General features: G+C 39.8%; 1 protein-coding gene and 1 long non-coding RNA gene across 2 annotated transcripts; one reads left to right on the top strand and one right to left on the bottom strand.

The window, feature by feature from the left end:
• Window positions 1-27512: 27512 nt before the first annotated feature.
• tssk6 (testis-specific serine kinase 6) lies at window positions 27513-30520 on the bottom strand. The gene is made up of 2 exons (XM_028021534.1): window positions 30207-30520; window positions 27513-28273 (listed from the first exon to the last, which is right to left on the bottom strand). Exons 1-2 carry the CDS (start codon window positions 30459-30461, stop codon window positions 27608-27610), a joined length of 921 nt encoding a protein of 306 aa, XP_027877335.1. The 5' UTR covers window positions 30462-30520; the 3' UTR covers window positions 27513-27607.
• Window positions 30521-38083: 7563 nt separating this feature from the next.
• LOC114146042 (uncharacterized) lies at window positions 38084-41188 on the top strand. The gene is made up of 3 exons (XR_003595831.1): window positions 38084-38130; window positions 39544-39649; window positions 40531-41188. It is a non-coding gene; the product is annotated as an uncharacterized LOC114146042 (long non-coding RNA).
• The last annotated feature ends 29439 nt before the right edge of the window (window positions 41189-70627 follow it).

Here is a 70627-nt window from a genome sequence, read left to right as displayed (position 1 = left end):
ACAAAGCTGATTTGTGAATTAACCGATTTTCAAGAGCAGAAAACCTCCTGTATATATATAAAATCATCCAACATCCATTCAAACTGCATGCAGATCATTCACAACTATTCTGAACGTATGCTGAACGTCTAACGTTGCCAGGTAATTAGGACACATTTTCCAAGAGAAAGCATCTCGATTATTATTGGTATACAGTTACCAATAATAATAATTATGTCATTTTCTTGCACTTATGAGCACAATCCTCACGTTCAGAGGAGCTTCATCTTTTGGCCCATTGATCATGTTGGTTTGAAAGTTTTTTTTTTGGTTTTTTTTTATGGGTCTCACATCATTCCTGTGTGACACCAGAGTTCTAAAATCATCAATAAATGATTTTGTTAACAAATGAGCTCAAACTAAGTCATGGCTCACAAACTGCAGGAACACCTACACGTTTTCTGCCTCTACCAACTTTCATTTCAGTTTATACTCAAACTTTTTACAAACATCCATGGTGGACTTGAATGTCAGTGTGACTTCTAGCCTCTTCATGGTTCCCCACCAGCTAACTAAAACTAGCGAAATAACAAAAACTGAAATTAAGAAAACATTTTTGTCAACTGAAGTAAATAAAAACAGTGAACTATAACTAACTAAAAGACTAAAATTATATTAGTAGTTTTTGTGTTTATGAATCTATTTATTAACCTTTTGAGCAGATTTTTTTTTAAAATCGACACAAGCCGTTTACATCAGCTGTCGGCTAACTGCAGCTCCTTACCAGTAATGGCGGTTACGCTACGACGGTCCACAAAATGGCGGCCGCAAAAGTTGGGAGAAACACCCGAGTCAGCTGGTTGATCAACAATAACTGAATACATTTTCTGAAAATGGTTGAGTATTCAATACCCAATCGATGTATACATGAACAATACAATACTCTGGCCTTTTTTGAGTTCTGCATGTAAAAATCAACCAAAGTATGAAAAACTAAAACTATTACTATTACTACTAGTTTATATTACTATAACACAAACTAGGCTACTACAACTAGTAAAAACTAGCAAACACACTCTACTACACACTAATTAAAACTAACTGAATCAGACAAACAAAAAGTCACAACGAAATAAAGCTGACTTATAATGAAAAACCCTAAATTATTGTAATGCCATCAGGACATTTTTGCTAAATAAAACGTACAAAGGTCTTGAGGGAGCTCTTTGGTTGTTGCCCATTGTGAGATATTTCTTTTGCGACCTCTTTTGTGAAAGGACATGTTTTTATCGGCCAGTTCGGACTTAATCAGCGGATATCGATCGGCACTAAGATGCTTTTTTTTCTTTCCAAACACAGACAGATTCCAGCTTGTTAAATGAATCGCCATGCCTACTTAAACTTGCCTTTCTTCGTGTCTTCAATATATTTTACCCGTGACATTAAACTGTATCACACATAGTAGACTTGACTCTTTTGATAGTGTGGAAGAAGGAGGTTTCACACCGGTACACATAACTCTCTGGATCGAAGGGCTGATGCACGCTTTTATTTTCTTGGATGATTAAAGGACCACTGCAGTTACTTCATATTGATTGTTCCTCAATAGATCGTCCGTGCACAGATAGCTTCTTATTATCCAAGCAACCGCCTTGGAAACTGTAATTATAATGTTGTTGAAACTCGTTTTGCTCTAAGGTCGGCTGGGGTCTCTGGCTGACGTCGGTAGTCCGTTGCGTTGAACACCGTGTGCGTTTCTCCCTGGGCAATAAACGCCGTCCGTACCGACTCCATTCAGCGCCGCGCAGAGCCCAACGAAAAACAACAACACACTACGTGATGTTCTCAGAGATGGGCTATTAATTTTGTGATTCAAGTGTCCACAAGTTCATTTTTATTTCAGAATGAAAAGAATCAAGCGGCTTGCCTTGAAAGATGTTTAAAAAAAAAAAGAAAGAAAAAAAAAGCGTAAGTCGTCCTTAGTACTTTGAAAATGTGGTGGAGAAATTTGATAAAAAGGTGTAAAACAAATTATAGTCACTAACCTTGGATGTAAAAGTCTTGATGTGAAAAATGAGACCAAGAGAAGGCCTTTAAAAACTCCTTCTTAAGTGCAAGAAACTGGATTGAGTGAAATTTATAAACATTTCCTCAATCGAAACTAAACTAATACTTTGTTGAACAAGTCTCTAGGTTTCAGTCTTCTTTGAAAGGAATCTATTAGCATACGAAATCGTGACTCTGTAATGTTTGCAACTCTGTCTTTCAAAATCTCACCAAATCTGTCTAATTGTCATCAACTCTTGTCCACATTCCCTTACAGGAGACACCCGCCAGATTTACTTCTGAACTTTGACTAGGTCATTCCAAAACATCAAAAATTACACTGTGCTAATTTTTGTGAAGCCATTCTTCATTTTTAGATATGACTCAGTAACCGTGTTTCCATTGGCCATATATTTACACAATTTGACATTTCAAAAATAAATGGATGGAAACACAGCAATTAAAAAAAACAACAGCTTATTTTTTTTTAATAAAACGTTTTGGGGCTAGGATGAGGTGTTTGGTTTTGTTTTGGCCGAATCAAAATTCTTTCACAAAACTGCAATGGAACATTTTTTTGCATCACGAGTCACATGATCAACAACCGGACGTTGCCACTGGCGCAAGCAATGAAGAAAACGACAACAGGAAGTCATTGAAGGATCATGATCATGTTTTTTTAATGACTTAGCGAGTGAAAAAAGTTATTCTTCTGTGATTTTAATTGTTTTTCTCATTTAATGAACACACCGGAATTGCGTGTTTGTGTTTCACCTTAGCAGAATATTCACATTTGCAAAGGAAGCAGAGCTACTGATGCTGAAAAATTTAACTCTTTGGGTTTCTGCTGGAGGTTTGGGGGTCAAACTGGCTGCTTTTTAGAACTGTTTAGGATTTTGTTTGTTTCCATGAGCCTCTCCGGTGGATCTCCTGCTCGGCATTCAGCTTAAAAACCCCCGGAGTCAAGAAGAACTCAAAAGTTCAACCTGTGGTTCTCAACAACTAACAGACACGGGGACCTCTGAAATGAACTACAAACACATCGCTGACTTAAAAAATGATTCACCGCGACGAAGTTGGTTAACGTAGCTTCCAGAATGAAACCTTTTCCTTTTTTAGGCACCTGCTTTTTAGATTCTCTCAGCTCGAATGGTCGGAGCGTGCAGACTGATCGCTGAGCTCCACTTCACAGATGAACTAAGATCAACTCTAGGCTCACGCTGAGTCTGCTGACGTTTTGTAATCCTTGGATGCCGAGACGTGTTTCTGACACAGTGTGAGAGAGAAACCAGCTCTGGTGAGAGAAACTGTACAACATGGCTGTGCAGTTCTGCTAAAGAAAGAGTCCAGCCTGTCAGTTATCAAAGCCAAAAAAAAGCCCAAAAACAAACAAACAAAAAGAAGTTGTCAGTGTAACTTGGCAGTTTTAAACAGAGTTTCAAGAAAATGTTCAGGCATGACTTTATCACTATGTCTCCATGTTTTAGAGGTAATATCAAAAATGAATATTGTATCATAAACATTGTGTTCGGTATGTGACGCTCCTGGGAGTAACTAAATTTGGATTAGAAAAAGTTAAAAGGGCAGTATTATATAAAATCAACTTTTTGAGCTTTACATCATGTTTACAATGTGATTCCCTCATCAAAAACATACCTGGAGTGGCGCCTGGAGCAGGAGTTTTTAAAGAGACAGAGACCCAATTTTAAGGAATTTGAGTAAATCAAATTTCTTTTAAGTTATATTTGACATATATAGTATTTTTTTCTAACAGCTGAAGGCAACAGTTACTTGATTGTGCTATATGATGGCACTGTGTGCCTGAAAAATACATAATACTGCCCCTTTGAAGAATCTTCAAACTAAAACAAGGCCTCAGATGATCTATGATTAATTCAAATACTAAAGGAACAAAATGCAAGAGTGAACTAAGAAACTACACACAGAGAAATGAAGTTGTATGGCAACGGCACTAGCAAAAATGAACACAGAGAAATGAGCTAAAAGTGGCAACTCAGCATAAACTTACGAGAAAATGATCAAAGCCCAAAAGAAAGCAAAACACAAACACCTCAGGACTGTGTCAGAAAGTGAGTCAAACACGTTTGCTTTTGTGGCTGAATAATACAGGATATTTCATATTAATCAGACAAAAAAAAAAAAGTCTTTTATTCTGCCCTTAAAATCCACCATATTTAGCAAAAACAAAAAGTAAAAGTAGTCTTCATTGACCAATCTCGGTGGTCTCTCTCGCCTCGGACGATTTTAAATCACCGCTCTGCTGACTGACGCGGTGGCTCTCGGGAACGAGGTTGAGCTCGCCGCGCCGCTCAGTCAGACAGCCAGGGCCGCTCAGAGGCAGAGCGAGGCGCCCGAGGTCATCGGATGGCTTGTTCCAGCCAGCACCGTTATAAGATGATAAAGTGCGAGTCAGCGTTTGATTGTTATAGAAGATGAATGATGGGTGGGGTTGGGGAGGGGATCCGATGATGTTCCCCATATGCATCATAATCGGTCATAATCTATTTTGGTGCACGTTTACCGCAGAGCTTCGGTGAATCCGTAATGATCCCTCGGTCAGTGGCGCATTAACACGTGAAAAGAAAACATCATGAGTGTGTGTGTTTGGGGTTTTTTTCCCGCTTTGCAAGGGTGCTGCATTTTAAATACATTACGTCCCGTCTAATCCAAACAGCAGCTCATGATGCGTCTCCCCCTCGCTGTCGCGCCAAGCTGTGTACACACGGCGGCAACCTGTTGCTTGGTTTCCAAATACGCCCGTTTGTTGGCTTTCTGACTGCACAGGTGGCGAAGGGAAAACAAGGAGTGACCTTCAGAACCGGCTAAATGAAGTCTGGTGCTGACTGCTTCAAACGAATCTGTCAAGGTTCCATTAGGGGGGGAAAAAAACAAACAAAAATCTCATTTAGAAAGTGTGAAAGTGCATCTACTGGACTATGACACCTGAGAAGTTAAAATCGGTGGCAGCACAGCCAGAGTTGAGTTTACTGATTAGTTCATATTATGTTTTAATGTTCCAACGAAACTCAGCAGCTCAACCTCCTGGGATAACTTCAACAAAAACAAAGAAAAAATCTGTTTGTTTTTTTTTTTGTTTGTGGATTCTGATGCCGTTTCTACATGTTTTTGTCCAAATGGATCAAAGTTTTATACACCTGTTTTGCTTTGTGGTTAAAAAGAAGAAGAAAAAGCTGGGAGTCTGAGTTCACAGCAACTGGTGTAAATGCTGGGATGACAGAAAAGAAGTAAAAGAGAGCGAAAAATGTATCAGGCTGTGTTTCGATTTCACTTTGAAATTGCTTGAACTGAACCTATGAAAATAAGTTTGCTTAATGGAAACGGCAATTTACCCCCCCAAAAAAACACGTTTTTCAACCCCGTCAACATAGATGTATTTCAATGGAAACACTTTTTTCACATCACGCGAGTTATGGGATCAACAACAGAATGTTACCACTGGCGGAAATGACAAAGAAGACGACAGGAAGTGCTGTAGGGGTGATGTTTTTTAAAGTGTGAACATACTTTGTTCACACAGATTTGAACTGTTTTTCTTATGTAATGGAAGCAATGCAATTGCAAAATTGTGTTTTTTCAAGGTGAGCAGAACATTGGCAACATTTTGTGCACATTTGTAATGTAAACGCAGTTCAGTCTTACGGTACTTATGGTCAGTATGTCGTTACAGTTACCAATAACAGCATTGTAAATATATGAGTTCCTAATATCTTGCAGCCCTAGTCTAAATACTGTCAAATCCTAGTTAAACACACCAAAGTTTGTGGTTCTAATCCAGCAAAGTTTGAAAATCTTCTAAAGATATGAATTATAAGACAAAATTTACCCTGCTGGAAGCAAATTTACAAAGTTCTTAACAACAGTAAGTAGACATCAGTCAAGGAGTGAACACACTCTGTTCACCCTCTCCAGTTGAACAGCTGGAAGTAACTTTGAGGAGTTTAAATGCACTTAAAGTTCTCTCTTAGCATTTATTTGATCACATTAGTTAAGTCTATTTCTGACTTTCCTCCATCTGCGTGTTGGTACTGAAGTCAGCAGATCATCTTAAATCCCATCTTTGGAAAGAAAAAAAAGAAGCTTTTTTGACCTTTCTGCGCGTGTTCAGGTGGTATGTTTTATATGCCACCACACGTGTTGTGTGTGAAACTAAGTAATCAACACTGTGGTTAAGGAAGAGAAGAGCCAAAAAGGAGAACTTGTACATTCACCAGATCCAAGTGTGAATGTAGACTCATTTTTCAGCATGAAGTTTTTCAGGGGTAAAAATGTCTTACTAACCCTCAAATATTTACTTTAACTTTCTTAACATCTATTTAACGGGACAGTATTGTGTAAAAAAAAAAAGAACTTTTTGAGCTTTACATCATGTTATAACATTATTCGGAAACATACCTGGAGTGTTGCTGTGATTCTTCCAGTGGCAACCATTTAGTTGTGGAAAACGCCTGGGTAACAACAGGAGCTACACTTCCAATTCAGATGTATGCAAAACTTGGTGGATATTCCACTAATGTGGAAAGAAATGAAAGTTTTGCAATGATGCTGTTTCCATTAAATAAGAAACACAACCAAATGATCATATTCAGCTTTTTAAGAAAATGGCAATGCTAAAATCTAACAGGTTTTCCAACCAAGATTTGAATTCATGCCACCTTCGGAGGCTTTGTGGTTGTTGATGTTGCTTGAGAACAGGAAGTGACACGGGCTGCATTTCCATGACAAATGTGCGCAAAACTGCCTATATTCCACTATTGTCGAAAAAACCACAATTTTGCAATTGTGGTCTTCTTTTTAAATAACAAACAAAGTTAAAATCACATATGGTAAAACATGTCAAGTCTGTACACGTGATAAGTCATTAAAAATCATGCCGCGCCATCATCCTTTTACCACTTCCTGTTGTCTTCTCCAACGAGACGACAACAGGAAGCGGATGTTTCTGCCAGTTGTAACATCCGGCTGTTGATCACGTGACTCGTGTGATGCAAAGTGTTTCCACTGCCTGTTTATGAAACACACTAAGACTGATTAAAAAAACCCCACCTCATTCTAGCGCAAAAACCTTCTAAATGAAGAAAGTGAGGTTTTCGAAATTGTCTTGTTTCCATTAAGAAATATCAATTTGCGCAATTCTAAGGTAAATGCTAACGCAGGTAGTGATGCCGTCTACAAGAAGGGATAGAGCAGACGATATTTGCAATGAGACGTTTCAGATGTTGAATCTGTTGCGGGGAGAGATTTAGTGACATGAAGAAGCTGAACACGCTGATAAAATACTGCGAGATCTGTTCTGGAAAATCCTCTTAAACCTCTAGAGATGACCATAGAAGGAAGGATGAACCATGAGCGTCCACTTCACAACCTTCCTTTAAAACTAAGAAGCTACTGAGAACTGACTCCAATTGATGGAAGCATTTGCATAGAAAGGGTTAATGGCACTCACATTGCAATTGATGCAAAGGTACCTAAAGCAACTCGATCAGACAATGTCTGCCGGACATTATGACACATGTACATCTTGTCCAGTTACAGCAGAGACATGCTCCCTTTGACCTTGAGCTGTATTTTGTGGGTGTGACAAATCGATAGATGGAATTTGTTTCTGAAGGATTTGCCCGTGTTCACAAATCAGACGTAATCACCCAGCTGCTACGGTTTTCGTCTAGTATCCAGAATTACATGTCTGTGGCATTAGCTGATATTGATCGTTTCTGCTTACGGGGAAAATAAAGATGCGCACTGACAATGGCAAATCATTCTCAGAAACCATGTCTTAGACTTACCTTCGATTTTTACTGGATTTCTACCCTTCACTGAGTCAACGCCTCGCTCTGCAGAAGCCGAGGTTGGCTGAGGCGATGGGAGTCACAAGCGTACCGCGGGGTTACGTCTATCTGAATATCTATGCTTGATCACACCCTGGGAGAACACGAGGTTACGTCTGCTGGAAGGTTTTGACAGCTTGCAGGAGGGCATCGCTCCAAACCCTCCACCAATAAATGTCAATTTGCCAGGCGCAAGTCAAAGATGGGGCTTGCGTTATGTCAGAGGAAGACATCCCCACCCAACGAGATCAACGGAAGGCGCCTGCTGGCTCAGAGGCTCTGCAGTCTTTCCTAAAGCCACAGGAAACATTATGCCAGAGTTACCTCACTGATCTTCATGAAGAAGTGATACCTCCCCGGAGCCGAAGGGGAAGCAACTTTCCAAAGGCAAAAAGACTCTCTGTCATCATCCTCCTGTATTATTTGAGACTTTTGCTAGTTTTGAGGCTATTGTCTCGGTCTTACTTCTATGTATAAACCATTTTTGGTAAAATCTTCAAACTTGCAGCTGTGGTCAAGATCAAAGTAGTTCTGAACATTACCCTGAATATAAATAGAGATGGTAGGAAATAATATATTGCATTTCTGTCATCATATCAGTCTTTTTATACTTTTATACTGTATATATATTCAGTCTAAAGTATCTCAAGTAATCAGAAGGGCACATTTTTTGATCCATTCAGTCATCATATTGCTTTGCATCTATTTAACAAAAAGGAATGAGTCATGTACTAAAAGAATTTATTTATTCTCACAATCAAAATATTATTACTCTAACTGAAATATCCTATTTGATTGACTAGTTTGGTCTAGTCAATCAAATAGGAAGCTATTAGTGATCACGATTAAATGTTTGGTCTTTAAGTAAAAGAAGTAAACTAAATGAAAATGAACAAAGATGGAATCTGATTAGTAACTCTGAAGGGACCTAGATTTATTTCAGCTCAATTTTATGTCACAATAAACGGCCTTCTGAGAGAAAACCTAAATATGTTCAGACTAATTAGAGATTTTTACGCATTTTATGATTCTCTCCCAATAAAGTTAGACCAGCTGCATTTCCATCCATCCATCCATCTTCTTCCGCTTTATCCGGGTCGGGTCATGGTGGTAGCAGCTTCAGAAGGGAGGCCCAGACTTCCCTCTCTCTCCCCAGCCACTTGTTCCAGTTCCTCCAGTGGAATCCCAAGGCGTTCCCAGGCCAGCCGAGAAACATAGTCCCCCTAGCGTGTCCTGGGTCTTCCCCGGGGCCTCCTCCCGGTGGGACGTACCCGGAACACCTCACCAGGGAGGCGTCCAGGAGGCATCCTGACCAGATGCCCGAGCCACCTCAACTGACTCCTCTCGATGTGAAGGAGCAGCGGCTCTACTCTGAGTCCCTCCCGGATGACTGAGCTTCTCACCCTATCTCTAAGGGAGAGCCCAGACACCCTATGGAGAAAACCCATTTTCGCTGCTTGTATCCACGGTCAATGGAAACGCTGCGTTTCCATTGACCATGTAACTGCGCAATGTGACATTGCGAAAATAAATTTGCTTAAAGGAAACAGCAATTTCGAAAAAAAACAAAAAACATCTCAAGTTTGTCAATAAAAGGTTTTGCCAGTAGGGCAAGGTGGTTGTTTTCGGCCATATCAAAGTTGGTTCTTTCACAAAACTACCATGGAAACACTTTGCATCACACAAGTCATGTGATCAACAACCAGATGTTGCCACTGGCGCAAACCATAAAAAAGAAGAAAGGAAGTAGTTAGAGCATGATGCTTTTCAATGCCTTATCGTGTGAACTAACTTATTCACGTCTGATTTTAATTGCAATGCCGCTATTACGAAATTGCATTTTTCTGACGTTGGCGGAATATCGACAAAGTTTTGCGCATATTTGTAATAGAAATACAGCTAATGCAGCTAAATACTGCTTTTGTCTATCCTTAGAACTTGTTCCCATGCAAATGAACAACGAGTGAATGAATGACTGTGATGCATCCGTAAAATGTCAGAGCTCTGAGCAACCATAACGCTACAAGCTAACTATGCAATGCAACTGCATGTCAAAAGTAAGTCCATCTCAGAAAAACTACCACAAACACCAACCGTACAGCACTCAAAATGAACGCAGATCGTTGATAGGAAGCTCCACTACTGTTTATGTGCTACCCGATTTACTGTCAGGCCTGACAACAATCCCCCCACCATGTGTAGTTGGAGTCTGCTAACCGCAGATGGCCGACGTCCAGCTCACATTTGGATGCGGCGCAAACCTGGGAGAGAGAACGAGGCTGTTGACTGCTCGTCTGGAGATGTTACAGCAGCAGACAAAGGAATAGGATAAAATCAGCATGAAGGCCCAGGGCCCTACACGTCTGATTAGGCTTGGGTCTGACACAAGGGGTACTTCACATCGGCTTTCAGCTCTTTATGGGTTTTCATCATTGTTTGAAATGCTGGCTTGTGCATCTCGCCCACGTTCTGGGGCGATGCACTGATTTATCTGGTGTCGTGTTGTTGATCTGATGACTAGCACAGCTTTTAGTCAGACAGTTCAAACACTATTGGACTTCTTTTCCCTGTCTGATTAAACTGATCAACTGGACAGCTTGCTCTTATTAAGCTACTCGGTGAGGAAATGGTTTGCATGCTAAATATGCATTTCTGTTACTTCTACTTTACATTAGACTGATCCTACTTGTGGTTTTTTTGGGGGTGGGGGGAGTTTAAACTGAAGTATTTTCTGGAATTATGTTTGCAAATAGAGCATCAGATACTGTACGGACAAGCATAAGATTATGACCACCTTAAACTTAGTGTGTATGTCCAAGTTTTGTAAGACAAAGTGTGTGAACAATGTGTACACAAGCTTGATAGTCTGCGATGAGGCCCTCCTCCTGGCACTGATTGGTTGGTTCTGAATGAGAACCTGTGGTTCCGCTGCAGATGGCAGCAGAACCACAGGGAGGACATGGAGGGGATCGATTTTTTTCACAGATTATCTGTCTCATATCATACTGTCATGACATGATGACAGTTTTAACAAATAGAGAAAAAATATATTTTTGTAAAACAAATTATTACCTACTGCAGCCTTAAGGGGACAATACTGTGTAAAATTGACCTTTTTGAACTTTAAATAATGTTATAATGCTATTCTGTCATCAAAAATTTACCTTGAGTGTCACCTCGATTTTTGAGAAAACCTTAAATCTCCCGTGGCAACCATTCAGCTTTGCAAAACGCCTGGATGGACTTAGCTCTGCTTTCGAGGACAAAGCTCATATAATACTGCCCCTTTATAGTCTATGTGGTCTGCAACAATATACCCCAGTAACAGGTCAAATGAAAAAGATATTATCAGAGAGTGGTCATAATCTTTAGCCTGATCTGAAAAAATTATTTATTGTTACCCAGAAAAGCGTATAGCAATCTAGGCAAGCACTACAGTAGATCACTGTTTTTAATCTGCACGTACAGTAACAATGTAAACCACATGCTGCTCCTTGGCAGCATGCGGCTCAGATTAAAGAACAATATGCGACACTGCATCAATATTAAGACACTGATTTGCTTAAACAGAGCCACCGTTAGCCACCAACAGGCCATGAAAAACTCACACATCATCTTCCTTTCTATCAAAGTGTCTCTTTTTTTTCTTCCCTCTACAACAAAGAGCCTCTGTCTCCGACAAAAATAGCTAAACACCTTTTCACCGGCGACGTCATGTAACATTTTATTTCTGGCGATGACTTATTGCACAGGGAGGCATATTGATGGGAGGAATTGTTTGGGGAGGAGGGGGGTGGGGGGATGTTGTTGCCCTCAAAGACAGACATGACATGACATTCTTTCTGACCCCCTTTGCTGTCAAGATAATCTATCCTGTCAGCATTCATAAGGAACCGTCGGACACCAAAAGGAGTCCTTTGACTCGGAGTAAGCTTCTTAGTTGAATGGAAAGTCTTTGCTCTTTTCATGTGCTCTTCTCCTCCTCTCCCTCGCCTCTGTGAAAATCTGTCTGCCTGCTTATCAGTTAATCTGAGCCTCTCACTCGTAAGCCCACAGGAAACTTGTTACGGTGGGGGGGAAGCAAAGGCTCCTGGTGGATTTTCAGGGGGATAGTTGAAAAGCAACTGTGCGGCGGGGCGACGCTTTTTCCTTTCACTCCGTTTCCAGCAACACAACACTCGTTACAGAAATCCATCTGTCTTTGCCAGAATGGCTGGAGTTGGAGCTGGACGTCCATGTTGAGCTCATGAAACAATAGGTTTAATTAATTACAGAAGGTGGATGCCTCAGATTCCCTTCATGCCTTTCACTCACAAAATGGTGGTTTTATTCACTATGCTTTTAAAAAGGTAGTATTATGCAACAAAATACTTTTTTTTTAAATTTACATCATGTTATAATGTTATTCCCCACATCAAAAACACACCTGGAGCCTTGATCTTTCATGCATGTTTAGAAATACTTTAATCTCCCATGGCAACCATTCCGCTGTGCAAAACGTCTGGGTGGGCCTAGCCCCGCCTTTGAGGACAAAACTCCTCCTCAGAGCTGCCGTTTCCCCGTTTCTGAGCTTCTGCCTCACAGAGCAGCCCCACTCGGCTCCTTCAGACTAGCCGGTACTGGTAGAACTGCGCTTCTGCTGAGCTCATAATACTTCAGTGCGACGCTGGTAAGAACGTTGTTAAGGGGTTAACAGAGGAGCCATGTTGTGATGACGTCCTGAAGGCGGAGTTTCAGAAACAGCAGAAGTTTTTAAAACAGACAGAGGCCCAATTTCAAGGCATTAAATTATGATATAAAATGCCTTTTTAGTTATATGTGATAAATTTACCATATAGGCCAACAACTGAAGGTGACAGTTACTTCATTGTGCTATAAAATGGCACTATGTACCTGGAAAACAGAAGTCAGAAGCTACGATACGAAAATTACAAGCTGTAATCAATCATCTCCCACTGTGGCCGTTAAGGCCACAATATCTATGCCAGCAAAAAAAAATTGTCTTCAACATTCCCTTTGCTTCAACTTTAATTGAAGAAATTCCAGACGCACAACTAAAGGGAGATGAGAATCAAGTGGAATTTCTTTTGTGATACAACCACAAACGTCTTTGTGTTTTGGTCTGATTTTGTGCAGCAGACCGACACAAGTAATTTTTAAGAAAATCTTTAAGTTGTTTTTTTCTTTTTCTTTTAAACTAGAGACTCTGAAAAGTGTGGTGGTATATTTATTCACCCTCCCGCCCCTCTTTGCTCTAATGCAGCTTTGCCAGAACTCCGGAGAGAAGCAACAAGATTTACAAGAACAAGCCCAAAGGAAACGAACCGGTAGCAGCCAACAAGTAACGCGCAAGCTACTGAACATCTTTATCAGTAATAACTTTTCTAAAATACTTCCCTTGGCTTTTCCTTTTTAATTAAGAGCTGCAGTTTCTGTAGCAGGACCTTGGTATACCGGCAATAAAACTTGCCGATGTTGCAATCAATAATACTAAAGTTGTTGCCAGTATTTATCAGTAATAACTTAATTCTAAAATTATTCCCACTGACCCCTAGTAAAAGGCTGAGGGAGGACAGTGGTTGACAAATGGTGCGACCAGACTATTTGTTTAATGGACCCAAAAAAATGTTTCTCTGTTCCTGGACTCTGGGTATTCTAAGGTCTACATAGTAAACAAACAAACAAACAAAAAAAGAGTGGTACTGTAAAAGACTCTGTGGTGTGACTAATAAAGAACTGCATGTGATTACAAGACTGGAACAAACTTCCAGAAAACTGCAAAAGAACCGAAACACTGAGTTTCTTTACAATGGCTGTGTTGTGTTGGCTTCCAAGTACATGGTGCCATTTTATAGCACAATCAAGTAACTGTGTTACTTTCAGTTGTTATAAAAATACTTCCTGGTTTAAAGCCTTGAAATTGGGGCTCTGTCTCTTTAAAAACTCCTGCTCTTGTTGAAACTCCGCCTTCAGGAAGTCATCACATTACTCCTCTGTTAACCCTTTAGCAACGTTTTTACCAGCACTGCACTAAGTAGGCGATGACTTGGCTCCTCTATTAAGTCTTTAACAACGTTTTTACCAGAGTTGCTCTGAGAATCAGATGCTATAACGAGTTGAGATGGTGCGCAGTTCCACCAGGTGTTTGCTAATTGCTGCTGACTAGTCTGAAGGAGCTGAGAGGAGGCCAGGTAGGTCATTACTTAAGTAATATTATCAAAGCAGACTGTATGAGTTACTAATATGTAACGAATGTATTACAAGTCAATGTGCAGAGTTCAGCAACTCTAGATGAAATCGTCCTCATGCGTTAGTATATTACAGTCAAGGTTCAGACTTTAATCCACTTTTAAAACCGATAGTAAGATTTAAAAAGTTGATTTTCACTTCTTAATCTTAATTCTGAGCTTTTATGCAATGAAGAATGAGTCTCTGCACAGACTCAACTATAATTGCGGTGAAAGGTTTTTAATACGATGCACAGAATCAGGGGCCTGAATGTGACTGCACACTGGGCCGCTCTAAATTTTCTTATTGTAAAGACTTCATAAATCATGCATCGTTTTCATTCCGATTGACAATTCCGGACCGATTTGTTCCCGACCGTCTTATTAAAGTCAAATAAAAGTGATTGGTGTTGGTGGCAGAAAGATGACAAGATAATAGTAATGAAAAAAGACAAGTGCAACCCACAGGGTAGGCTACGTCAAATACCCTTGATAGTTAGAGAGACAGAGGAAAGTACACGCACTGGAATTCACTCACTGGAATGTTATGAACTCAAATTTGCAAAAGAACCAAATTTTGCACTTTTTTTGGAAAAATACAATAAAAATAAAAACAAGAAAGTGACCAAATGTGATCCTGTCTCCGCTGCAGTACTATTGGTCAAATAGTGCAACACAAAGTATAATATTGTATAGTAATCAAGTAGCTTAAAGCTACAATTTAAAGGGATTTTTCAGTCATTTTTCCATGTTGTACAACAATATTACCAATTTCCAAGTTTGTCCAGCTAATTCTCAAGATCTTCCAGGCTATCAGCCTGAAGAAGCAAACAGTGGCGCTCTTCTTCTTCCTTAAGGAGGTTGGCAAGCAACGACGTTTAGATGTATTTTGCTGCCACCTACTGGAATGGAGTGTGGCTTGGGATGCTATTCATATATTACACAGCAAAAAAAAAAACAAGCAAAAATAAATCCATCCATCCATTTTCTGTACACCCTTGTCCCTCGTGGAGTCGGGAGGTGCTGGTGTCTATCTCCAGCGAACATTTCGGGCGAGAGGCGGGTTCACCCTGGACAGGTCGCCAGTCTGTCGCAGAGCAAAAATAAATAATTTAAAAAATCATAAAAAACTATATTCTCTGTATTAATTTGGTCTTCTTAAACCAGTGACTCATCTGCGTCTGATAGCAACATCTCTATATTTCTCAAAGTTAGCAAAGACCTTATCCTGGTTTCTGCAAATTGCATATATTTACAATGTCAACAGAAGAAAGAAGACCCGTCTCCACTTATAGTACTTACATAATAAAAATGATCTTTTCATTATTGCATTCTGAAGTAATTAAAATCTAACCTCAAGGTACAAAAACACAATAGATTCTAAACTGTCTTTTTTTTTTTTTAAATCAAAGTTAAATCCAGCCTGCTGAGTTTAGCATTTATCTAAAAAAAAAGTGAACTGGTGGTGATAATTAAATTGCGCCTAAAAATGGAACATCAGCAATTATGACCAGCTCTGGAAAAGCAGAGGATTTTATCAATTTGCACGACTCAAGTGTGGAGGTGTGTTTTAATACAGTATGATGTCAAGAAGGAAAAACATAACTAATGACTTGAGGAGATCAGTTACCAATCAATCTGAGTAGGCTAATAATGAAGTCCATATTGCTGTCCATTGTTCTACTTTAAGAAAGATTATTCACAATTGTAAAACATATAAGACGCGGCCAATCATCTAAGAGGTTTCAGCTATTTTTTTTTTAATCAAAGTTCAGGCCATGCAATGTTTGAAAACCGGCAGGCAAATGTGTTTACATAGCACCTGTCAGCCAAAGACAACTCAACATGCGTATACTAAGGAATTAAAAACCATGTACATTAAGAAAAACGCAACAGATTAAGACTGAGCAGGTTTAAAAATGAAATCAAGTCCTAAAAACATGCAGTTAATACTAACCTGCTCCAAACAGAATAAGGCATTGCTTTAAAAATAAACAAAATTAGATATTTCTAAAACATCTATGGATGCAGAATTTCATAAAGCTCAAAATACTGAAATTTTAAAGAACAGCATAGGGAGCAGCATTATGCGTTCTCCGGGCGCATAGTGCAATTTTGTAGCACAATCAAAATTGTGCTCCCTATATATATATATATATATATATATATATATATATATATATATACAGTATATATATATATATATATAGAATAAACTATATGCTATATATAGTTTATGCATATAAAACTACTGTATATATATATATATATATATATATATATATATATATATATATACAGTATATATATATATATATATAGAATAAACTATATGCTATATATAGTTTATGCATATAAAACTACTGTATATATATATATATATATATATATATATATATATATATATATATATATATATATATATATATATATGATTTAGAAGAAAATTTACATCATAATTTAACACCTTGAAATTGGGCCTCTGTGTCTTTAAAAAACTATTAATACAAATCTGCGCGTGTAAATGTATTTGCAGCTGAACTAAATGGTTTTGTTTCCCCCCCAATCACAGCTCTTTTCCGAAAGTTAATACTACAACTGGCTCAAGGCAAAAAGCAGTCGGCTTCAGAGTCGCAGCATCTATTAACAGCACATTTGGAAATTTTAAATACATATGCAACAGGGTCAGGCAAAAACAGCAAAAAAAAATTATGCCGTCATGCCTGCGGGGTAATAAGTTCACGTCGTGGTAAATTCTAATAAGTGGACGTCCCCACAGTCAGTTTTTCTCCGGAAAAAATAAAAAAAATAAAAAGAAAAGTTTGATTGAACCCAAGTAAAAATTGATCTTGAAGACGTCCGCAGCGCACCTCCGCCGGACTTCCAAACATGAACAACACGGGATCAAATGCAAATTAGGCGCACGTTATCATTAATGCAGAGTTTCTGATCCAGAGATCATTCGAAGCGGGAACGGTTGTGTTGTGCGAGGCGGCTCACGGGCCTCTGAGCTGCGCCGGGCTTCAGGTTAATGAGTCGTGATGGTCCAGGCGGTGGAGAGCGGATCGACGCTAGCCGAGCTGTTTTTGTGTTTCTGCTGCCAGCAGCATTCTGAAACCCAGCTTTACTTTGGCATGTGTTCAATATGCAACAGCATACACAATGCATGAGGAAGGGAAAAAAAAAAAAAAACTTGATATATTTCTGAATTTTGCTGCACAGGAGAAGGAGAGTTTAAAGGAACAGCTGATAATATAGCAGTATTGGTCAGTTCAGTTCCTTTTATATGAAAAGGAAAAAGCTTGTTATATTTTTGATGGGCTTTGGTGATCTTACTTCATGTAGACATCTTTATTGCTCTTACACTCGCTGCTTCTCCGCTGACTGTCAAATTTCGCAAATTCAAATCACGAAAATTAATCTGCGCAATGGAAACACGGTACGATGAGGCGGGTTTGTTTGGCCGTAACAAAATTGGTTTATTTCGCATCACACTAGTCACACGATCAACAACCGGATGTTACTACTGTCAGAAACGGAAAAGAGGACGACAGGAAGTAGTTGGAGGATGGTGGTTTGGTTTTGCTTTTTTCTGACAATGTGCAGCTGGTTGTGTGTCATTTTGAACGTTTTCAATCCACAGCTCTTCTGTAAAATTTCCCCAAAACGCAGCATATGTTGCCGCTCCCAAGTAGGCGGGGCTTGTTGCTCCAATACCTGAATAAGACACTGACGTCTCCTCTGATTGGCCAATAGAGGATGAGCGCTAGCACCATGGCTCATACATCTTATGTAGCTGTTTACATCCTTCACTGCCACAAATTTAAATGACTTACGGCTAATACATGCGTGACATTAATTTGACTTCTTATTTAATGGGAACGCCACAATTGTGAAATTGTGCTTTTTGTTGTTGTTTTTTTACATTAGCAGAATATTGACAAAGATTTGCATACATTTGTAATGAAAACATCAGAAATGCTGACTAGGCAATGTGAAACCGCCAAAGTGCAGAGAAATGTGAAATGCAGAGAAGTGATGTGAAATGAAACATCAGTCATTCACAGTATCAAAATCAATGTTTTCTCTCTAACAAGCCAGGCAGTTTTATTCATTTACAATCGAAAGCAAAGCAAATGCCACCCTAAGTGTCAAAGAGGTTGCATTAGCTGCTGCGGTTTCCTGTTTGTGTCATGTGACCTGCTCTCATATCCCCCAGACAGTCCTGTGAATAACACAAAGAGGAGAAGGCCTTGTATTTTACAATCTCTTGTCCTCACCCGATTACCTGAAACAAGCTACAAGTCCCACCAAAGCACAACTGCACCACAAGCCGCTCCATGTGAAAATATTGCCGGGTTGAGAAATGTGTAGGATTACTGAAGACTGTAGCTCAGCGTGTCGAGTCAGGAACACACTCCGATGGCCCGCGTGTCTGCGCGCCCGTCCGGACCGTTGAATTTATTTGTTCCAATAACTTTCATGGCCACTGGTGTGTTGAATTTAGCACCTAGGCATTCAAACTGTTTCTGCCAACATTTGAGGAAGAAAGGAGCTCTGGGAATCCCAGCGTGATGCTGTGATAGGACGCCGATTGCGCAATAAGTCTGGTCGCGAAATAGCGTTGCTGTTTATGCTTTACAGAGTCTACAGCAACACAAATCCAAACCTCATGTTTCCTTCCATTTAGAAAAGAAAAGTATATAAAAGGGCTACGCTGAATGGGTTTCCATGGCAAAGCAGCTGCATCAGTGCCATGCATCACAGAGTACAAGGCAAAATCTGTAAAACAGTATATAACGGACAAAATCATCATTGATTAATGTACCTTACAATGTGTACATTTTGAATTAATTACATAGATTTAAAAATTAAAAACATAATGTAATTAGTTGCATTTTTTGGGGGGGCTTTTTTTTATGTACAATGATTCCAGACGGAACCTTTGTATTTACACGTTTCTGGTACGCCCATAAATCTGACGCACAAGCGAGATCCGCAGACGACAGCGATAGACGACAAAGCTGCTTCTCTTGGCCCAACGGAGCTTAATTTCTGCTTCAAACCAAAATGAACCACCAGTTCATTTGGTGGTAAACTGGGTTTTCCAGCCTTTGGACGACGGAAAACACAGCTGCAGTGTTCAAGTTGTGCTAAAAGCAGTTAGCCTGTCAGTGCAAATATAAAAGCCTAAAATAGCATCTCAATGCTAAATATCTAGCAGCGGCTCAAACGTCCTCAACGCTAACGTTAGCATCCACAGTCCACATTTTTAAAGAAGTTCCATGATTGATTGGTTCCTGAAACACACACAGAACGGACATACTGGCATAAATGATACATTTAAAACAATACATATCTTAGTTGTAGAGCTCATTTATCCATTCCTTCAATATTTTGGCTGCAAAACGGTTTTTGAATTGAACATGTCGCTTGCTTTTTTAACGTGTTGTTTGATTAAAATGCAATTATTTGCAATTAATTAATTATAGATCCTGCAATTAATTTGATAAAGAACACTTTTAATTGAATCCCACCAGTACCTACGCACCTTTCAGACATTCTGGTCTTTCCTTGGAAACACTCATGCTAAGTAAAAATGCATTATGCAGTCAACTGTTCATCATTCATAAGAGAAACGGTCTTTAGCCCAGAGAATTACTATTTGTGTTTTGTTTTGTGTGTTTTTTGCAACAGAACAAATATTCAAACAATCAAATTTGTCTTTCTTGTAACAATTTTCTTGCAGCCTCATTTAAATAAATAAATGTAAAAAAATATTGAAGGATCCTTTTTTGGAAACGTTGGAGGGATGAGCCATAAATATCACAACATAGTATGATGACCTGTTTAGAGTAACTCTGCTGGTAAAAAGAGGATAATTCTCTGAGCTCTAATCGCTAAGATACCAAACGCGAAGATGTAAAAAGGAGAGGATCAAAGCGTTGCATGTTTCTGCTCAATTTGGAGTTTTAAAGGGGCGCCGTTGTGCAAAGTCGACCTTTTTGAGCTTTACATTGTGTTACAATGTTATTCCCTCATCAAATACATACCTGGAGTGTTAATTTGGTTCTTTCATGCTTTTAATCTCCATGGCAACCATTCAGCTGGGCAAAACACCTGGGTGGACCTACCCTGGACTTTGAGACGCAGCTCCACCTTTCGCCTCACAACCCCACCCAGCTCCTTCGGACTAGCCAACAGCAATTAGCAAACACCTGCTGGAACTGAATATCTGCCGAGCTCATTATAGGAGCTACTTAAACTGGTTAAAACGTTATTAAAGGGTTAATAGTGGAGCCATGTTGGGACGACTTCCTGAACGAAGCTTCAGAAAGAGCAGGAGTTTCTTAAAGAGACAGCGGCATTTCAAGGTGTTGAATTGCGAAGTAAAAATTCTTTTAAGTCATATTTGACATATTTAGCATTTTTATAACAACTGAAGGTAAGTCACTTGATTGTGCTATAAAACTGCTCTATATTACATAACACTTCCCCTTTCATATCATCTTTTCGTTGCATTGCTAATTTGTTCGTTTTCACCCAGTAGCACCACAATGTGCTCTCCAGTCAGCTTTTCAGTGCAAAATGAACTCGGCTTGTTAACCTTGGTAGAGCCCTCCTCAACAAGGAGCTGCAGTGAAAGCATCTGAAACCGAACAAAGTTCGCTTAGAGGCAAGCGCTCACCTCGCTCCCAACCTTTTGTTTGAGGCAGCCTTACTTTATGAGTAAGTACATTTTCAAGGACCTCTCGCCGCGCGGAGCACACGCAGCTTCAGACGGCTCTCGCTGTTATTTGTGGCCGGAATGCGGAGAGCCTTTCTTCGCCTAATGGCCGTCGGAGGCTAGCGGAGAGGCCGCAGAGGCTCAAAGTGCAGGCGAGGGGTTCCATCGATCCCTGGGATCCCACGTCCCCTCAGAGCCGTCGAAAGTCATGTGCGCGCCTGCAGCTCGCGAGGCTGGCTCTGTGATAACATCATGGAGAGAAGGTGGGCGCCGCTTCACAGACGGCCTCAAAATAGAGCGAAATTCCTGCTGGGGCAGCAGAACAAATATTTGCTCAGAAGAGAACGCTCATTTAAAAGTGTAAGTAAGCACTTTGAGGCAGCAGTTTACCATTAGAACACCAGAGGCCTGGAGGCAAATCTAAAGAGCTCACTTATCACGGGGGACTTTTGAAGTTATCTGTCCTAATGACAAGGGTTTTATCACCACATCTGAAATGGAAAACACCCAGCTTGAGCTCATTAAAGTTATCTTCCTGGTTTTTGTCAACACAAGTCAACCCGGGGCCCTCGGAGCGCCACATCCAGAATAATGGAAACCCATTTGCCGATGCCTCATTAGGACAAAGCCACACAGACAGAGCTAAAATACCAGCTCATCTGCATTCCAAATGTGCGATACAAATGGGAGTATGAAATGAACACCGGTGCAAGGCGTGAGTCCCCATGCTTCAGTAAGCTAAATCAAAGAAGTGGAGGGTTTTTTTTTGTTGTTGTTGTTGCTGCACAGCCTCCTCCCTGGCATAAGGCTGCATTTCGTGTGCAGATTAACAAGAAAGCATCAGAATATACATGATAGCCGGGAAGGATTGGCAATCAATACCAAAAGTGTTGGAGTGTAAAAGTTTGGCAATAACAAAAGGAGAAAGCGACTCGTGGGGATTTGTTGCCCTTCGTTCTGCTCTATTAACACCTTCGGGGTTTTGGTGTGGAAGGTTCTGCGTCCCACGCTGCAATGCCGAGCAATTATCCTCCAGGTTTTACACCGTTACCTTTTTAGCATTCTGTGTGTCTCGTTTCAGACGCACAGAATGTGTGCCCCCCCCCCAACACTGGTCAGTTACTGGTATCAGGGTGTGCCAAGGTTTCACAAAGTTTATCAGCTGACACACATTATCTAGCGATTCATGCCGAGTGCTTGAAGTCGGACCGACGTGCCGGTACAGCAGTGTGGAGCTGCTTTTCCCCAAAACTGCTGCTGTGAACGTCTAGTCAGCTGTCAAAAAGGAGGCAAGTTCACTTCAGTATTATGTGTTTTTCCAAGCATTTAGTGACATTTTATAGTACTATAAAGTAACTATGTTATTTTCAGTTGTTCTAAAAATGCTATATATGTCAAGTATGACTTAAAAGAAAGAAACACCTTGAAATCGGGTCTCTGTCTCTTTAAGAAGCTCCTGCTCTTTCTGAAACTCCGCTTTCAGGAAGTCACCACATTACTCCTCTGTTAACCCTTTAGCAATGTTTTTACCAGTGCTGCACTAAGTAGCAGCTCCTATTATGAGCTCAGCAGATGAACAGATCCACCAGGTGTTTGCTAATTGCTGCTGGCTAGTCTTGAGGGAGCTGAGTAAGGGAGTTGTGGGGGAGGGATGATCTGTGAGATGGAGGCTTGGAAACTGCAACTCCAAGAAGAAGCTTCATCTGGAAGGCGGGGCTACGTCCAACCAGGCATTTAGCACAGCTGAATGGTTGCCATGGGAGATGAAATGATTTCTCACACACCGAGGAAAGAATCAGAGCAACACTCCAGGTGTGTTTTTGACCAAGCAATGACATTATAATGTGACGTAAAGCTCAAAAAAGTCAATTCCACTTAATACTGCTACTTTGACAAACTTACAGCAAATGAACATTTGACCGGAAATATGACCAGCAGCAAGGAATGAGGAGAATTGAGTGGAAACCAGTGACCTTGTCGCATTATGGTGTGTCGACCTTTTGTTTTATAGCCTTTAGGAGACATAAATCCATAAGAAAATAACACACAATACACAACTTGTAGCCTGGTGAACAAATTCTTATTTGGCCAACTTAAAAACTTCTGCCACATGAGTTTTCAGGTTCTCATGTAGCCTTCATAATAATGCACTACTGCAACAGTATTAGCACAATTTCTGACATCACAGCAATGACCCAGTGATTACATTAACGAATCTCAAGCCATTACTTAGTGAACAGATTGCTCAGCTGGGGAGGCTGGCACCTTCTAATAGAAATAGAAACTTACGCTCCTTGACTAATTTGCCTGATAGTTATCTGATCATACGGAGGCCCTCTTAGGACAATAGAACGTATATATACAGTTGTACGGTTCATATGTAAGAAAACGTAAAATAAGACAAAAAGTAACATGCCCCCATCACAGCGCAAAATAACCTTAATATTCCATTTAGACCCGTAAAAAACATGCTTTAAAAATGCCAGCGTGGGAAACACAGGAGCAGCATGTGATGTTCTAGAATTCAAATGGTAGGCAGTGAGCAGCTTCTTTGTGAAGAATTTGGCTTCCCAAATAGAAAAACTTGCTGTATTTATTGCTCCAAAGAGTTAAATAGTTACATTTTCAGTCCAGTGTTAAGCTTCCTGTAGTTTTATACATCTCCTCCGCTCTCTTCCACCAAGGCAGCCCTGCTTTAATTTCTCTTCCAAGATCGTCTTTTACAGTCGACAGCTTTACCTTCACATGTAAGACCGCTTGTTCCGCTGCATGTTTCGGGGCAGACTGTGTGGACTGCCTCCACACAGTCATATCAGCACCAGGTGGCTTTTGAAGGCAAACTCTGCAGAGGAGCTTGTCTCTCCGCACTAAAGGGTTTTTAGTGCATCTATTTCAATAGGCTACACTGAGATTTTGACAGTCACGAGAAAAACCGAGCACATCTATAATTCAGTGGGTTGTAGAACTGCATTTAGTAGCAGAAGCTTAAAAGTAGAGGGTTTTTTTTTCCCCAGTTTGACTTTTTATGTCCGGCTCAAATCACTGCAGAGGAATTTTGTCTCTCTGTCCTCTACCGAACTGCTTCAGGGTAACGAGGCTCGCAAAAGTACACAGCCGCATAGATCTCTGAATACCATCTGCATGTTTGTCACCTTTCAGGTGCCAAACAAACGGCCTCTGACTCAACAATACTTTGGTGTACGGGGATGAAAAGTTGTTGAGCCACTCGAGTGATTTCAAGGTACCCGGGTACGGCAACCAAACAAGCCCAAGTCGCCAGTCTGACCTCAGCCACGTGGAAGGACGTGGTTCAGCTCATCAATATTGGTCCTCTTGTACCCAGTTCTGGATTTTGGCGTCGGCGCCTGGCAAAGATCACTACAGTCTATGTTTGCAGATGATATCGTCGTCTGTAGAAAGCGTAGCACTGATCGAAGGGATCCAGGAGAAGCAGAGGTTACGTATAACCAATGCTGACAACGCCATGACATACTCTACAGCAGGAGGAGGTTCAAGTGTGTCTAGTGGAAGGTCTGTGTGATAAATGTCCTGAAACCACATGCCTGCAGGTCAACAATTCGACTTTAAGTCAAAGGGTCATTTCAGATTAAGCTGCTTAGAGACAAAGTGAAATAATCCAGTGGGGTTAGAACGTGTGGGATGAGGGATTGTGGACACATCGAGAAGTGTTGAATATGAAGTTAATAGAGAAGAAAAGAAAGTGCATTTAGAGGCTTCGTGGGTGTTTCTAAAGTCGGAAGATTGTGTAAGATTTACTTTTCTTTTTTTTAGCTTTACACAACCTTACAATATCATTTTCTGATCAAAAACATACCTGTAATGCTACTTTGATTCTTTCATGCATGTTTGAGAAATCCTTTCATCTCCCGTGGCAACCATTCAGCTGTGGAAAACGCCACTTTCCAAGCTTCCGCCCTCTCCTACAACTAACCCACTCGGCTCCTTTAGACCAGTGGTCCCCAACCTTTTCAGTACCGCGGACCGGTCGAGACTTCGCATATTTGCTGCGGCCCGAGGGGGGCAAGGGGGCGCGCAAGACTTTGGAAATTTGTGGGACTGGGCTGGTGCACGTCGAGACGACCGACACCGATGCTGCTGCTGCTGCTGTTTCTAACTCATTCTGCTGCTCGTGGGCTCAATGTTGGCGCACCGACAGAATCCGGTTAAAAGATTTTCAAAATAAAACATCCTCCAGACTCAACACATAAAACGGAAGTATTTAATTATCTCTTGCGTGGCCCGGTACCAATTGGTCCACGGCCCGGTACCGGTCCGCGACCCGGGGGTTGGGAACCACTGCTTTAGACTAGCCAGCAGCAATTAGCAAACACCTGGTGGGACCGCGCACCAGCTGAGCTCATGATAGGAGCTTCTTCTCAGCGCATCGCTGGTAGAAACGTTGCGATGACTTCCTGAAGGCGGAGTTTCAGAAAGAGCAGGAGTTTTTAAAGAGACGAAATGTTAATCTCAAGGTGTTAAATTATGAAGTCAAATTTCATTTAAGTCATTTTTGAGTTACATAGTATTTTTTTTAACAACTGAATATAACATAGTTACTTGGTTAATTTACAAAATGGGACTATATGCCTGGAGAACACATAGTTTTGTCCCTTGAAGTGTTTTAATGGGTGTAGCAGGGAACCTAACAGGACGCTGCTCTGCCGTCTGCCTCCACACAGTCACATCAGCACCAGGTGGCTTTTGAAGGCAAACTCTGCAGAGGATCTCGTCTCTCCGTCTTCCTCCTGGCTCAGAGCGGCGCGCCTCCCAACATGCAGCTATTTCAATTACTACAGCCGGCATTGATAAAAAAACGATTTGCACATGAATAGGATGTCACCGGGAAAGCAGAAAAACACTTCTCTCCTCGGCCATTCTAATAAATAAAACTTGTTGTTTTTCCCCCCACTGACATTTGAGCTAATTATAAAGCATCAAATTTCGCTCGTACATTAATTACGTGTCCGTAAAACCGGAACACAGAAGGTCGATCGGATACATTTCCAACATATAATTTGTTTGCGGTTTTGGATCCCTGAAGGCTAAATGGCTCTTTTCTCTTCAAACGACATCATGTTTCTTTTTCCCAAATAAATGTTTATTCACCAGGTAAGCAGACATCCAGACTGTCCTCCACAGTTCATTACGGAACAGCCTGAAGGCTCAGGAAATAAACAGCTGCAACTTATTCATGTAAGCTGAAGTATTTAAAATATATATATATATATATATATATATATATATATATATATATATATATATTAGAATCCCCTCTTTGTTCAGGGTCGCCGGTGGCGGCCGTCCAGAACCGCACGCAACGCGCTGTGAAGGAGGAGACAATGGGAAAAAAACTGATGAGAAGCCTTCCTGAGATAAATGTCAGCTGTGTGTGTGAGTGTGTGTCAGTTTAGCTAATAAAGCCAACGACGCCATTAGACCCCCATCTTATAACACGCCGGGTTTTATTCCAATGCACTTTCCAAACACATTAGGTGTGAGGGCGACACTAAGTGCATTTTCTCCAAAAGCGACAATTAGACTAAAAGGATGGGAAAACACGCGGTTTTGTTTGAGCCTCTGCAATTGGCCCTCTTGGTACGTAAACAGATCATAAACGCAGCAACCCGTGCAGCCATAATGACTACAGGAGTCAGCTCCTCAGGTGATTTGTGCTCTCAGAGGTAAGATGTGCGCGCTTATCGTTTGATTAACGCTTTGGGGATCGGCATTAATTACCGGATTGTGATTTTTACGGCGTCGGTCGCTCAGCCACGCCACAGTTCACGGAGCCATATGTTCAAACTCTGGAATCTGGCAATTAGTTTATGCATCTGAGTGTGCAATAACCCGTTTTCATTATTATAAGGCGGTTGGTTGAAGTGGCTTTGATGTACACGGGTGGGGTGGGGATTGGGGGTGTGGGGGTTGAGCTGCGCCGGCGGTTCGCTCGATGGATTTGTCACATTGAGAGCGTCGCTGGAGAATTTATTAGTCTTCCTTGAGTGGCGTTAATCAGAAGTTCCTCTTTCCCTCTTTTTCTGGCTTACGGTGGATTTAGAAGGTTATTGACAATAAAGCCCCCCCAGCGTTTCCTCTGTGTGGATATAATCTGCTGGGAACGTCTTGTGAGCTTTAACTCCCACTTCTGGGGAGAACTTCGAACACGTTCCGAGGAAAGCCTGAGGACATCAGGTACAAGTCGGCCACGTTCCACGCCCCAACCCCAATCACCAGGGTGGCTTTTCGGATCTGCCTCGGGCGTCGGTGCCTGCCGCAGCGACAACCCTCGAACCTGCTGGTCACGAGTTTGGGGTCATGAACGAAAGAACGGGGTCGCGATGCAAGCAGACAAAATGAGTTTTCTCTGTGGGGCGTCTGGGCTCCGCCGTCAAGCTCAATCGTTGGGGAGCTGCTGCTTCTCTACGTAGAAGGGAGCCAGTCAGTTGTGGAGGCCTGGGAAAATATCAATGACCTGTTTTTTTGTTTTTTTTTAGGAGATGACAGCCAGAGTATTTTTTCACAAGTTGACTTTATTTTAATAATAATAATAAAAAAAAATTGTTGAAATATCAAACAGAAAACAAAAGAAGCCAGTACGGAGCAAATCAATTGTTTCACTCATGTAAAAACCAAACCACCACCCAGTCCAATTAAGAAGGTTCACATTTATTCAACGTGGGAACAATCCTGAAATTGTCCGACTTCGGTGGTTCTCATGGGACCGCAGTGGAAAGTCCTTTCTATGCGTCCGAGTTATTTATTGTTAGCTTATCCTCTTTGATTTCACTTACAGGTGCCGTCTGGCTCGCCGTCGTCCCCTCGTCGCGGTCTTCCTCAGTCAACGTCAACACCCACTGGCTCTCTAGCATCCTGCTCACTGTGATCCGGTGCTCCACCATGGGGTGCAGAATGCTGTGGATCAGCTCTTTCGCCTGACTTGAAACAGACGAGCCAGTTGGGAACTTGATGTTATGCTTCATTTGAAGCTGCACTAGTTTTGTCGTGTTGGTGGTGGTGAAGGGAAGCGACCCGCAGAGCATCTTGTACAACACGATGCCCATGCTCCACACGTCAGAGATCTTTGAGTTGTGCGAGAGGTTTTTCAGGATCTCCGGTGCCGCGTATTGCAAGGTGCCGCAGTGGGTGTCACTCGGCACCAATTTGCCCTGGACGTACGTGAGCTTCTCGCTGAAGCCAAAGTCACACAGTTTGAGGTTATAGTGCACGTCCAAAAGAAGGTTTTCACATTTAATATCTTTGTGAGCAATGTTAATTCCATGAAGGTACTGAATGGCCAGACACAGCTGCTTGAAAAGTCTGCAGCTGAAACATTCATCTAGAGCCCCTCTGGCCGAAATGAGCTTTGCGACGTCTCCTTGTGGGCAGAGCTCCATCACCACGTAGACCTAAAGGAATCATTTCATCAGTCAGACAATGCAGCACTTTGGACTCGTCATATATGCAAGAAAAGAATGACTGCCTTTTCAGTTATGGCTGTTGACTTATATTTTAACCAGGATCCCGTGAATGTTTGTTGAAATCCTTTGAAAGTTTCTTGAGATATTGTGAAAGTATCTCAAGATATCCTGAGAGTTTCCCAAGATCGGGGTACAGCGGTGGCAGAGCGCGTGACCCACGAACAGAGCCTACCAGGGCTCCATGGCCTCTATGCGGCCATCATGGGTTCAAGTCCAGGCCATTTGACCTTTCCTGCATGTCTTCCCCCTCCCTCACAGCCCTCTTTCCTATCAATCTACTGTGACGTGAAAACAACTAGAGTAAAAAAAAAATCCTTAAAAAAAACCCCAACCTTTCTTGAGATTATCCAAAAGTTTCCCGATCTTGCAAATGTAGAAAGTCTTAGCGATTTTCTAAAATCGATAAAATTTTCTAAATTTGCAAGATCGGAATCCTTTTAAGGATCACTTGTAAAGGATCAGGATCTTTCGCAAGGTCAGAGTGTGTGCCCCACATACGAAGGCCTCAGCCCTCCGTACATGGGTGTCAAGTCCCATGTATGAGATCCATTGCAAGTTCATGGAGAGCCCATGAAAGTTTCTTGAGATCCCAATTTACTTTTGTCAGACCCAAAGGGTCAATTCTGAGACATAATGGAGGACACCCATAGAGTGTCTTGAGCTTGGACTTAAGTATACAGACAGTGCTTGATAGAAGACGTGGTTTTTATATAAGTAAGGAACATCTGAAGAGATATCTTATCACACAGAAACTCATTCAGCTTTTGAATGACTTGGCAATTTTAGCTTGGCAGCTAAAATTTAGCTGAGCTAAAATTCCGGCTTGGCAATTTTAGCTCAGCTCATCATAGATGGATGATTTTTTTTTTAAAACTGCGGACGGACATGCAGCTTGACTGCAAAAGGAGTCGGCGAGCCTTCAAACTCTCACTCGTTGCCATGGCTACCAGCATTCATCTTAACGTTAGCTAGCATGTTGTTAGCGCACTACAACTGTGTATCACGGTGTGATAAGTTTTTTAAAAAAAGGAGGTGATCTGCGCTGGCAGCAAGTTATAAATTATTTTATCAGCCTAATTGTAAATAAATAGTTCAAATGGTTTGAATGATGTAATCTTGCCTGGTTTCTGCTGGCAACATGCGCAGTGTTCTGCGACCCATCATAATCTGTGACTGCAGGGGGCGATAGCGTGCATTTCTGTGAATGTACATCTTATAGACCAGGGAGAAGAAGAGTGTTTGCGTAATCTGGGCAGTAGAATATTTGACCCTCAAATAGCTAGCATCACACAGGTTATGATAGCCATCATAATCCACGACCTTACTGCACAGACCTAATAATAATAATAATAATAATAATAATAATAATAATAATAATGTCAGAGCTCCATGCTAGTTTTTGTCTTCAAGACGTACATGCAGAGAAATGCGCTCACAGATTATGACGGGTCGCGTAATTTGGTGGAACAGCTGAACTCTGGATTTTTCATACATTTCACAGGATCTCACAAAACTTTTGCAGGTTCTCAAAATCTTTTTTTTAAATCCCCCCCCACCCCCTCCCCCCATGTCCTCTTGCGGGTTCTGTACTAGCTTTCAACATGTTGGCACGAATAAAGGTTGGAATAAAGGTATTAGCACTCTAAAGCTACTACTATATTTAGCCAGTGTTTTACCAATTGACAGAAAAAAAACAAAGGATGTAGATTGCATGATACAATTAGGTTATTGTGACAATAACAATACTAATAACAACAGCAACACTGCCAAACCCTTCAGCCGTAGCTGTCCAACCAACAGTGTTTTTGGTTCCGTCATTCCAAAGAATTAGCTCAAAGCAAAGAAAAGTGTTCATATTTACCATTTCTGAGCGAGATTCAAACACATCGTAGGTTTTGACGATGTTGGGATGCTTTAAAGTTCTAATAATTTCTTTTTCCTGAGTGACAAACTTTTCTCTGTTGACGGTGGTGTATTTGTTCAGGCCAATAATCTTTATAGCGACTAGTTTCTTCAGATGAATTGACTCTGCTTTTACAACTTTACCAAATGATCCTTCAGCAAGGGAACACTTATATGTGTAGCCCTTGGTTTCCATAAACGTTTTCTCCATCATGATCAGTGCACAGAGGCCTGAGTTCCCGAGTCTTCTCAGCGGAAGACTAAATATTAGCCGAAAGCTAATGTTCAGTTACAAATCTTGCAGGGAAAGCACTGTGACATCACGTTCTGGAAGGAAAATGATCGTCATCAAGTGCACTGTTACTTAGGAACCAAAGCAAACATTTCAATTTTTAAATCATTCCAAGGGTTTTTTTTTTTTTTTTTTTAGCTACTTTTAATTATTCCGCTGACTAATTGGCTTAAAATGATGGAAAGACGGGAAAATTATTCATATTTGATTTCAAATATTTATATACGAAGCTGAAAGCTGCAGCACAAGAACATGTTTTGTCCATATTTATTAAAACTGCCACCATGTTGCGACAGCATGGTATGAGACGGATAATCTGTGAAAGCCAAACATTGAGCTCCTTACTGCGGCCTGCAAAAATGCCAATCAAAAACAACCAATCAGAGCCAGGAGGAGGATCTTAGCGCTGCCAATCAACCTCCTGTATGCTGCTCAGCGTGCTAATGCCGGAAAAACAACTTACAGTTACCGGAAAACCGTTTATCCGCCGCCGTCGGTAGCTATGCTAACTAGCATTAGCTTTGGTTGCAGGCTATGTTGTGGTGAACCAGCTGTAGCTTAGCAAAGCGCAAGCAGGAGAATGTGAGCACAGAGGTAAGACCCAATCACAGCTTCTCCTGGCTCTGATTGGTCGTTTCTGACTTAGTGGTTTTCTGTACTTATTACTGGGAGTAATGGGAGAAGGCAGAAGAGAAGCTTGATTTTTTTTTTCACACATTTTTTGTCTGATATTATTATATTGTCATAACATAATGATCATTTTGACGTACATAAAAAAATATTTTTTTGTTAAATTATCTTATAAGACGTTATTAGTTGAATTCAGCTTAGTATTGTCTGTCACTATACACGTGTAAATTTGATTTAAAGCCAAAAAAGGAAATCGATCATTTTTGCAAAACGATTATGTTTTGGATACTCGGAAAAACTCCAAGCAGGGATGAATTAAAAGTATAATTTTTTTTTAATTCCATAGTAATCTGTTGTTAAGAAAATCTTCAAATTAAGCTGCTTTGTTTAAACGTCTGTTTCCAGAAGAAGAACAGAGCTAGGAAGGAAGGTTGTTAAATGTTTTCAGTGAACAAAAAAATCTGTAAAGGTCTGAAAAGTTCAAGTATCTCGGGATCTTGTTCATGAATGGGGGAAGAAGGGAGCGGGAGATCAACAGGCGGATTGGCGCAGCGTCTGCCGTCAAGTGGGCATTGTACCGGTCCGTCGTGGTGAAGAGAGAGCTGAGCCAAAAAGCGAAGCTCTCGATTTACTGGTCGATCTGCGTTCCTACCCTCATCCATGGTCATGAGCTTTGGGTCATGACCGAAAGAACGAGATCGCGGATACAAGCCGAAATGGGTTTTCTCCGTAGGGTGGCTGGGCTCTCCCTTAGAGATAGGGTGAGAAGCTCAGTCATCCGGGAGGGACTCAGAGTAGAGCCGCTGCTCCTTCACATCGAGAGGAGCCAGTTGAGGTGGCTCGGGCATCTGGTCAGGATGCCTCCTGGACGCCTCCCTGGTGAGGTGTTCCGGGCACGTCCCACCAGGAGGAGGCCCCGGGGAAGACCCAGGACACGCTGGAGGGACTATGTCTCTCGGCTGGCCTGGGAACGCCTCGGGATTCCCCCGGAAGAGCTAGAAGAAGTGGCCGGGGAGAGAGGGAAGTCTGGGCCTCCATTCTGAAGCTGCTACCCCCGCGACCCGACCCTGGATAAGAGGAAGAAGATGGATGGATGGATGGATGGATGGATGGATGGATGGATGGATGGATGGAGTTATGAAAAGACCATGGAGATAAATGACCTTGACTGCCCCAAACACACACACACACACACCACCACCAAGTAGCGCCACATCATTTGTGTGGGATCACTGAATTCTTAGACACAGACACAGATCTGACATTAAACGCAACAGATTTAGATAAAAAAATTAAAAGGATTAGTTGGGAGTAAAACCTATTCAAGGACAGGAAGTTGCAAACGAGAGCGTTCTGGCGTCAGCGGTCAGAAAAAAGTGCCATGAGAATACAACTCCCAAATGAGCCTGTGTTAAAAATGTGGAATAACACGGGGCCGACCCGCTCCAGACCTTCGCCAAACCGCAACGACCCGATGACAAGATCTCTGCTCTTCATCACGTTCGATTGGTCACGCCTTCGGCGGCGGCAACGTGACGCCAGCTACTGAAAACTACAGCGAAGGTGAGGGAGGGGGGAAGATTTTGAAGAGTGACGTGCAATCACAATGCAACGCAGCAGTTTGCATATATATATATTACATTATTCCAGTGGAGTATGGTCGACTTTAGCAGGAGATATTTTGTGTGTCGATGAAAAAGTGTATAAACTCCCTGAAATGATTTACTTGAATTAGGCCTGACAAATTATGATTTATTCCACGGCTTTGTCTCATTATTTTTAAATGAGTTTAAAAAAAATTAATTGCTAATTGTTTGGAGACTGTAAGCCTTTCAACAGTTTTAAAACGATAGATGCCGGCGTAATTAATGCTCTCTAAAGCCATGCTGTTATGCAGCCATTTCGTCCAATTCGGGGGACTTTCACTGTACAGCGCTACTGTTGGCGCCAAACTCTTTTTTAAAAATTTTTTTTAATTATCTGAAGATGAAAAAAATAAAATAAAATAAAATCCCGATGTAACAGCTGAAGCTTGTTTCAGGTTAATTAGAATCACTGTAACTGAGTGCAGGTGTGAACCAAAAGACTGAAAATAAAAAGTGAATCAGAGGAAGAATCAAATTTAAGTCTAAGACTGTGAACATTTATCCAACCAAATTATTGTTACTTTTAATTTTTTTAATATCTATCTGTGTATGTATATATTTCCTATGATAAAATTTTCACCTAAATTATACTTAATATACATGACATTATATGTAGATTTTATTTTATATATATCTAGACTGGCATTTCAACTGAGAGCCATAGCAGAGATACATCTGAACAAACAGTTGTCTGAGGAATGCTCTTTGGATAAATAAAAATAAAAATTAATTATACAACACTGTGTGTGGTGAAAACAAAACGAGGCCGATCAGCACAAACACCTCGAACCATTTGTGGAGTGTTTTTTGGCGCAGTGGGAAGGATCTCGCTTATCTCGCTCATTTTCAGTTCTCGCTCGTCAAAACAAGAAGGTCGGGTCGAATCCGGCTGTTTGGAAACGTCCGTAGTTTTATCTGCACTAAAACGACAATTCATTTCCATGTGAAAAACAAATAGACAAATCCAAGGTCACAAATTCCTGCAGTCACAGCTGCGTTTCGTTGTGGGTGCGGCGTTCTTTTGGTGATGCTTTGGGAATCGCAGCCGATGCTGGTGGACCTAACAATTACAGCTCATTCCTGAGAGACGCTCTCCATTTTCCCCGAGGGTGAAAATCGATTTTCAAATTTAAAGCCTGGAGTTTTAAATTTGAAAGTGTAGTTGAAAATTACTTTCTTTTGTTGTTGAATTTATTTATTAAAAGGGTTAAGAAAAAATAAATCAAAAATCAAAAAATGTTTGCATCACGATCATACAGGGGAACATACTCGAAGATTAATCAGTGTCTATTTCATTACTTACGAGACACATTTCACGTAAACAGGAAGTAGGATTTGCTAGTTTGCAAATTCTACTTCCTGTTTACCACAGCCATGCTGCGTAACGCCATCAGATTTACACCTGGTCTAACTTGACTGATTTCTTCCAAATTATTAGATGGAAACGCGGCTAATTCACTTTTTTATTTTATTTTAAACATTTTAAAAGTTCGTCTAAAGTATGCGTGACGTTTGGACGGAAACGTAGCTGCTGTGAGGCCGTTTATGTGCAGCTCTCCTCTTCCTCCTCCTTTGCATCCTTGATTTTAGCAAGTGATTTTATTTTATTTTTTCAATCTGTAACGTATTTTTTCATGTCCTCCGGTTTCACGGCACTCAGCTCCTTATTTGAGCATGGGAAAGAACTGCAAGAACTCTTCAATTTGCCTATTTTCAGTAACCCAGACATCTGAGCGGCTGTGTTCTTGCTCTCTTATTCTTGCCGGGTTTCTCTGTCTCTACACGGTTTAGCTGCTTCCCTTCCCACAGACAGAGAGGAAGGACATGCAATGTCTCTCTCTCTCCACAGGTTGCCGTTGATTGAATTTGCCGCACAGCTCTCAGTCAAAAATCCCACACTCGCAGGCGCTTAAGGTAGCCCGGTGTTATGCCCAGAAATGCATGCCTGCCGAGAATTGCATCCCCTGTCGCGGGAGCGCGCATCGCTCTAAACTCTCGTATATTGATGAGAAAACGGACTGAAATATGACCGAAGAGGACATTTTTGAAGATATTCGTAACATTATCACGTTTCTTAATCATGTAAGACATAAAACGGTGGGTTTTATTTCGCAGATTAATTGAAATAAATACGGTTTTTATAGCTTTATTGAAACATCTGAGTCGAACGTTTTTCAGTCAGCGTCTGATGAAAATGGTCTCCGCAGATGGCTTGAAATTCCCCGATTTTTCTTTTGACACAATGGCTTAAAGCATTACAAAACAGAAGCCCGTTGTGTAGAATATTTTATATCACCCTTTACTGTCTAGTCTATTAATGTAGGGGGGATGATTTTAATTTCTGAGCCTGCCAATATTTGTATCCCCTGTCTATTGTCCTGTTGATATGAAACTTTACAGAAGTAGCTCAGAGAACAAGTGTCATTACGTAGAAAAGGTAAAATCCCTCTTAACTCTGTATTTCTCCATTTTAGCAGGGGATGCATTTTACGGCAAAGCCTATTATTAGCCTGCCAAAATATGCATGCCCCCTCTATTTTCCTCAAACATTATAATATTGATATGAAACTTATACCAGCAGTTCATAGAACAAGTGTGATTATGTAGAAAAAGTTATTCCACTCATAACTCTGTATTTCTCCATTTTAGCAGGGGATGCATTTTTTGGCAGAGCCTATTATTAGCCTGCCACAATATGCATGCTCCCTCTATTTTCCTCAAATATTATCCTATTGATATGAAACTTATACCAGCAGTTCATAGAACAAGTGTGATTATGTAGAAAAAGTTATTCCACTCATAACTCTGTATTTCTCCATTTTAGCAGGGGATGCATTTTTTGGCAGAGCCTATTATTAGCCTGCCACAATATGCATGCTCCCTCTATTTTCCTCAAATATTATCCTATTGATATGAAACTTATACCAGCAGTTCATAGAACAAGTGTGATTATGTAGAAAAGTTATTCCACTCTTAACTCTGTATTTCTCCATTTTAGCAGGGGATGCATTTTTTGGCAGAGCCTATTATTAGCCTGCCACAATATGCATGCCCCCTCTATTTTCCTCAAATATTATCCTATTGCTATGAAATTCATACCAGCAGTTCATACAACTACTCTGATTATGTAGAAAAAGTTATTTCACTCTAAACTCTTTATTTATCCAAGTTAGCAGGGGATGCATTTTTTGGCAATATGGATGTCGAGCCTGCCAAAAATATGCATGCCCTACCTATTTTCCTCAAATTTTATCCTATTGCTATGAAATTCATACCAGAAGTTCATACAATTACTCTGATTATGTAGAAAAAGTTATTTCACTCTAAACTCTTTATTTATCCAAGTTAGCAGGGGATGCATTTTTTGGCAATATGGATGTCGAGCCTGCCAAAATATGCATGCCCTACCTATTTTCCTCAAATTTTATCCTATTGCTATGAAATTCATACCAGTAGTTCATACAACTACTCTGATTATGTAGAAAAAGTTATTTCACTCTAAACTCTTTATTTATCCAAGTTAGCAGGGGATGCATTTTTTGGCAAAGCCTATTATTAGCCTGCCAAAATATGCATGCCCCCTCTATTTTTCTCAAATATTGTCCTACTGATATGAAACTTATACCAGCAGTTCATAGAACAAGTGTGATTTTGTAGAAAAAGTTATTCCACTCATAACTCTGTATTTCTCCATTTTAGCAGGGGATGCATTTTTTGGCAAAGCCTATTATTAGCCTGCCAAAATATGCATGCCCCCTCTATTTTTCTCAAATATTGTCCTACTGATATGAAACTTATACCAGCAATTCATAGAACAAGTGTGATTATGTAGAAAAAGTTATTCCACTCATAACTCTGTATTTCTCCATTTTAGCAGGGGATGCATTTTTTAGCAAAGCCTATCATTAGCCTGCCAAAATATGCATGCCCCCTCTATTTTCCTCAAATATTGTCCTACTGATATAAAACTTATACCAGCAGTTCATAGAACAAGTGTGATTATGTAGAAAAAGTTATTCCACTCATAACTCTGTATTTCTCCATTTTAGCAGGGGATGCATTTTTTGGCAAAGCCTATTATTAGCCTGCCAAAATATGCATGCCCCCTCTATTTTCCTCAAATATTGTCCTATTGATATAAAACTTATACCAGCAGTTCATAGAACACGTGTGATTATGTAGAAAAAGTTATTCCACTCTTAACTCTTTATTTCTCTATTTTAGCAGGGGATGCATTTTACGGCAAGGCCTATCATTAGCCTGCCAACATATGCATGCCCCCTCTATTTTCCTCAAATATTATCCTATTGATATGAAACTAATATCACTAGTTAAGGGAACAAATGTGATTATGTAGAAAAAGTTATTCCACTCATAACTCTGTATTTCTCTATTTTAGCAGGGGATGCATTTTACGGCAAGGCCTATCATTAGCCTGCCAAAATATGCATGCCCTATCTATTTTCCTCAAATATTATCCTACTGATATGAAACTTATACCAGCAATTCATAGAACAAGTGTGATTTTGTAGAAAAAGTTATTCCACTCTTAACTCTTTATTTCTCCATTTAACCAGGGGATGCATTTTACGGCAAGGCCTATCATTAGCCTGCCAAAATATGCATGCCCCCTCTATTTTCCTCAAATGTCATCCTATTGATATGACATTCATACCAGTAGCTAAGAGGATAAGTGTAATTATGTAGAAAAGGTAAAATCCCTCTTGACTCTTTATTTTTTCAAGCTAGGAGGGGGATGCATTTTTTGGCAATATCGAATTTGAGCCTGCCGATATTTGCATGCCATACCTATTTTCCCCAAATATCATCCTATTGATATAAAACTCATACCAGCAGTTAAGGGAACAAATGTGATTATGTAGAAAATGTTATTTCTTTATTATCGCTATTGCAAGGATACTGAAGGAAATAAATCTGACAATGCATCTTTGCTAAATGTAAAGCATGCACAAACCATTTTTATTTTGGTTTAACATAAAAATTAAATCACTTTTTTTCATTAATTTCAACAAAAGAATATTCAAAACAATAGGTTTCCTTAACTCACTTGGAGAGTCCCAAAAAGATGTGAAGAGGTGCTTGGAAGTAACAAGGTGAGAAAAACAAGAACAATTATTGTTTATTATAATAAAAAATGTCATAATTGGATAACTAGAATGTTAATTTAACATTTTATCCTCTCAACAAGGACATTTATGAGAAGCAAAGGGATGAAAGTGTCAATGTGGAAATGTGAAACAGTATAACATGCCATCCAGCAAGATGTGGTTTCATGTGGTGTGTTTGCGCTTAAAGTAAGTGCTGTTTAAATATATATATATATATATATATATATATATATATATATATACCAGTGTATATATATACTGCTCAAAAATAAAGGGAACACTTAAACAACACAATATAACTCCAAGTAAATCAAACTTCTGTGAAATCAAACTGTCCACTTAGGAAGCAACACTGATTGACAATCAATTTCACCTGCTGTTGTGCAAATGGAACTTTGTACAGAACAAAGTATTCAATGAGAATATTTCTTTCATTCAGATCTAGGATGTGTTATTTGAGTGTTCCCTTTATTTCTTTGAGCAGTGTATATATATACATGGATGCACATGGTCCTCCAGAATGGTTCGGTAGTCCTTGGCAGTGACGCGCCCATCTAGCAACAGTATGGGGCCACGGGAATGCCATGATATGGCAGCCCAAACCATCACTGATCCACCCCCATGCTTCACTCTGGGCATGCAACAGTCTGGGTGGTACGCTTCTTTGGGGCTTCTCCACACTGTAACTCTCCCGGATGTGGGGAAAACAGTAAAGGTGGACTCATCAGAGAACAATACATGTTTCATATTGTCCACAGCCCAAGATTTGCGCTTCTTGCACCATTGAAACCGACGTTTGGCATTGGCACGAGTGACCAAAGGTTTGGCTATAGCAGCCCGGCCGTGTATATTGACCCTGTGGTGCTCCCGACGGACAGTTTTGGTGGAAACAGGAGAGTTGAGGTGCACATTTAATTCTGCCGTGATTTGGGCAGCCGTGGTTTTATGTTTTTATATACAGTATATATATATATATATATATATATATATATATACAGTCCAGACCAAAGGTTTGGACACAACTGTGTGTCCAAACTTTTGGTCTGTACTGTATATACTTGACTATGATTACTTATATTTCTTATGTAATGTAGAACATTGTCTGTTTACAAATCAATTTATATAACCTTTATGTGTACTGTTCTGTCTCTTTCCACATACATGTATATCTATCTATGTCTGAAGATAGATAGAATTATATATCAATATATTGGTATACATGCTTGTTTATGTTTTTGATGTTGTGAAAAAAAGATTAATATGAAAGTGGTTTTCTAATAATCACATTGCCATTAATCTAATGCTATTTTGTAGGAGTAGAACTTTTAAGATGATGAACAGCTTTGGCTTAACAACTTAAACTGTGCATTTCTGCCTGAAATATAATGTAGTTTATGAATTATATTGCTTTATTACATGGTTGATTTATTTTAATGACATTGGAAAGAGTCTGAAATAAGTATAGCAAAAATGTTAAATTATTCATAAATGTCATGACCTCTATATGACAATCTAATACTTTGACAAATATTTTGTATTTGTAATGAGTCCGCTGTTACTCTTCTTTCTTTTTTGAAAAAAATATATTTGCCTTTACAGTTTGCAGAGTGCATACTGGAAAACAAGGACCTGAACTTTCCATCAACAGCAGAAGCTGTTAATACCATGAGACTCAACATGTCTTCCACACTTCTCTCAGAATCAGGTATCTTTTGACATATTTTTTATTCAGTTCCTATGTGGGTGGGATACTATGTTGTGTGTAAAATCATGCACGCACAAAAAAATTGTGTTAGGTCAGCTATTTTATCTAATTAGAAATATTAAAATATTGAACTTTGCAGATGTGTGAAGTACAATCATGTTAGTGTTTATGTCAAATTCAATTAGTGAAGAACATTTCAATACACCTGGCCTTGATCTCTAATAAATAAATTACACATAACACAGCCCAATAACTGTTGAGGCAAAAAACATAATCAACAAACTTAAAATTGTTCTAGGATACAATTACACTTTTCTTGAGTAGCTTTAATGTAACTTAATAAGCAAAAAGGACTTGCAGTTTGTGAAAGTACAAAACTGGAATGAGATGTATTATGTGAACCATTATATTCATTACTGTGTTTTCATAAAATTAACATTTACAAAATGACAAATTTCACAAGATGTATACACATATATATGTAGACATATTAAAATTTTCTGAATGCCATTTTTATACTTTCAGTGGCTTAAGTTTGAGAAAATTATAAAAAGGTAAACACTAAGTGATGCTTTCTTTTACCATAAATCCCAGAAATACCTTGAATACATGTGTGTTTCAATTCATGAATAAACAGACACCATGTGAGCCTGCCTAATATGCCAATATGATGTACAGTTTCTATTACTTGTATTTGTTTATGAGACCAGACATTATCAAAAAGGGATGATTAGACGACTGAGATCTACAGGATTATTGTTCCACTTTCAAAAGAACACTAACAAATGGAATTATTTAAAAGAAAAAAAAAAAACGCAAAAAAAATACCATTAAGATTATTTTATAACATTGATTTAAAGATGCGGTTTGTTTTTCTGTAGAGTCAGTGGAGACTCTGCAGACACTGTGGCAGTGAGGACACAGAAGATCACATGTGGGTAAGACAACAATGTAATGCAGTGAAAAATCAATTCAAGCAAACCATATACCATCCTTAAAATAGTTGCAAAGTATGTAGATATACAAAAATAAATCATAATAAAATAAATAAACACCCAAGGCAGGTAAGTGGGAAGTAGCTTAAGTTTTTTTTTTTTTTAAGTACAGTCGTAAAACATTAAACACAGTTGCTTGTGGTCCTAGAATTTTTTTTACCTCCATACATGTCAGGAACATGCTGTCATCTCCTCAAATAAAGTTCTACCAATCATATATTGATAATTAAGAAGAAGCTTTATGTTGGCAAAACCCAATATCACCTTCAGTAAACAGATAAGGAACTAAAAAAAAATTCTTTATGTTGTTATTTGACCATTTTGTATTATTTATTTACAGATCACATGTGACAGATGCAACTGGTGGTACCACCAAGGCTGCATTAAGGTCCCACAAACCGACACAGACTACTGCTGTGCAATATGTTTATAGATTTTATGTTTGTACCAATCTAATTCGTTAATGACTGCAGTTCTGTGGATTTTCAGTTTAAACATGTGACATAATTTTTGTTGACTTAATTGGTTTTCCAAAAATTTTTGTTATGAATATTCTTTTGTTGAAATTAATGAAAAAAAGTGATTTAATTTTTATGTTAAACCAAAATAAAAATGGTTTGTGTATGCTTTACATTTAGCAAAGATGCATTGTCAGATTTATTTCCTTCAGTATCCTTGCAATAGCGATAATAAAGAAATAACTTTTTCTACATAATCACACTTGTTCTATGAACTGCTGGTATAAGTTTCATATCAATAGGATAATATTTGAGGAAAATAGAGGGGGCATGCATATTGTGGCAGGCTAATAATAGGCTCTGCCAAAAAATGCATCCCCTGCTAAAATGGAGAAATACAGAGTTATGAGTGGAATAACTTTTTCTACATAATCACACTTGTTCTATGAATTGCTGGTATAAGTTTCATATCAGTAGGACAATATTTGAGAAAAATAGAGGGGGCATGCATATTTTGGCATGCTAATAATAGGCTTTGCCAAAAAATGCATCCCCTGCTAAAATGGAGAAATACAGAGTTATGAGTGGAATAACTTTTTCTACAAAATCACACTTGTTCTATGAACTGCTGGTATAAGTTTCATATCAGTAGGACAATATTTGAGAAAAATAGAGGGGGCATGCATATTTTGGCATGCTAATAATAGGCTTTGCCAAAAAATGCATCCCCTGCTAACTTGGATAAATAAAGAGTTTAGAGTGAAATAACTTTTTCTACATAATCAGAGTAGTTGTATGAACTACTGGTATGAATTTCATAGCAATAGGATAAAATTTGAGGAAAATAGGTAGGGCATGCATATTTTGGCAGGCTCGACATCCATATTGCCAAAAAATGCATCCCCTGCTAACTTGGATAAATAAAGAGTTTAGAGTGAAATAACTTTTTCTACATAATCAGAGTAGTTGTATGAACTGCTGGTATGAATTTCATAGCAATAGGATAATATTTGAGGAAAATAGAGGGGGCATGCATATTGTGGCAGGCTAATAATAGGCTCTGCCAAAAAATGCATCCCCTGCTAAAATGGAGAAATACAGAGTTATGAGTGGAATAACTTTTTCTACATAATCACACTTGTTCTATGAACTGCTGGTATAAGTTTCATATCAATATTATAATGTTTGAGGAAAATAGAGGGGGCATGCATATTTTGGCAGGCTAATAATAGGCTTTGCCGTAAAATGCATCCCCTGCTAAAATGGAGAAATACAGAGTTAAGAGGGATTTTACCTTTTCTACGTAATGACACTTGTTCTCTGAGCTACTTCTGTAAAGTTTCATATCAACAGGACAATAGACAGGGGATACAAATATTGGCAGGCTCAGAAATTAAAATCATCCCCCCTACATTAATAGACTAGACAGTAAAGGGTGATATAAAATATTCTACACAACGGGCTTCTGTTTTGTAATGCTTTAAGCCATTGTGTCAAAAGAAAAATCGGGGAATTTCAAGCCATCTGCGGAGACCATTTTCATCAGACGCTGACTGAAAAACGTTCGACTCAGATGTTTCAATAAAGCTATAAAAACCGTATTTATTTCAATTAATCTGCGAAATAAAACCCACCGTTTTATGTCTTACATGATTAAGAAACGTGATAATGTTACGAATATCTTCAAAAATGTCCTCTTCGGTCATATTTCAGTCCGTTTTCTCATCAATATACGAGAGTTTAGAGCGATGCGCGCTCCCGCGACAGGGGATGCAATTCTCGGCAGGCATGCATTTCTGGGCATAACACCGGCCTGTTTTCAGAGAGCGAAAGCCTGAGTCTGCTGCTAAACTTCTCATGAGGCTGTGAAGGCCGTCTGCTGGCTCCCTTCTGTGTAAAAAAAACAACAACCTCGTTTTATAAAACGCGTCGTCGCTCGTTTAGATTGAGCTTCGATTGGCGAGTGCCGACGTCGTTCCGTTTATCGGGCGGATCTCATAACGTAACATGAAATGACTTCGGCGTTCGTTTTAGCTGGAGAAGGGAGCAGATTTCACAAAGAAGGCTCCCAAAAATATTCCCAATTGACACGGATTTTTACGTCTCAGCGTGCGACGGAGGCAAAAAAAAAAAACACATCTCCATACATCTCATTACATTTCCCTTTGATGTTCAATAAGTTATGATTTGAACACTCTAGACTTGGCCTAAAAAAATAAAAATAAAAAATGGAAGGAAGCAGGACTTGATGGAAGACACCATCAGCCCGCGGACTTAAATCCAAGAGATTCCAGAAATACATGATGCGCATACTTTCACGTTTCCACTTTGCTGCCACAGTTTGGGCTTCTATATATACATATACAGTACAGACCAAAAGTTTGGACACACCTTTGAATTCAATGAGTTTCCTTTATTTTCATGACTATTGACATTGTAGATTCACACTGAAGGCATCAAAACTATGAATAACATGTGGAAATATGCACTAAACAAAAAAGTGTAAAACAACTGAAAATAGCCCTTTTATTCTAGTTTCTTCAAAGTAGCAACCTTTAGCTGTGATCACTGCTTTGCACACACTCTGCATTTTCTTGATGAGCTTCAAGAGGTCGTCACCTGAAATGGTTTTCACTTCATAGGTCAACCTGCTCTGTCAGGTTGATAAGTGGGATTTATTGCCTTATAAATAGTCATGAAAATAAAGAAAACCCATTGAATTAGAAAGGTGTGTCCAAACTTTTGGTCTGTACTGTATATAAAAAAGATATTAGACAGAAATACATAGTTACTGTTTCTGACTGTAAACGTTTGAGTTATGGCTCCTTACATAAAATGCCAGCCTGGTGATATATTTTGTAAGGAGAGCCAGACCCAGGCTTAAACACAACGAGCCGTGGGTTATGGCCTCCAGACCAGCAGGGGGCTCCCAAGAACGCTCAACTTCTCACACAAAATAAAGAGGCAACACTTTATTTTGACGGGGTGTGCATAAGACTGACATGACACTGTCATAAACATGACATGACATCTGTCATGAACATGAAGGAGTCTTTATGAATGTTTATTTCTGTTGTCATGAAGTGTCATTCGGTAAATAATGACACACTTAATGCAAAGTTGCCCTAAAAGTTGCTTTAAAAGTCCATTAAAAGTGCCAACTTTGCATTAGTGTCATTATTTACAAAATAATGCAAAGTTGGCACTTGTAATCTCAGTAACCTGAGAAAACCCCACCGATGCTAGCGACGATGGGGTTGCTAGCATCGCGTTGTGAAACCTGGCTCTGTTAACATTAGTTCTGTCAGAAGCTAACATTCAGCACACTGTTGTGAGAAACTTGTAGAACGATACCCAAAGTATTTTTGCTGAAGGGAGTTTTAAGAAACTTATAAAAAAAACTGCTCTCTCATTGTTACGACGCCGTATTACTGCCATCTTAGTCAGACATAAACAGGAGCAAAAAAACTCAGAAATTGTCTAGAAAAGGAAAACAAGGAAATTTCCTTTTTTTTAGCGAATTTTCAACTCCTCAAACTCAGAAAACGTAACTATTTTTTTGTAGAACATTTCTTTGAGTAATCTCAAAAACTATGCAAACTCGTGTAAAAATATATTTTTTAAAGGCGGCAGAAATGTGCTCCTTTTAGTTTTCCTATCTACGACGGCCTTAATACACTGTCGTACATGATTCAAACATTAAAAAATCCCAATAATCTTTCAGACTTAAAACACAAAAGGTTTTGCCTGATTTAATATCAAACAAAAATAAAAAAATAAAAATTGAGTGCATACTTCTTCTTCTTCTTAAACCTCGTCTGTAAATATCTGCCTCAGTTGTTATGCAGCAGAAAAAAAAAACTGATCAATTCCATAATAATGGTCCATAAAACTGTGATAAATAGCAACTCTTAAGTACTGTTACATTATCCGGTGTTTTTTCTCTTTGTGATTTCTCCATTGTGTGTGTGTGTGTGTGTGTGTGTGTGTGTGTTTTTTTTAACAATCCAATCTGGCCTCCCTTTGAGGTTAAAACTGATAGGTTGTTTTTTTTTTCTTCATTTATCGAGTAAACCTGTGTTTTCAGTTTAGCAGGGATCTGATTAAATTCTCAGCGTCTGCTGTGCTTGCGGTCGCTCTGCTGCTGCAGGATCTGTTGCTGTCGGTGGGAATGTTCGGACCAAATTTCTTCCAAGCTGTGGAGCCATATTTCACGGGGGAAAAAAATACATAAAATAAAATAAATCCCCACTCTTAGTTAGGGGGAGAAATATGGCTCAGGCATGAAGAGTTTGACAGTAATGAGGATACAGCTGTGCATATAAATGCAATATTTGATTTGTTACCTTAACCAGCCTCCTCTCTCACCCCCAACCCTCTCCAAGTGATATGCTTTATTGTGTGCATGTAAATGTGGTCATTATCTTGAAAGTTAGTTTGCATATTTGACATGTTTTGTATTGCTGTTTTACTACTTCAAAACTGCCTGGGTGTAATTAAAAAAAATACAAAAATACAAAATCAACAGAGGAGTATCGGATGCTTTTAGATCATCAGTAAATTTCCCGCCTTCTTCTTTTGTTTTTGTTGAGCGTCGTAAGGGAAAAACATCCGGCGCGAACGGGGATCGCACGTGGGTCCGTCCCGCACGAAACATCCAAGGTCTGGGCGCGTGAATTTCATCGCCATCTGCTGCGGCGTTTCACGGCGATGTAAAATGTGGCAGCGGCCCCTCATCCATATAAACATGTCCTCATCAGGTATTCCTCCGGTGCAGGATTAGGTGTCAACGTCTCAGACCTGGAGGTAAATTCCTCCCTTCCCCCCCATATAATGTTAATTTAGTTACTTGAGCGCCGTTGCGATCCGCCACGGAACAGACAGCCAAAAAAAAAAAAGAAAAAAAAAAGAAAAGCCCTCAAACTTCAAAAATGTCCTGATGCAACCCTCCCTTATAAATTCTTCTTTTGACCCACTTTCTGCCCCCCTCCCACTGTTGTGACGCCTGCTGAATAAACGACATTGGCCATCAGTCACACGCTAAAATTAAACCAGGCCACTGCCCACGTTAAACCCCGGCACTCATCAATCGCATCAAGTTGCCATTTTCATGCAACAGAAACGGGAAATTTAAATTCAGTGCGCGTGGCGGATGGCGGACAGCGGCGGGCGCGTGTGTTGGGATAATTATTTTCCATTTGGAGGACACATTTTCGTGGTCGAGTGGGGTGAAGGGTAGTTTTCGTTTCTTCGTGAAACCTGTAATCTGGCGCGTGCGCTCCGCTGAGTGGATCAGGGTTGCAGAAGCTTTGATGGATAGACAGAGACGTAAAAACAAGGTCTCTTTGTCATGTTTTTTTTTTTTTTTTATTTGGCCCTGTCGCTTCACAGAGCTACAGCATTAGAACATGTTGACATGGTGTCAGGTGAAGCCACTCAGGGGTGATAAATGACACCGTGGAGTTGAAAGGCGAAGCTGCCTTTTGTCTTTGTGCCAATTTTAACACGCTGACGTTGATATCTGTCAGTTTTTCTCAGGCAGCGAAACCCTGCGCATCTCTTCTCGTTTACAACACGGAGTTGAGCCACGCTGTCGGAGCGCGTCACGGCGACAAAAACACCCGGATTAAGTTTCATTTGCACATTTCGAGCTCCTCGCCAAGAAGTCGCATCGTTTTTTGAACTTTCCACATGTGCCGTGTCACCACCACAAACTTTCAGGTATTTTACTCGGGATCTTATGTGACTCAAAGTAGTGCGTGACTGTGAAACTAAATGTTTTATTTTTTAAAAATAAATTTATGAAAAATGCAGTTTTCAGTTGTACTATTGGGTTAATTTCGATTAATTAATTAACACGGTTAGAAACCTTAATAAACTTAATCACTTTTTTTTTTCATGCAAAAGTTTTGATCTGGAACCTTCGCAGCCACGTGTTTCTGGTACACCAGGAAATCTGACGAGCAAGTGAAATCCGCAAACGTAGGTGTGGTTCCATTAACCGTACAATTGCGCAAACTGAAATTACAAAGATAATTTAGCTTTATTCAATTAAAAAAAAACAACAACAAAAACGTACGTTTTCGCAAAAGTCACGCGATCAACAGCCGGATGTTACCAACGGATATGACTGAGTAGTTGAAGTAGGAGGTGGATGATGGTTTGTTCTTGGTTTTTGCTGGCTCCTGTCAGAGCTCTCACAACTTTGCACGGTTCATAAAACGTCGTGTTGAATCTACAGCACTTCTGTAAAACCGCAGACTACAGTTTACCCAAAACGCAGCACACGTAGCGGCTCCCAAGCTCATGGATCCAACGCCTGAGTAAAACACTGAAGCCTCATCTGCTGGCGCCACGGCTTTTCAACGTCTCATGTTAATGTTTACATCCATCCCTGCCGTGATTTTTAATGACTTATAAACAATCTTATTCCCTTGTGATTTCAATGTAATTTCTTTTAAGTGTAAACACCACAATTATGAAATTGTGTTGTTTTTTTTTCGACATTAGCAGAACACTGACAAAGATCTGCTCACATTTATAATGGCAACGCAGCCAGTGACAAAAAACAAAAGCTCCTCCTCTTGGCCCAGTGCTTTAAAATACGATTGAACACTGGAAAAAGACTATTGTCATGTTCAAGTCGAGCTAAAGGAGTTGGCCTATCAGCAAAAAAAAAAAAAAAGTACGCTCAACACTAAAGGATATTTTAATATTAATCTGACGCCAAGAAAATTCACGGCTAACTCCGTTTGTGGCCGGAAAGAACTCGATATCGAGACGACGGCTCAGCATCCGTAACGTACAGCCAGAGGAATGGCATGGCTTTGATCAAAACCAATTTATGTGTCTAAATGGCCTAGCCAAAGTGCAAACTTATATCAAATTGAGAATATGTGGCAAGAGTAAAAAAAAAAAACTGACGCTAGCGAACGCTCTCCATTCAATCTGACTCAAAGCAGGTGGAGACGAACCTCAAAAGACTTGCAGCTGTTAATGCATCTTAGTGTGTCGTCGCTGCGGCTTAATGCAAATGCATTTCATCCCAATACAACACATTGGATAGGTTTTAACATGATGGAAAAAAAACATTTCAAATGGATATGAACATTCTTACAAGGGCTGTAAATGCATTTTGTAGTCACACAAGGAAGCACATCAGGACCAGTTACAGTGTTAGCGTTAAATATATTTTTAAAAAGAAGTTTTAGTGGTTTCTCTGACAATATGCGAAGGGAAATATGCTGTTAAATATTCATTCCAAGGCCCTTTAGTACAGCGGATTGCCTCAGTGCGAGCAGCCTCATAATGTTAGAACGCATTAGCTCCAAACTACACAGCTAGTTCTTTTAGCTTTGTCTGACAGCGAGTTTTGCTAACGCCACACTTTGTTGCCTTCGTAACGAGAGCTGCGTTTTTCGACGGAGGAAAGAACTCGGGCCGTTTCTTTAAATGACCGGAGGATAAAATGAAGAAAAATTGGATCAACTTCCCTCCCCGATCCGTCGGAGAGGCTGCGTGTTACACTGGGCGAACTAAAGAGCCAAGGGAAGAAACTCGTTAAGGCAAAATGCTCGGCTGCTACATGTGTGGCTCGTCACACTGACGTTGGTGGGACTGGTTTTATTAGCTCACAGTGGCTATGTGAGAGGGTCCCTGTTACTGGAGAAACACTGGTGATGCACTGAAACATGCCGGCTGGGACTACGGTGTAAACAGGCTACAGATATTGGTCAGCGGTTAGTTTATGGGTCTTAGACGTGAACAAGCTGTTTGAACAAACGACCAACTATGCGATATGTGGCCTGTTTTATTTTGGCTGTGAATCATGAAGTTTCACCAATGTGCTCATTATAAATAGAATTTTGTCGCAAAATATTTTGTGACAAAATTTTACAAAATTTTATAAGTTTAAATATATTAAACTTTTATATATTTATATAGGTTATTAGTTATTTTGGTATTCACGCAGAAAATTTAATTGAAGCTTTTTGAGTACCATTGCAAACTATTGTTGGTAAATTAATGCACCCCCCCCCCCCCCCCTCCCCGTTTCTATAGAGTTGATTCTGGATGCAATGTTTAGAGACGTTGTGGTAAAATTAGTTTTAGCTATTTATATATTTACGACGGAATATTAAGGCCACGCCAAGAAAAAATAAATAAAATTATAAGAATAAAGTTGAAATAATAGAAGAATAAAGTACTATTTACAAAAATAAAGTCATAACATTGCAACTTTATTCTCATAATTACGTCTTTATTCTCATAATATTATGACTTTATTCTTATAATTTCATTATGTTGTTATGGTAATTGTATTTATTTATTTTTCTTAGTATATCCCCAATACCTATTTGTATGTACAGCAAATTTTATTGTTCAGGTAACTACATTTACGTTTTGTTTACAGTTTGTTTATGATATTTAAACTCTTACAAAAAAGTACCTGGGCAGCGTCAGTGGTGTTCCAAGTTGCTCCGTTTAAAAAGGACAAAACTAAACTTGTGGTTTCAACAAAGGTGTGTCAAAACATGCACCCAAAGTGAAACCGGGTTCTTCTTTCAATTGGTGGTTCAGTTTCCATCCCCTACAAACTAGAAGCCAAGAGAAATTTAGCAGATGAATTGAAATTTGAAGCCAGCAGTGAAAACTGGGTATTTGCTTCTTTCGTGCTTACAGAGGAAAGTCTGAGACTCGAGTTGCGGCGCCGCTGAAACGGGCCTGAGTGAAAAAGAACAAAAATCGCGACTCAAATCCAGTCGCGAAAAAAAGAACAAAAACTTTAGTTTTGACTTAAACTTGACGGTCACAACTTGAGTCCTATAAATAATCTTTATTCCAAGCTGCAGCTCTGATGGGGGATAATCCACCTGCTCATATTGTACTGTGAAAGGTTGAGCTTGATTTATAAGTCAATGACATTTACAGAGCGTGGGCTGCTTATAGCAATTTTCTTCATGTTAGCACTAGCTTCATTATAACAGCAACACATTTGTCTCTCTGACTGAATGATATATCAGGCGACTTTGGGTAACTTCAGAACAAAATTCACTTGGCTTTCCTCCCGACACGCTCATAGCAACAGCGCTAGAACTAAGCTTTCAGATCCACGTGATGCAGGTCATCCTTACAGAAATCAAGGAGTTTTTGGTGGTGTAAGAACTTTAATTGTACAGGAGCTGGGTCTCCATGGCAGCGTCCTTAGAGCACCTCTGTCTAAGGAGGAGAAGACAAAAGTTTTCTTACCGCCGAGAAATAACTTGGCGTTGAGGTACTTCTGGAGAATTTGGAGGTGATGATAGATTCTTCCATGCTTGTTTGGAGAAATTCTTTAATTTCTATTCAGAGAAGGCCTCTTCTGTGAATCCCCCATCAGCTCCTTCAGACTAGCCAGCAGCAATTAGCAAACACCTGGTGGAACTGCGCATCAGCTGAGCTCATGATACGAGCTACTTCTCAGTGAAACGCTGGTAAAAACGTTGATAAAGGGTCAACAGAGGAGCCATGTTGTGATGACTTTCTGAAGGCGGAGCTTCAGACAGAGTAGCAGCTTCTTAAAGAGACAAGAGGCCCAATTTCAAGGCGTTCAATTTCAAGGTCAAATTTCTTTAAAGTAATATGCATTGCCATAACAGCTGAAGTCAACATGCATATTTATTTGTACTATAAAATGGAAAATACTTACATCTGCCCCTTTAAGATTTGGACTAAAAGCAAAGGAAAGAAAAGTAGACGATATGAACACATGGATCAACTGGTGTTAAAGTCATTAAACAGATCAAATCAAAAGCATTTTGATTTATTTATAAATTCAAAATTAAGAGCCGGTAATCTTTTTATATTTTCTTTGAACGTGAATGCATATTTATTTTTCTAACAGAGCAAATGCTACACTTTATAAATGTTCAAAAAGAGTTAACTTCTTTCCATGTTGAATTAAAGGTTTTGTTATATTATCTACAACATTAAAATTACTGTTACATTTGACAAGTTTAACAAACAATATTGGAACTCTACTCTCAACCGAGTGAGATGTAGCGTCAGAGCTGGACTAGATAAGTTTGTATCTGAAGAAAAAAAAAAGTGGATTTCAGTCAATCATGGTTTGAACTTTTACCTGAAAGAAGTAAGACTCGACTGGGATCTGATTTTATGTTCCGCAAATATCAACTCATTCACCTGCAGCGCCTCAGAACTTTTTAAAGTTATTCACAGCTTTTATTTTGTCTGTAACAATGGAGTTAACGAAGCGGCTAAATGTGCTAGTGCAGGTAATCAGATCCCATTTCTTCACTTTATTCTCCAAATCTTTGAACGCTGAAGGTAAAACTATGGCTGTATCATGTAAAAATAAATCCATATCTGCTGTGCAAAATACCTTTTGTTTACATTTGAGAATGCTGACCACATGCATTTCACATGAAGCACTTTGTGTCACATCAATAAGGTAGAAAACAAATGTTTTACTTTTACCTAACATATTTTAATTTGGAGCTCACAAATGTAAATCTGTCTCATGAATAGACATTAAGTTACACAATTTTGAATTTATCTCATATGTAATATCTTGTATCCATTATGAATGGATTTTTATGAAATGGCTTTATTTGCTCATACCATTTTCTCTGTTCCTGGTGCTTTTCTTTGGCCAATCACAGCGTCACGTAGAGGCCCTGCCATGGTTTTTATTTTATAAACCTTTGGCTAATTTTTTAAAACAATTAAAAAAAATGTTTACAAAAAACAGCAATAATGGATTTTGGCAAATATCTCCCGTATAAAAATACAGTTGAGTCCCACATGTTCTTGGTAGTGTTGGAATGTGTCAGGGGGGGAAAAACTGACATATTTTCTTTGCAGATGCACATAAAACCATTAAAAGCCGCTGAACAACATCTGTTCAACACCTGTTTAATTATGGAGCATCTATAAAGTAGGATGAATAGTTTGCAAGAGCAAAATCTCTCTTTTTTTTCTTTTTTACATTTTGTTTAAATCATACTTTAAAACATTATTGTGCCAAGAGCTTATCAATGCAGAAAAACGCAGCTGGTTTACATAAAGAAGAAGTATAAAAGGCACCGCAGGACAGTAAATCTACTTGATCCAAAGTGGGCCAATAGGTAATGAGCTCACACAGGCAACAAAACCAACTGAATCCCTCTGGTGGGACCAACCTGACGAAGGAGTTCAGAAGAATAAATGCAACAGAGACACAAAAGAACCAGTTCTACACATCATGACAATGATGTGTAGGAAAAAAAGGGTGTGAGTAATGTTAAGCGTAAATCTGGACATTTGACACTAATGGAACAAAACGTCGAAACTAGAACTGAACAATACAGACAAAATCAACTAAACAATATTTACAGCCAAGAGCTACAGAACACAAAAAGCCGCGGCTCACGACGGTTAGTGCCGTTGTTCAGGCCCGTTCCAGATCAGGCGACTTACAGATCCGTTGGAGGTGTTGTCTGTCAAAGCTGGGGATAAAGGCATAAGGCTGAACTCAAACGCCCTCACACTCTGAATCATCCCGAGTGTCTGGCCCCCTGCTGCTCACAAAACCCTGTACATATTTGGCATCCAAGGGGATTATTTGATAGCAAGATTTCAGACTTGAGTGCTGCAGCAAGATGGAAACACTTCCAATTCCTTTTGGTGCTTCTTCTCTCGACTTTTTTTGCTTCGGTTTGGTTAAGGTAAACGACTCAAGGCAGGGCAGCTGACCCTTATGATGCACTGATCAGTTAAATCTGTCAGCACTACTTATCTACCTGACTATGTTGTTTTTATTTCACTAAGGCCACATGGAAAATATCCACATACTTCTGAATGAAGTAACTTTGCTCAGGAATTTCACCTTGTCCACCGTTTTGACGCTCTTAATGCGTCTAGGGAATGACTCACTAGAGAACAGCAGGTCTGACATGCTATCACAAAACTGAGGCGCTACATTTGCACTACCAATGCAGGAAAACCTTTGCTGACTTGTCGAGACTTGGCTCCGGTTTATTTAGGCTCTAAGAGTGAAAGAAAACAAAACTTTCAACATGTAACAGGAAGGCTGAAAGGAGTACGGCAAAAAAAAGAAGCTATTTTAAGCTTTCAGCTTCTATGATGACACGTTTGTCATGACATTAATAAATGTGGACCAAAATACAGCAGACGAGAGACGTAGTTCTGAATGAATAAATAAGAACCCAACTTACAAATGTGAAAATCCAGAGAACACAAGAGAAATCCAAAACAAAGACAAGCAGGAGACACCAGAAAATTGCATGAAAAAGACAGGAAGAGGCTGAACGAACCAGCAAGGAGTGACTGACAATGTAGCGCTTAAATACTGGGAGGTTGAACAGTGGACCAAAGGAACCGGGCTGATTGCTGACAGGTTGCAGGTGTGAGTGAAGGGAGCAGGAGGTAGACTGAGGAGAGAGAGAGAGACATGGCTCAGAGGGGCAAGGGAGAGTACACAGGAAACTAGGAAATTAATCTAACATAAAACAATAATTTAACTAAAGGAAAGAGGAGAGACAAAGAGTAATTAGAAACAGGAAATAACCTAGACTGACTAAGGGAGAACTGAAGTGGAAATGGAAACGAGGCAGAACTAATATAAAAAAATTAAGGAACACAAAAAACCCTCAAACAACCCGAAATCGCAGAGTTACGCTAAGAACCTACATTCTTTAGACTTTACACCTGGAGGCTGCTTTTATTGTTACTCAAGCTGCTATCATTCTACATGCTAGAATTATTTATGTCATATTTTCCAATATAAATGTATGTTTTATGTTATAATTTAGTTTGACATACAAACCTGCTTTAAATCAATTTGTCAGAAAAGTAGTTGTCTTTCCATCTCATGGTTGAGGGTATGACTCAAGCCCCTCTGCCCCCTAACCAAAATTCACCTACCAGTCTCCATTTCAGCGTATGAATTTCTGAGTGGCTGGGTAGATGAGATCATGGTGTAAATCACTGAGTGGTCAAGAAAAGCACAGTACAAGTTCAGTCCATTCACCATATAGTTTAAAAATAACAGTAAAGCTGTTCTACAGCACCGGTTCTCTGACAGTGGTATGATGCTGTTTCTAATTTTGATAACTTAACGATCACTCGTTAAAGCAAAAGCTAGAAAAATATATTTTTAATGGTGTTCTTACATTATATTAAGGAGAAATTCGCCAGCCAAAAACCGGACGGTCATGAGACAGAAGGCATTTTCTCTACGTGCCTGATATTACGTCAACAGTTTTGACCAACTATAAATAATTTGACCAAACACGCATCAAACCTTGTTGTTTTACGTTAACATGATGAAAATTATAGGCTGTTGGCAACGAAGCCATTTTTCGCTTATTGTTTCCTGATGGTTTTCTCGAGATAACGAGATGATTGGCGTGTGTGTTAAACCTGATTTCATCTCTCAAATGCATCCTGTTGTGGCAGGGGCAAAGGCATGTATGCCATGCAACATTAACTCGAGATAATGAGTCAATCTCAAGAATACAAAGTTTGTTTTGAGATCAACTCATTATCTCAACAAAACCAAGAAATCTGTTTTCTCGACATAAGTTAATTTCCTAATTAACTTGTTATGAGATTAACTTGTCAAGAAAACCCTTGGAAGATTGACTTGTTATCTTTAGAAAACCACTGGGAAATGAACTCGTTGTATAGAAAACCACTGGGAAATGAACTCGTTGTATAGAAAACCACTGGGAAATGAACTCGTCATATGGAAAACCACTGGGAAATGAACTCGTCATATAGAAAACCACTGGGAAATGAACTCGTCATATGGAAAACCACTGGGAAATGAACTCGTCATATAGAAAACCACTGGGAAATGAACTCGTCATATGGAAAACCACTGGGAAATGAACTCGTTGTATAGAAAACCACTGGGAAATGAACTCGTCATATGGAAAACCACTGGGAAATGAACTCGTTGTATAGAAAACCACTGGGAAATGAACTCGTCATATGGAAAACCACTGGGAAATGAACTCGTTGTATAGAAAACCACTGGGAAATGAACTCGTCATATGGAAAACCACTGGGAAATGAACTCGTCGTATAGAAAACCACTGGGAAATGAACTCGTCATATGGAAAACCACTGGGAAATGAACTCGCTAAATAGAAAACCACTGGGAAAGATTTATTTTGGGAAAACAAAGGTTTTCTCGATTTTAACTTATCTCGAGAAAACTATTGGAAGATTAAGTCGTTATTTCTAGAAACGTGTCTGTAGAACATGCCCTCTTTCCAACATGTTCGGACGTGTGACTCACCTGTTGAGGTGAACATAATGTAACAGTTTTAAAAAGTGCCAGAATGCAAATATATTGTTATTGAAGAATCATTCACTGCTTTAATGTTATTTTTCCTTCCACTTTTTGATGGACATTTCATTCCACTGTTCAAGTGTTTGCTACTCTGATATTGGCCTGAATTCGAAAGCTGTTTTGGGGGCAAAACATGGGGATGATTGTGATGGACAAACTGGTCACGGCAGCTTTTCCTGTGGCCACTGAGAGGAAAGACAATTCTAAGATCTGTATGTCTGCACTGTGTTCTCTTAAAAAAAAGTCTTCTCTGTTGGGATTTACCAAAAAAAAAAAAAAAAAACTAATTCCTGGGACAGATGACTCGGTCACAGTCGGTTAAAGACAGATTGGTTTCATCCAGGCAAATATTTTTAATGAGAGACAAAACAAAATGTGCTTTATAAGTGGCTGGATATTGCCTGTCTGCTTACACACAGCACAGCTACTCTTGTAACATCTGTGTGCGTGCGTGCGTGTGTGTGCTTTAAGGTTTTTTTTTTTTTTTTCCAAACGCCGGTTCGTGTGTGTTCTCGATTCGAAACGGACACTGTGTTCAAGATTTCAATTTTAGGATTAGTTTGTTTGCAGATGACCAAGAAAATCATAGAGAACCAAACTGAAGCAGCGGGGTTATTTCCTAATTTGCATCTGCCAGCGCATATAACGCGGCATCCACGGGAGACGGAGCCGCCGACGTTTTGACAAGTGTGACATTTACAAATAAATCTCTGGGGGCTGTGAGAGAGAGAGAGAGAGACAGAGAGAGAAGCCCGTACATGTTTCCTTTCCTAAAGAAAAAAAAAGAAAAAGTGATGAAAGTGTAGAAGATGCGATTGATCTTCACCCGCTGCGTCTCTCTGCATTGCTGGCGACATCTGCTTTCCGTGTCACTTTCTATCTTGTCACTTTGTGTATTGTGTAATGCTCACCTTCAGGCTGACGGACCGATCTGTGTCCGTGTTAAAGTCTCAGCGTACGCTCTGCCTCAGCAGCTGAGGGCAAGGTCTTGATTGGTTGAGCTCCTTCCAGACCACGTTTCACCAGATGGCTCCCCCGTCCCTTCAGCTGGAGCACTCTCTTTTTTTTTTTTTTGTCCTATTACTTTGCCTGTCTGTCACAGACACTTAGATTAGTACTTTCACAAATCTACAGTGTTCAAAGCTTCAACAGTAAAGTAGAACTAGGAACACAATATATTCCTAGTTGTGGATTTTCTTCAGTCTGTGCAGGCCACAAATTATATACATACCGGCGCCGTCAATCGATTGAAAAGTTTAGCCAGACTAATTACACTCTAGTGCTGTGATTAATCACTATGTTCAGCTTTGTAAACTTGACATATTTTCAAAAACTTGCATATAAAAATGTCTGTTTTCCAGGTTTTCTTATTCAGGACGGTTTAAAAGAAGTCATTTTGTTTTCTGGGTTCTTAATTCCATTACTGACATTCAATTCATCATTTTGTTCATCCCTTGATTCACATTTCATTACATCAAACTCTTTGTATAATCATCAACAAATCAAAGTACAAGATTACTTTTGTCTCCCGGGTTTTATGATCCGTTTTCTGCGTTAACCTGGAAACGTCTCATCAATTTATGCCAGTTTTCACAACAATATATGTTAATGTCCTGATGCAATAATATTCGGATAAATGTCTTTTTAGCTTTTTGTTGCCTTAGGTGCTGACATAGTTCTGAATATTTGACCATACCTTTTTACTCAATTGGTAGACCTAATTTAGATCAGTTGGTTTTTTCCTGACGTGGGCCGAGATGAAAGCTGGAAGAGGGTCTGACTCCACCATGCTTGACAGTAGGCACAACGTTCTGAGACCCTGACTCCATCAGAACATGGAAAAACTCTGTCTAAGTTTTGACTATCTGAGGCTAGTTGTCGTCCTCAGGGGACAGACAATCGGGTGGAATGATCAGAAACAATCCAGGACACCGAAACAAACAATACTTAAGCTCGTCTAAAGCTAGACTGTGCTGGACTACCGGAGGGTGCACACCATGAAAAACGTCTTTGCTTCAAAATCTGTCCCACCCATCCAGCTTTAGATCCGCTTTATCCTGTCTTGGTCGCAGGGCTGGTGCACGACTGGTGATCGATGACACTTGGAACAGGTTGCCAGTTCATCGCAGGACAAAACAAGACAACTAAGCACTGAAACCCTCACATGTAACGTCAATTTAAAGTTGCCACTTACCCTAATGTTAGTCTGTGTGAATAGTGGGAAGAAGTTGGGTTACCCAGAGCGAACGGAAGAACTTGTTGGGGCGAGGCAGCAGCGCTGACGCCTTCAAGCCCGACTCAAATCTATAGCTACCCACTTTGAAAAGCTAAACGCTTTTGGGAGAAAAGCATACAAGACGGGACAAAGATTGAGCTTTTGGACCTCCAGACGTTTGCTTGGAGGAATCAAGTTGACTGTTGGCTGTGTGAACTGGCAAGCATAATGGTGGGAGCATCACTGATGGAACAATGCAGAAGGAAGACTACCTTTGAGGTTTAGATTCAGAGATACAGTAAGTATTTAACACTTGGACACAGCTGTGTATTGGCAACAAAATGGAGTTCGGAATGAATAAAGCAGAAAACGTTGCACCATTGTACTAGTCCTAACCTTCAAACAGTTATGACCCGTCTAAAAGACTCAGTGAACTGAATCATCTAGACTGATTTGGACAGTTCTGGTAAGATGAAGAGTCAAATGTCCAGCCCGTGTGGTGAGACCTTGCTAAACAGAAAACGTCTCTTCAACTTTGCTTACGGACATTTACTCAAATATTAATGGGGAAATTTTACTATGAAACATAATTTGAGTGTGTGTGGACTAGATGAGAATAACTTGGATTATACAATCATTCCATCCAGCAAAAAGAACAGTTCAAATGCCTTTTTAAGAGCAGTACTCTGGCACCACGCATGAACTTATTCTTGTAAATCCGCTCCACTCGGGGCTTTGTTTTTTTTTTTTTTTTAAATAAAGTACATTTTACACTAAGCATTAAAAGCAACGAACAAACCCAAAAATAGAAAGAAAGGCTTTCATCAGAGCACTAGAAGGACTTCTTTTCCAAAGGTAGAGACCTTTAAAGAACCTACTTGCTTGAAAGAGTACCTCCAGGGGCTCTGCACATGCTTTTACCCTGTAATCTTTTTTTTTTTTTTCTTTGCTGAAAAAAAGCTCGCCTTTTCACATGTGCAGCCCTGCAGCCCTTTGCCAGACTTCGCAGCAGTAGAGCAGTGTCTTTAAAATGACCACAAAGTGAGCAGCAATGCATCAGATTCGCTGTTTGTCCCGGAGCTGAAATATAAGAAACCCCAAATTAGGAGGTGAAGAAGAGCAATTTCCTCCCACCAGCCTGATGCAGAATTAACAGACACACTGATGGGCTTTGATTGTGCAGCACATTCACTCAGCATCTGAGTTACACAGAAAAACCTAATTAGTTCTCCTTACCTAAAAAAATATATGCAAACTTGATGCTTTAAAAAAAAAAATTGTTTTCATTCAATAAACTAATTGAGTAACATCACACAGTAACTTGTGCCATTTTACTGACCGCAACTTAATAAATATGAGTATGTTGTAATCACTTAAACTGCATTTATATATATATATATATATATATATATTTATATGTAAATAAACCCCAGAGATTTCTGCAGGCATTCTTTTTTTTTTTTTTATTTAGAACTACTTATCTAAAAAGAAAGTTTATTAATTGAAACAGTTCTGGGCTCCTGCTTTTTATTTGTTTCTCTACTCAAACTGTGTCAGAAAATACAGAGAGCAGTGACATTTTTGCTCCCTATTTTTCAGTAAAAACAAACGCAAGCATATGCAAAGCCACACATTCGGGCAGAACGAAGTGGTCGTGAAGATGAACATGCGGCTCACTCATGGTGTCGCTTCGTGGACGTCAGTGTACATGCCAAACTAATTAGTGAAGGCAGACCCGCTCAGACCGATCGTGTTTCGTGGATCAAAGTCACAAAACGCCTCGACTTGGACGCACATTTGTTTTTGAAGTGTGAGGCTTGATATCGAGCATCAAAATTGCTCTGGACCAACATTTTGGAGGAACCTCTTGCCTTTTTTTCCCCTCTCCTGGTCTCTTTGCACAATGGCGGATGAAATACTGAGAAAGCATCTTGGTTTATTCACTGAATGGAAGAAAATGTCATCATCGGGCATCTCTGCGACACATTTAAATGTGATAAGTCAGAGGTTTTGTGACTTTGGTTGGTTTCACCACCTCTGACGAGGGTTTTTGTCAGCGCTGCTTTCGTCTCACCTTAGCCCAGTTTGACGACCTGCTAGCTAGCAACGGTGCCCGCGTCTTCTGGTAGGACTCCGACCACAGACCACTGAGTCACAAAGAGAAGTCTCTCTGATTGGTTGAAGTTCCGTCCAATAATGATACTGTTAGTCCAGCAGCAAAAGCTCAGGTTTCCAGCTCCAGCGGCAGACACACGTCACACACGTCAACGCTTCAAGGCCCGTCACAATAAGTAATGATGAATTTAAACAAACTCAATCATTTCCATTTGAATGATTTATTGTTTTTCTCCTTTTCTCTCTCTCTCTCTCTCTTTCCACCTAAAACTGGACTACAAAAGTCTCCAATTTGTTAATTTTATTTGTTATTTCTGTTGTTTTATTTATTTTGAATATTTAAAATGTCTTTCAGCTCCAGTGTTTAAATGTTTGTTAGAATTTAAAGTTTATTGATCTTGGAGAATTTCGTTCTTCATTTACTGTCAAGCCATTACCATTATAGCACTGGAAAACAGTCCCAAACATCAATATGATCATTTATCGCAATAACTTCTGTGGCCAATTTACCGTCCAGCAAAATTTGCTATCATGACGGGCCCAGACACACATCCAGATGTAAACCAGATGTAAACCAGACCAGACGCCCCTGATTTTCAATCGAGCAGTCCGGCTCAACTGAAAATTAAATACACTTAATTTAGTCGGTTAAAGTTAACATCGTCATTCGCTGGACTTAAGGATGTTACCAAAACCTTGACCAAGGTCAAGCTATATTCACACGTCTTTTTCAGTGAATAGTGGTTCTCACTACAGCAGACATGTCCAAAGTCCGGCCCGGGGGCCAAATGCGGCCCGTGGTCAATTTTCATCCGGCCCGCAGCCTCCGTCATAGAATCAATAACGCCTGGCCCGCGTGTAATACATTGGGCAGCAGCGCTGTTACTTGCGTGTTCTAAGTGCTGACATCTAGAGGCTCAAATAGGAACAGCAAATTAATATGTGAGGCCCCCCAATTTTCTAAAATGGCGGCAATTAGCAAAAGGAGGAAAGTTGACTGCGAGGGCCGACGGTTCAAGGATGGGTGGAAATTGGACTATTTCTTCATTGAAATACGTAACAACTGTGTCTGCCTCATTTGTAAAGAGACAGTGGCTGTTTTTAAAGAGTTCAATGTGAAGCGACATTATCAAACAAAACATGCTGAGGCATATGACAAGATCACAGGTAATGAACGCAGCGAGAAACTGAAACACCTTGAAGCTAGCTTAATCTCACAGCAGCAATATTTTACAAAAGCTCGAGAGTCAAACGAAAATGCTACAAAGGCTAGTTACGAGGTAGCAGCGCTGATCGCAAAGCATTGCAAACCTTTCACCGAGGGTGAATTTATCAAAGACTGTGTGATGACAATGGTAAAAAATATCTGTCCTGAGAAGCAGCAAGAGTTTGCCAAAGTCTGCCCGGCACGTAACACTGTGGCGCGCAGGATTGAAGAAGTGTCATCGGATATCAAAAGACAATTGGGAATCAGAGGAAAGGAGTTTGACTTTTTTTCACTAGCTTGCGACGAAAGCACAGACGCCTCTGACACTGCTCAGTTACTTATTTTTTTGAGAGGAGTGGACAACGAAATGAATATTACTGAAGAACTACTTGACCTACAGAGCCTGAAAAACCAAACAAGAGGAACAGATTTATTCTCTTCTGTTTGCACTGCCGTGGATAACATGAAACTCCCGTGGAATAAAATTTCTGGGATAATTACCGATGGCGCGCCATCGATGACTGGCAAGCAAAGCGGATTAGCAACACTAATAAGTAACAAAGTAAGTGAAGAAGGAGGGAAAGCTGTAAAGCTCCATTGCATCATTCATCAGCAAGTTCTGTGTGCTAAACATCTCCAATACGAACATGTTATGGGACCGGTGATAAAGTCAATTAATTATATCCGCTCCAGAGCGCTATGCCACCGTCAGTTCCAACAGTTTCTCAGCGAGATTCATGCGGAATATGGAGATGTTGTCTATCACAATGACGTGAGATGGCTCAGTCGGGGTTCTGCACTGTCACGCTTCTACTCACTTAGGCAAGAAATCGGTGAGTTTTTGGCTGAAAAAGGACAACCTATGGGAGAACTAAGTGACCCTATTTGGCTGGCTGATTTGGGGTTTCTAGTTGACATTACAAAGCATCTTAATGTCCTCAACACCAGTCTCCAAGGACCAGATGCAGTCATAAGCCAACTATATTCACATGTCAAAGCCTTTGGAATCAAGCTGCAACTGTTTGAAAGACACCTGTCGTCGACCCAGCCCAGCACTGCGCACTTTCCAGCGCTGTAAGAAATCATGGCCAGATTCCCACAGAGCGATGTCGCAGTGCAAACAAGGAGGTACGCGTCAGATATTTCATCTCTGGCTGAAGAGTTTAAACAACGCTTTCGGGACTTTGCAGCAATCGAGAAGGAGATCACTCTTTTTTCCTCACCTTTCTCCGTGGACACAGATGATGTTTATTAAGGAAGAACTATTTATTAAAACTTTGAACAAAACGTTTGGCTCGTCTCTTCCTTAACACAGCCGGGTTCTTCTCGGCGAGCAGCGGCCAGCTGTAAAACGAAACTAAACAAGGCGTGTTGACGTCACAGATCACAGAGTTTAATTCATACAAAACCACACATGAATCAGTTAACAAAGCTGCAGAGGTACAGAGATATGCATTTTCTCATAAAAATAAAATAAAAACACACAAGGGGAAGACAAACGAACACAAAGACAGACAAAGGCGCCCACGTGGAGAAAAGATGGAAAAAACTCTCTCTCTTTCTCTTTACACGTCATCTTATACAAAGAGGTGTTTCCGTATTTTAATTTATGCAACGAAGGCGTTCCGTTGTTCAACCAATCAGAGAGCCACCTTGGAAAAACGTAAACCTTCCCCTAAGTTTTAATGACCAAACTCAAGAGTCATTTTAGTTGTTAAAGTTATAAGTTAATTTCACAAAACCTATCTTGCTCCTCTGCAGTCAGCTTCTCCAAAGATTTGAATCTTTGCCTTATCATGAACAATATTTAAAAGGTGTATCCGAAATTAAACATAGATGTTTCCAAGATTCGAAATCTGTGATCAACTCCAGATGCAGCTCAGAGCCCCTGGGAAACCCCCCAACCTCCGACCTCTAGGCAGGGGAAGATATTCTTTATGGCCTACTAATTTAAAGCCTTTCAAGAGAATAGTATTTTATGGCTGCTCTAAGTTACAGCCCTGCCAGGAGAATGTTTATCTCTGCTTAACATTTGTCCAAATAGGAATGTTTATCTCTTAAACGCACATGGCATGAGATTAGCCATATTAAACACTCAACAATATCCATATTTCCTTAACATGTTCCAGACTATTTGCAGTTGGAGGTCATTGAGCTGCAGTGTGACGCAGAGATCCGCGGTCAGCACCAGCAGCTTACTCTCGCCAACTTTTACCGACAGCTGAATAAGGACAGGTTTCCAGATATTCGAGCATTTGCTAAGAAAATGCTAAGCTTGTTTGGGTCGACGTATTTGTGTGAGAAGACATTCTCGGTTATGAAATTAAATAAGAGCCATGTGAGGACACGGCTATCGGACTCTCACTTACAAGACATCTTGCGCATCAATACTACTGCCATTGAGCCAGACCTGGCCTTTGTCCTGCAATCCAGATCTCAGTTTCACCCATCACACTAATGCGGACAAGTCATCATTTTTCATTGACCTAAGTCTGAAAAACCGAAGTCTGGGGGTTATGTTTATTGTTTATTATTCTGGAGTGAAAGCATGTAGGGTTGGACTGTAAGGTACGCACTAGCTACACCGCTAGTGCGCACATCATCACCGCGCGTCCTGTCCCCGGGTCGCCAAGCGAGAGAGAGGTGTGCCAATCAACATTTATAGTTACTGTCATATTTTAAATGAGCCCTGCACTTGTTGATATGACAATTTCTCTGTTATTGTGTTTAAAAATTCTGTAATTATTAAACTCCCATTTTGAGATTTTTTTTTATGTTTCAAATGTAATTTGCACCCAAGAGTACAATTACTTCTCTTCAACTGTTACAAAAAAGTTAAAGTGTTAAAAAAGTGACGTTAAATGAATATTTAATTTCAATTTTCAATGTCAATTGAATTTTGATATGTATGTTTCAAATGAACCAAAACATATGCTTAAGATGGCTGAAATTAAAATAAAAAAGCAAATGTGAAACACACAACAGCTCGCTGAAATGTATTTAAATTAATTGCTGTTATATGTAAAGAACGTCCGCCAAGGTTGGCCCCCCTATATTTTTAACACACCAAATCTGGCCCCCTTTGCAAAACGTTTGGACACCCCTGCACTACAGTAATCACCAGAGCTGTTTTATGTTTGCCACAAGTATGGGTTTGGGTTTATTATCCATATATTTATTTTACTTTTTTTGCTTTATTTAGACCACTGCTCCCTCTGGCAATCTGTCGCTGCAGACCGAAGCCTTCCCTCCATCATCGTCTCGGTGAGGACCGGACAGAATGATGCGGTCAGGCAGCCGTGCCGCCATCTGGAGACATTGTGAAGTAACGAACCGACAGTCGGTGATTCAACACTTTCTTTAAAAATATCTTCACAGGTTACGGGTTGGCTGCCGCATTCAAAACCAATACTCAGGGTTCACGTTGGGACCAGCCCCTACTCCTATCTGCCACGTTCTGCAATCGTCACGCGCGCAACACGTTCACCTTTCATGGCGCTGCCGTCGGCGCAGGAAGCAGAACAAATGTAGAGTCCATGGAGCTTTATTTCTGGAAGGTGAGAACTTTTCTTTTTTTTACCTTACTGCCAAAGCCAATCACGGGAAGTCGTACAATTGCAAGATGTGTGCGAGAAAAATACAAACCGGAGCATGAGACGAGCAGGCGCACTCTTCATATGTACGGAAAGAGCGTCAGCGGCGCGAGAGCTGGCGAGAATATCTGAAACCCATTTAAAGTATGACTCACTTAATGCATCTCGAGTGGACCGAAAAGCTGGGAAATAGATGTAAATGCACCGTTATCTCGAACGAGAGTAAATAACCTTACAGCAGAAAGTGAAGGAATACACAGACGGCTGAGGAAAACGGCTTCAGTTGGACGTGTTGGAGAAAGGAGAGAGAGCTACAGCTCAACTTTACAAATCTAACTACCACCAGAAACAACTCTGCTCCGAGTTAAAGGGGCAGTATTGTGTTTTCCAGCCGCATGGAATCATCAAGCACAATTAAGTAACTATGTTATCTTAAGTTGTTATAAAAATGCTGCATATGTACATATCAAATATGACTAAAAAGGAATTTGACTTTGTAATTTAACACCTTGAAATTGGGGCCTCCACCTCTATAAAGGTGACATATTATACAAAATTAGTATTTTGTATTTTTTCTGTATTCCAGTTTGGGTTTTTTACTGCTTCCACAAACACCTCAAGCACGAAAAAAAACAAACAAAAAAACTCCCAGCAGGTTTTTGGTGTCTGGAAAAATGAGCCGTTTCGGAAACCGTCAAAACGTCACAAATCAGCAGTCACTGACCGTCGCCTAGCAACCCTGCGGGACTGCGGCGCGTTTGGTCAGCTAGCTTTACAATTGTTAGGTTGTTGACTTGCTTGTCCAGAAACCACTTGCTGCATTCTTTGCTGGCTGTGCAGGAGGCTCCACTGCTTCTTTCCAAAGATGTACGGTCGTTTGACTGAACATCTGTTTGCAGCCTTTTTCACATGCGAGTGTAAACGCTGAGTTGGGGGGCGTGGCCAGCAGCAGCTTATATGGATTTAAAGTGACATGAGTCAAAGCATGTTCTGTATCCCCCATAGATCTATTCTAACCTGTTCAATGAAGCATAATGGGTCGCCTATAAGAAGCTATTGCTGGGTCCAACACTCCACCTACAGGAAGTCATCGCTACATCACTCCTCTATTAACCCTTTAACATTTTTACCAGCGTTTCACTGACAATTAGCTGGTATAAGGAATGAGCAAACTGGTTCATTGATTGATTGATTGATTGATTGATCTTTGACAGACTGATATTGACGCAAACATTAAAAATACACGAACCGCCACCACAATTCACCTCAGATTCAATGTTTTGAGTGAAATAAAATAAAATTCAATTCAATGCTATATTGTAGATCTAAATAAACTAATGGAATTGTGTGTTTTTTTTCTTCAACAGCAAGAGAAAAACTGAAAAATTATTTTTAAGAAAAACTTTCTTTCACAAGAACCTTTGATTGTAATTCTTTAATGAGCTCCACGCAGCAGATTATTGCTTATCGGCCTCTCAGCGACTCCGCTGAAAATGTATTTTTCTTGATTGCGAACAATAAAAATTAAAACTCTCTCAAAGAGGGGGTGTTTATAACGGCTCGTAAATGGGGGAGAATTTAAACTTAACGACATTCGAGAGATGCGAAAAGCACTGCAATTGCTGTGAGATTAAATGGAACGGCTGTGTTTCAGAAATAAAAGGAACGAGGCTGGAACGAGATGAGGAGAAAAAAAAAAACAACCATAACGGCTAGTTGGAGGGACAGAAAGAAGATGCATGGCTGGACGTGGGGCTGCGTGTCTGGGTGCAGCGGGTCAGGCGGGTACCGAGGGCCTGGAAGCATGAGGGATTTGTAGGTGACAAGAAAGATTTAATAAATGATGCGGGGCTTGACAGGCAGTTAGTGGAGATTTATGAGTGACGGTGATATGTTGGGAACTCTTAAAACATGTTTGTGTCATAGAAGCTCACAGAAACCGCAGGGCTGCTTCTGCTTTTTGTTGGAAATTAAAAAACAGAAATGGCTTGAAGTAACGAAATTGCAACAAAGTCGTGGATTTGAGTTTTCACGTCTCCTTTTCAATGTAGTTGGTCACAAATTTATCACCTGTAACGTCTCATTTTCTCATTGTCACCTTCCTAAGAAATGGCTTAAATAACAGCCAAAATATATATTGAGGCAAAAAATATATATATACTTTTGGCAAAATGTGAGTTGGGCAATTATCTTACAAAAGTGATGTTTTATCGGTTTACGGTGCTGTTTATGAACAGATAAAGGTCCGATGACCCAATCCTAACAAATATATTATACAGTTGAAACCAGAAGTTTACACACACACCAAGGAAAAAAAAAACTTACAACTTCTTTTCGTCACTGTCTGAAGCGAACTCAGAGCAACTTCTTATTTTAGGTCAGTTGGAGTTACTAAAATTATCTCAATCTGCTAAATGTCACAATAATGAGAGAGATTTTCCGTCTATGTCGTCTATATCAGAAGTTTACTTTGATTCTTCAGTGTTTGCCAGCATCGCCTTTGAAGTTCATGACTTGTGTCAAACATTTATGGGTTTCCTTCCATCAGCTCGCAATAGTTTGCTGGAGTTCTGACCCATTCTAGCTGACAGAACCGGTGGAACTGAGTCAGGCTTTTTCATATCTCTCTGGGACTAACATCAGGACTCTGTGAAGGCCTAGTCAAACACCTTGTTGTCCTTAAGCCATTTTGTAACCACCTTGGTTGTATGCTTAAGATCATTGTCCATTTGGAAGATGGACAAAGCTGCTGTCGACCGCGTCCCCCAACTCAACATTTACACGCACATGTGAAATGGGTGCAAACAGTTGCGCAATTATGCAACCACACATCATCGAAAAGCAGAAGTGGAGCCTCCTGCACAACCAGCAAAGAATGCAGCAGGTGGGAAAATCTTTCTTTACAAGTGTTTTGTCAGCAACATTTGTAGTCGGACTTACTCCGCTTGGGTTGCTAAGTGAGATGCTGGTCTTCACTGGGGTTGCTAGGTAAGGGGCATTCCAGAGGTTTGTGAAATGGCTCGATTTCCAGTCGCCAAAAAACATTCAACTTATTGCCAAGAAACAAGTGGGTGGGTTTTTTAGTATGTTTTTCTAAGTGTTTGGGCTTTTTTTAATTAGCTGTAGAAACACAAATGAAAGTACAAAGACATACAAAATGTGAATTTTACATAATAATTCCCTTTTAAGCTCTCTGTTAAAAATACCTCGTCCTTATTGTTATGTCAGCCTTATGATTCAGATTTGAATCACCCATTGAACAGTTTTAATAGGCCACTGTCATATTTTTAGTCATGGAGTACTCAGCTAAAGCAATGTCTTTTAAGGCTTTTTAAAGCTACATGTGATGAGTCTCAATAGTTTGAATTGTTTATTTCAGGTTTGGGAATTGAATGTCTACCGAGTGTGATATAGAAAGACTGATGTCTCTGAGGTATTTTGGTTTTGATTAAAATGCAGCTGAGTGTGAAAGGGAATGTCTCACTCCCAGCATCCGAACTTGGTGGTGGTTTAAATTCATAATTAAACTTTTTTTTTTTTGCATTGTCATAATCTAATGGTATTATTGAACTACCTTAAGTTCAAATGGCAACATTTTCTTTCAGTAAAGCTAAAAAAGCCCCAAAAAACAAAAAAATCAGTAGAAAGATCTCCTTGGTTACTTGCCATTGAGCGTTGATATTGGGTTGTAATGTCATGTTAGCTTAGAAGCCCTACTTTAAATGGGGAACTCTCTGGGACTTGACCAAATAGAAGAAGAAGATGAGGAGGACAAAAAAAGAATAAGAAAGTAAACAAAAGGAAAATGTCTTGATTTTAACACGTTTTTCTCGGGTGAATTAAGCTAATTGTTCACAATCTATCTTTAGTAACATAACATTATGTAAAGCTCATAAAAGTTAACTTCACATAATGCTGCCCTTTTAAGAAGTCGTGTTTATGGTTCACCACAGGCCATGTGTGGGACACGGCGAGCATGTGAAACAAGGACCTAAAGCCAGCTGAGACTCTTAAGACACGGAAACATTTGTTCACAGAGGCTCTCTGTCACCAACTAGTTTGGAAAGAAGGTGCCTGTACATGTGCAAAGCGAGTGGAGACAAACCCCAAAAGACTTGGAGCTGTAAATGAAGTGAAAAGTGGTTCTACAAATTACCTCAGGCTGAACTGGTTGCAGAGCAAATTACTAAACGTTTGAAAGAGAGTCCATATATTCTAAACAGAGTGCTGTTTGGTTTTAGAAAACGTCATTCTACTGAAACAGGTATATGCTTTCTAGTAGAAAATACTAAAAACCTTAACCTTAGATTAAGGTGATGCTGTCTTCAGTGATTTATGGAATGACACCATCAAACTGAACTATTCTATTTTAACTCCTCTAAGTGCAAAAACATGGATCAGTCATGTGCATACTCCATGTAGGATGCAGTGTGTTCAGGTACAGAATATGCAACTGGGGATGGTTGAAAATATGTCCGGCGTACCACAGGGCCGGTGTATGGGACCGTTGCTTTTTAGCTTATTCATTAGTGTAACCTGCCAGATGTATGCAGATGACGTCGTATAAATAATAAGCTGGCCAAAAATTGACAGTGGTGATGGGTAATTGTGATGAATGGATTCGGAGATTTCATTTACATCTTTACATTTTTTTTTTCAAAATTTTGGGTTTGTACTTCTCAGGAAAAGGCAAATACTGACAGTGATTCAAGTAGTTTTTGCTAAAAACAAAAATCTAAAATAAGCACAACGGTTCAAATATTTAGGGGTCATGTTTAATTCACAATTAAATGAAACAAGGTGCGATTAGAAAGTAATTTAATCAAATGAATTTTGCTAGAGAAATAGTAACTTTTGAAAGCGTAAATGTATACTTTGATACCAAAGATGTAGGATAAAAAAACAAAAACAAATTGCTTCCAAAAAAACATGAATGACTAAGTTGGGACAACATTGCAATATATGAGGATTCCATCTTGGTATACAAAATATTTCAGGGCTTTGCACCGGCTCTATCACAACAATTTATTCAAAAGAATACCGTTCAGAGAACGAGGGCAGGTCGTAGGGGTGACTGTTCAATATCACTCAGGAAAACCGCTAAGAGCCAAAGTTAGTTTTTAAACATCAGGGAGATTTTACTTCTCATTTCATCTATAAAACATATTTTTTTTAAAATAAAAATAAAAATCGGCTCTTGGAAATCATCATCAACATGAACTACATGTTAATATGTGTGGATTTTATGGTTGTTCTATGCATTTTAATACCTACTAGTGCTATTTTGTGGTTTCCGTCCTCGGTTTTATAATGTTTTTTTTTAACATCAGCCCGCCAATGAAACTAGAGATTAAAATTTGCCACTAATGTGTTTACATGTAAATGTTTAACACGTTACCAAAAAAAAAAGAAAACACAAAACAAATCAAACTTAAACTTGATGTAAATGCCTGCCTCATTTTTTTAGACTTTCACTTTCTAAACATTTAGAATAATGTGGTTGTTTTTTTAAAAAAATTTTCTTTCCACTTCCCATGATGTGCTACATTGTGGTGACCTCTTGGGGGGGGAAAAAAAAACTAAAAACAAAGTTGTGGTTGTAAGTTGACAAAATGTGAAAAGTTTAAAAGGTTATGAATAATTTTGGAAGCGTGCACCGCTGATATCTTCCCCTTTTTAACACGGACATAAAATCTGACCAAAGAGCCTGGTGTTGTCATCGTCAGCAGACCCGTGTTAACGACAGCCACTGGTAATTATCTCAGTAAAGGAGCAACATTAACATATGCTCGCTGCTAAAAAGGAATATCTGATTGGCCACCACACAACGCACTTCCTCCATCAAAATAAATCAGTAAGGCTTCAGAGAACTGGCGTTACCCTGGAAACCACCAAGTCTGAATGGGGATTTTTCTGTACAATTTTTTGGTGATAATGACACCCATCGCAGTAAGACGCTGCAATCAAAACTCCCTTTTCCTGTCCACGTCACCTTCCTGCGAGAACTGAAAGGTCTCATGCGAACCCTTTACGTAT

Source organism: Xiphophorus couchianus, chromosome 6 (genome assembly GCF_001444195.1).
Source record: "Xiphophorus couchianus chromosome 6, X_couchianus-1.0, whole genome shotgun sequence".
In the NCBI taxonomy this organism is placed as follows: domain Eukaryota; kingdom Metazoa; phylum Chordata; class Actinopteri; order Cyprinodontiformes; family Poeciliidae; genus Xiphophorus; species Xiphophorus couchianus.
This window is presented reverse-complemented; position numbering and strand designations above follow the sequence as displayed.

Excerpts from the sequence above, each read along its gene's own strand:
- tssk6 (XM_028021534.1), bottom strand. The coding sequence starts at position 30,461 with ATGATGGAGAAAACGTTTATGGAAACCAAGGGCTACACATATAAGTGT. Across the intron at positions 28,274-30,206 it reads TTGAATCTCGCTCAGAAATG|GTCTACGTGGTGATGGAGCT; the intron begins GTAAATATGAAC and ends TGATTCCTTTAG.